The following is a 60,948-nucleotide window of genomic DNA, read 5'->3' as shown; positions in this document are numbered from 1 at the left end:
CACCTGTTATAATAACTCTGCTTTGGGAACACGACAACATGGCGGCAACAAAGTCCGTGGGGCTCGATCATCTACCCTCTGTGAGCAGTTAATGATCAAAGAGGTTGTAAACCAACCTGTTCAGCAGCCAGATGATCTAAATCACTCGATTTGGAGGTAAAACAATAAATGAGCGCTCTATAAATGTCATAACAATGTTCTTTTAGCATGGCTGTGTTCCCAAATCTCAGCAATTAACTTGGAGCGTACAATGTTTTGATTACCGATAGTAATGATGACAATTATACAAACACATTACAAAAGAGTTTGAACGCCGATAAGACGTAAATAAAAACAGGATGCAATCATTTGTAAACAAACTCTGTGAACTACAACAGTGTTTCTGAGCTACTGTGCCTTTCGAGGATGCCGCTTTCATTCCCATCATGATATTGTTATGTTGTAAAATGCTGTGCTTGTGGCCCAGAAAGAATTCGGCACAAAACCCACCTGGTTTTCTCACCACAAACACAGACTAAAATGTTATATCCAGTTTGTTGCCAAAAACATGGATGCAAATTGTCCCAACATCTTGTTTAAAGTAACCAGGTTTGTTGCCACTAACACGGCTGGAAAATGTCCGGACTTCTCGTTTAAAATATCTGATTTTGTTGCCACTAACATGGGTGGATAATGTCCTGAAGTCTTGTTAAAAATATCCTCTGCTTTCCCGCTTACAAATGTTGAAACGTTGTCTCAAACAGTGGTGTCAGGCTTGGCTGCCAACTCATGTAGCTGTCGCATTGCCGCCATCTCCTCCTAGGCCAGACGTTAAAGCCAGCTCATAAACATGTAATGTCAACGGAATATGACACATTGTCGCAGGAATGTTGAATGAAATGAAAAATTTTAACATTTGTGGTTCTGCAGAAACGTGCAAGGCCAACATCTTATTCTGGTGCATGAGCTGGAATAAGCATATCTGGAGAGAAAATGTAGTGTCACTAAATATTCCCGTCCTGTATATGTCAAAAAATAATTATCAAATTCAATTTTTTTCTGTTTTACACTGTGTTCCGACTTTTTCAGATTTGATGTCGTAACTAGATAAATGTGAATGAGGAGGGATGTATTCATATTGTCACATCAACCCACTGACAACATAATCAAATATATGCTTGTTTAAAAAGTTGAGCAGTCGCTGTGTCTCCAGTTGTGACACGTTTCTTAAGTTTTTGATTGCATTTTCCAGAGTGACTCATCCACTGTTGTTGCCTACTGAGGAGATGATGAGCAGCAGGTTATCTGGGCCTCAGCATGAGGGTTGCCTCTCTGCAGATATCATGATTGGCTGATGTGTGTCTGCGCACAAAGGGAGATGCCTTCACAGCCTATTAGACAGCTCGAGCTAGACTACAAAACACCAACTTTGTTCTAAAGTTGAGCAATTCCAGGCAAACTTCCACAAACAAATGCTCTGTTAAAAGAACAGGGTTTCTTTAGTCGAACGAAATAAACAAATGAAAAAGTATTCTTAATATTGATATAATCAGCCGAAGCAGGTGAGTATTAAAAAGACATTGCACTGGATAAAGATGCATAATCGAACAGTTCAACATTTGAAGTTATACCTTTTTTTCTTTTTTATTAGTACTGGGTGGCACTTTCTATGAAAGTGCTGTATAAGTGTTGCCATCAATCTTCATATTTATGATCATAAATCTCTTGACACATAAGGATATCAAATGCCTGGCGTATGCATGAACAGAAGATGTCGTATTAATGATATAAGGCAGCCTGCAGCTTTGTATCGATAAACACAAAGTGTGGCCATCTGCTGTCCTTCAGCGCAACAAGCAGAGCAGTGGAGAGGAGCTTGATGCTGAAAGGACAGCAGCTGATCAACATGATCACTGCCAGTGACCTCAGCAAGCTAGTCTCAAAACATGTGTGGAGCTCGTTTAGACACTCATGTCTACATGTGACTCTCCAGAATAAATGTCGGCGATGTATGTTTCTGCAAACCAGTGTGGCAGCTTTTCTTTTCTTCAGGTTTTATTATCAGTTCTATGTTGTGACAAGGCTGTGCTTATGGTCTGGTTAGGTTTAGGCACAAAAACCCAATGGTTAGGGTCGGGCAAAGATCATGTTTTGGCTTGAAATACCCAGATTTTTCACCAAAAATAAGACTGATGTCGGGTTAAAAATATGCAGTTTTCTACTGCAAATTGCTACAACATCTTGTCACTGACACAGCTGGAAAATCTCCCGATGTCTCATTAAAATATATCCAGTGATTTTTGCACTTGCAAATGTTTCTCACTTGGCAGCCGTCTCACTTAGCTGTTAACGCCGCCACCATCCACACCTCATCCTGTCATTAAAGTCAGCTCTAACACATGTAATCTGAATTGGGTATGGCACGTAATGTAGAAATGCTGATATGAGACGTATGAAACATAGAAATGCAAAGTGTCCATGATTTGGCAGAAAGGTAGAATACCAACATTTTATTTTGGAGACCGGTGAGATCTGTGACTACCCGGGCCACAAAGACTTATTAGAAACATTTCAATTCGGTGCAGCAGTCTCAGTCTCTGAAATGTTGTTGAACGTGTGCTAAAGTTCTGGGTTTTGCTTGCTTCTGTAGCTGCTTTCGGTGACGAGACCTCATTGTACAGTGTGGTGTAAAGTCAGCAAAATAAAGTAGGAATCTGTGGAGACATTCTGGAGAAGATTGTCTCAGACTGTATCCAATGAGACATATTTTCTGAAGCAAACTTTTGCAAAGTACAATGCCAGCCACCATATCCACGGTTGTTTATTTGTTATGTGGGCTCCACTTGGCTGGCAATGTGTGGATGATGTCAATGTAATGCTTGGAGCAGCAGTAACTAATTTCCATCCAGTTTCATATAATTGAAGTGGCAGCAAAATATTGAAAGGTGGATATCACAATACCTCATCACATGAATTGAAAGCATCAGCATGGCTTTATACCACAAGCACTATAGCATGCAGCATAACTCAATATTTCTTTTAAGAATCGTGTGAATGCATCAGAAGTTATATTGAGGCAGAATAATAGCTTGAATAGTGCTGATTACTGTGTGATTTCATAATCTTTTCTTCTCATTATTTTTTCATTTAAATCTTGAATCTTTTCTTCAAGATTGACATCATCAAAAGCAAAGGTGAAGATCTTTTCATCAGTAACAGTTTTTTTAAGTGAATATCTGCTGTTTACAATGGTCAATAACAGCTGAAAAATAAGTAAAAAGACCATAAAGTGATGTTCAGAGCTACTGCATAAAGAATTAGTTTATTGCAAAATGACTCTTTGTCAGTTATTTCCACGAGAATGAACTCCCCATGCAAGAAAAACAAACCTATATCTGTCTAAAGTGTCCACAGCTGTAAAAACTGGGAATATGATGCTCCCCGAGCTCTTAACTAGAACGTAACTTCTGAATGTGAATAGAAAATGAAACCTTTTTATTTACAGGGTTTAACATTCATTGAGGGTCCCCTGTGGCAATTTAAGTGCTGTGGATGGAGAAGAAGTTCCATTTAAAATGTTTGCCGGTCCCCGACGGTAATATAAACGTCATAATGAAAATTGATCAGAAGGAAAATTGGCAATGGCTTCTGTTTAAAAGTAAAGAATGAAAGGAGAGAAGAAAGAAAGAGAGCCATCAGAGAACAGAAACAAGGGCCAAACAGAAACACATCTATACAGAGAGGACAAATCATTTTTAAAAGTTGTGTTAGTGGCTTATCGACATGTAGATGCACCACAAAAACAAGAAAAGATTCTCTTATTTGAGAGGAAAACAGGCTATTAAACAGTTGATTATACTTACAATGGAAATAGCCTCATATGTCTTCGTTTAAATCTTATAAAGCTTAAAAAATTAAAATTGCATGGTTTATGGAGGGTTATAGCCTCTCATCCGCTGTTGTATTCCCATAATAGTCCTGCAGCTTAATATGGGAGCGTATAGTGTGTTTAATATTGAATTTATATATGTTTTTAATTCAGTAATCTCAGTGGTATCACTGTAACACTATAATATTCATGCATAGCACTGTGCCTTCAGCATTACTTCTGTACCTTAGAGCACTAGCGACACCTTGTGGCTGGATGGCTGTCAGTTTCCCAGCAGAATGGAAGCAATTTATCACCTGTGCAATCACCAAGATTCATTTTCTATTAAATTTCATTAAATTTGAGCAAAGTTTGAAAGTAAAATATTCACCCAGGATTAACGACAACAAACATATTAGCCATGACACAATTAGCTTCCACCAGTCTAATAGTCTAAACAATATGAGCCTATTAGTTGGAAGAGTTGTAACTATAAAGCAGACATATTGTTAATGCAGCCCAATTTTGCAGTTCCTTGACAATCATGTACCTGTGCTGTGCATGTCAAAGTCTAGTTAACTCACAAACCAAACTTAATTTAGAAATCGAGCAAATGAAATGTTGCCTCTCCAATTTGCTAAAATCAACAGCACAGATCTTAATTTATCACTTCTTCGATTAAGTTGCATGTTCTGTCGGCATCACAATGTTTGAATATGAAGAACTTTATTTCAAACACTCAGTGTTTGGACTACTTCACCCTGCTTACTGGCATACAGGTTATACAAAGCAAGTTTTAAAAAAAAAATAAAAAAAAAAGAACTATTGGGTGTATAGTTTGATGTGACTTATGATTTTTTTTTTCTCGAGAAGTAAATGTTTGGGTAAAAAAGCAGACGATTTAAAATGCATACTCTTGTAAAGGAAGTTTGGTGTTATGGGTTGAATTATGGAGCATTAGCAAGGTTTGTAGAACGCCACGGATACTGTTTCCCTCTCAAATAAAAGAATGTACTGATGTTTTTGCTGTGGGAGGATGTGGAGGGCTTTCACTCCTACTAATACCCTGCAGTGCACCTGGATGACAGGTGGGAGTGGGCCGGGAGCTGAACAATAACACCCACCAACCCCTCCACGACATCTGGTTGAGGGGTTCTGTTGATCTGTGGAGTGGGAGGGAGGCTGCTGAGGTCCAACTGGACTCAGACATGAACATTACATTCTCTATAGTGTTTTACAAAATGAACTTGTATTGAACCATTGGATCTATTTTGCACATGTATGCCTGCACAATTTAAAAACTTTACTTTTTATTATCTTTTCCTTTTTGATTACACCACTACTTATTTTTGTGCTATTGTCTTGTATCATGTGATTTTTTCCCCCCCTGGCATTTATAAAGTATTTATCAGCCATCTGTCTATTTATCGATATCTGTGTACCCATGGGCTCAGTCTGTGCCACCACAGTCACTGTTCTGTAACACCATGATCAGATCCGACAATTGACCAATCAGAATTAAAAACAAACCTGCCGTGACGAGAAACTGCGCGCTCATTGGTTGCCCTTTTTGTGACGCAATGGACAAGTGAGCACTGATTGGTTGCTGGCCCGCCTTTAGCTTAGTACGCTTCTGTCCACCGCTGTACCGGAACCGGAGCAACCTACAGTGCACCAGGTACATTTTCATTAAGATTTTATATAAATTACTTTATATTAAAAACATGACAGTGCAGCTCACATATGCGCTGACATTACAATGTATTGCAGCCTTTAGTGTTTGGTAATGGAACAAAAATATTTACCTTTTGTCACACGTAACGTTAACAGTCGGTTTGGAAGTTACATAAATGTGGCTTTTGTCGTTATAAAGTAGGCATACGGTTAGCATAACATGCTATATTCACTGGTGTGCATCTCCTCAGGGTTAATTTAGCTCACTTTGGAAATGAGTCATTGTTGTGATGGAAGTGTAAAGTCAGGATTTGGTCACCTTTCACGGTTCAGAGGTCCATTATTCAGCTCATTAACTATACAAAAACGTTATAATCATGATCATGTAGTGTAATGGCTTCCTTTTATGAAGGAAGGTGTAAAAACTACTGTTATGTGAAAATAGTTATTTCACTTAAAAGAGGGTGCAGTGTTTGGAGTACTATGTGAATACTTTTTGTATTTATACATCATACTATAACGTTACATACTAATAGCTGCTGAACATTAATAGAAATACTCAGTAAACACTGATTTTAGGGCATTTATTGATTGTTACAGTTTATAAATGTAAAAAAAAAGAGGTTGGGTTATGTAAGATGTTAAACATGCCTCAAAGAACTCATACGGGCTTCTAGGTAATGGAGTGCATGATTTCCGAATGTGTTCTTATGTGATGTTCTCATTAGTTTCTCTCTGTGTCTGTTTCACCCTTCACAGATTCAACCATGGATCTTGTGCTGAACGTTGCGGACTACTACGTCCTCACCCCGTATGTGTACCCGGCTTCGTGGCCTGAGGATGGGGCCCTGCGGCAGATTATCAGCCTGCTGGTGCTGACGAACCTCGGGGCTGCGGTCCTGTATCTGGGCCTGGGAGCCATCAGTTATTATCTCATCTTCGACCACAATCTAAAGAAACACCCACACTTCTTAGAGGTATAAAGCTTGTATCTCATTTTATGATCGGTGTGGTGGTACTGCCAAACCTGAAGTAATTGATTGAACTTTGAAACTACAAGCGATGGAGAAATGTATTGGAATGCCTGCAGAAATGCAATCTAGTTATGCAATGAATACAACCTCTTTATAAAACTCTTTAGATGTAAACTTTTGTTTTCTCCTTTTCAGAATCAGGTTCAAAGAGAGATCAAATATGCGATGACCTCTCTTCCTGTGATCAGCATTCCCACAGTGGCCTTGTTTTTCGCTGAAGTCAGAGGATACAGCAAACTATATGACAGCGTTGATGACTCCCCACTCGGTCAGTTGAAGGACATCCTCACTAGCTTTCAGTTGTTCTGTAATCTTGTTGCTTCCATGACGTTCTTGGTGGTGATGTGGTCCATGTGCTTTCAGGTTGGCCTGGGCTCTTCCTGAGTATGATCTCCTTCCTGTTTTTCACTGACATGTGTATCTACTGGATTCATCGCTTCTTACATCATAAGCTCATTTACAAGGTGAGCACAGCTGTGCCAAAGTACAATTACTGAAACGTAGATATGGGTCTAAACCACTTTTTAATATTCATTATGATGCCGCAATGTTGACTGCCTGCCAATATGATTGTATCTAGCACATGTGTTTCCCCTCTTCAAAGGAATTTGGCCATGTCTGACTGTAGACCAAGAAAAGCAAAATATTATCATTTGCTTCTCCAAGTAATTCACATAAGTTATCCTGCCTTTCAAAAACAATTAACCATACCAACCGCTATGTTGTGGAGGACTTGACAACAACTATGTCAGCTGGTTAGAAGTGCGTAAACTACATTCTAAGTCAGAAACTACGTTCAAATTATGCTATGTTGGAACTTACCCCAGTAATCCAGAAACAAAACATGAGGCTAATTAGTTAGCAATTAGTATTCAGTCACTTAGTCCTTAAAAAAGGAAATCAAAGTTAAACAACAGAGAAGTACTGTTTACCCTCATTTACAGCATCTTTCCTGTCTTCAATATTCATACACTTCTCTGTAGTGTCCGTAACATAATCACCACTTGATACTTTTGTATAATTACCATAAATAAATCGAAATTATGCAAAGGTGATATTTTTAGAGAAAGCACTGTCTCTCTTGTCTGACCTCTGTGTTGTCCTTGTCACCAACAGCTGTTTCACAAACCCCACCACCTGTGGAAGATCACCACTCCCTTTGCCAGCCACGCCTTCCACCCGGTCGACGGCTTCATGCAGGGACTCCCGTACCACATCTACCCCTTCCTCTTCCCCCTTCACAAGGTGCTCTACCTGGCACTCTACATCTTCGTCAACATCTGGACCATCTCTATCCACGACGGTGACTATCGAGTCCCCGACAGTCTGACGAGCGTCATCAACGGCTCGGCTCACCACACCGACCACCACCTGTTCTTCGACTACAATTACGGCCAGTACTTCACTCTGTGGGACCGCCTGGGAGGCTCCTACAGACACCCGTCGGCTCTGATGGGCAAGGGTCCCATGGATCAGATCAAGAAGCTTCAAGCGGAGGGAAAGCTCGGAGGTGACACAGTGAAGGCTAACGGGCAGGTTAATGGACACGCTCAGAGAGAAGTCATGTGTAAGGAGGAGTAACAGAAGAGGAAATTATGATTGATTACTTAAAGTTAGAACTATTTTTGTAAAGACAATTTGCTACATTCAGAAAACACATCAGAGCATAATTTAAGTTCCTGTACTTTATTTGCCAAATATTGCCAGTTGCCTGTTTGGAGTGGGATTGATTTCCATAAAGGCATGGACTGGTGTCGATTTAGACTAAATCTTAATTTTAACAAGTAGTTCATTGTTGCAAATTCAGACTGCATCTGAAAAATGTGGCAAACCAGCAACTGCTAATCTTCACACTACAGAACTTTTTGTCTTGATCATTCTGGTTTGCACACCACATGACAGACGAGCGAACATGGGGTCACATATTACAAGACGTTTCACCAGAAGGGATCACTGACAAGTCTGCTTGTGTTTGTAACAAAAACACATCCGGAAAGTGACACCAAAAACGAGCGGTCCGAGTTGTTTGTGCGCTGATTCGCAGCAGCAAAAAGAACAAGGAGGTAAAAGAATGTGGATGAGAGATTTGGAGGTAAATAGATATTTTTGTAATAAATGCGTACAGCTCCAGATATTTAGCCTGCTTGGTATCTTTTGGGCGTCGTCGAGGCTCTTAAATCGCGTCTTTGAACAGATAGCGGTTGCCGCTCCAGGAGTGTGATCTGGGGCTTTTGTCTGCGATCTCTCAGTGGAAAACTGGGGTCACAAACCTGTAGTGTGAACTTGGCATAAGTCTACATTTGCCGACTTGGTTACAGTAATGTATCTATACAGATCATATTGAGACATGCAGCACAAGCCTCTTAAAGCTTTCCTGACAAATTTCAGTTTTACATAAATAATGTCAAACTCCCTGAGTCTGACTGGCTGTGAACACAGGTATTAGCCCCCTGTGAGTAGCTAACTGTGAAGTTCAGGGCAATCTGCAGTCTAAGGCCCAGGTTGAAATTTACTGTAATTTTCCTTTAAGGTAATAAGCAGCTGTATCCCCTCCTGCAGAAAGGTTGTGCCTTCTGGTACAGTTAAGCATTTACGAGGCCGTTTCACCAGGAAAATTCACTGTAGCAAGAGCAGAAAAGACAAAGAGCAGTAAGAGTACAGAGTTTTACATGCAGTAGTTGTTACCTTTAAAACACATTTCTGAGATAACAATGGAGTAGGGTGGCTTACATATAATCATCATCCCCTAATGACACTAACCTGGGAAGACAAGGCAACAAATCTAGCAAGAAATTAGTGAAGTTTGTTGGTTCTTTGGTTTCAAGTTCTTTCAGCACTACTCATGCACATTGCACACTGATATAGATAATAAGGACAAGAATGAAATGTTTCTACTTGGAAAAACCTGTTTGTTTGAATAAAAAACAACAACAATGCACTGAGTGTGAAATTTACTCACAACCTTTTAAACAAAAAATAAAATCCCAACTAAAGGTCCGCTTACTAGCTTTTTCTGGACTTTCAAACCCAATGTCATGGTCCTCCATCATTCACCAACAATCCCAACTCAAGGAAAGAGTTTTCAACCATATCACACAGTCTTCATCAGTGAATGAAGACTGGGAAGTGAATACTACAGACCTTTAGTTTTAGTTACAGAGCTGGTGTGTCAAGAGATCCATCTCCATGGCAAGCTCTGTCAACTGATGAGAACCTCGTGATATAGTTGAAAGTCCAGAAAGACGCTGGTTAGTCAACCATGAGCTGGGTTTGTTTTATCAAACTAGGATAAAATTGTTTAAAAATATGGATTTTTATGTTTTGTTTCGTAATACATTAATTTATTTCTTAGTACAGGCTACACACCTTACAAACTGCACATGTATTACTGTTAGCATACAAAGTGTGAAATTCAGGCAGCAGATAAACGAACATTCAGATACAAAATTGATTTCTTTACATTTGCAAAGGCCCATGAGTACATTCAGTGTGTCGTACATGCAAGCAGGAAGAACACATCATTACACAGCATCCATTTCGGCTCCTTAAGTCTTTTACGCAAAAGTGCACACACGACAAAAACTGAACAACCAGAAGAGCAGCTCTTTGTTACAGCAGACGTGATTTGAAAAGAGATGATACAAACGATGAGGATTTCTGGAAGGAACAAAGCTTCTCTACAGATGATCCATGTGGTCAGACAGGCTGTGTGCAGTCTGTTTTCAAGTCATTAGCGGAGATCGTCTCAGCAGAAGAAGATGGGCATCCAGAGGAAGGATCTCATGGCTGTGCCTGCTGCCATGCCCGCCAGTAATCCCAGTGCGATATTCTCCATCACTCCATCAAACGGATCCCTCTGAACGACCACCTGGTGGGTTCCTTAGAGAAAAGACAGAGGGAGGACGCATTTAATATTTATGGTCAACTTGTTGGCTATCTTGTGCCAGTGTATTGTGTACTTATACTGTACTTAAAAAAAAACATTTTCCTGAAAGCAAAAAAACTAAGCAAACATTTATGTTGTCATGGTGGCAGCGATATACGCTTCATCACTAAATACCACAATGTAAAACTCCAGTAAAACTCCAGTACAAGTACATTTTTGCTACGTCAAAGATTCCCTGTTGACTTCCTTATAGTTTTGCATTTGTGTTGACATACCTGGTCCTGCTCCAGGTGTGATGTAGACTGTATGGTATCTGTTGATGGGGATTGCCTGGTAGGAGTCATCGTACGGGTCGTATGTGAACATCTACAGAGAGAAAACACTGCTTTTTTAAGCACTGAGGTCAAAACAGCAGCGAGAGTGAAAAGATGATGTTTCAGCTCTGACAGAGAACATGGATCACTCACCGGGTTCCTCCTGGTCTCTAGCAGAGTCAGCTTCCACGCTCTGAGAAAGACATGAACAGGAGTGAAGCCCTGATGGATGGTTGTAAAGGGAGGCAGAGCGGACGAGACAGGAGTGAAGTCAGAGTACTTACATGGATTCATCCTCACTGTTGGCGCACAGGTTGACTGATGAGCCGTCTCTGAGCTGAACCACGATGCGATTCTCCCTCGGATTATTCTCTGGTGGAGACAAATCTGCAGCCCACAAACAAGTTCAAGAAGTCGTCTGTCAGTCAAAACCTCACAGACGGATGGAAGTCTCTGTATAGTACATTATGTTGCTGTAGTTTTGACCACGTGCAAGGTCTTTTCAGTTAAGTACATCTGGAGCTCTGTTCTCAGAGTGCATTGTGTGCATCTCAAAAATATTGAAAATAAATAAAAATATTCTTCATTTACTGTCATAAATGACAAAGAACAGCAGTAAATCCTTCCATTTAAAAGGGTAGAGCCAGCAAATGTTTGCCATTATTTGATAACCAAAGTAGTTGGCGATTAATTTTCTGTCGATCGACTAGTCGATTTATTAACAACCATTTACAGCTTGAGTGTGATCACACATCCTACTCAAATCCTGCTTTGAATTATTGGTAATTAAAGGGAGTATGGGACTGGGACAGAGTTCGAGTGACGCCCACATGGTGACTGAATGTACTATCTGCCTCTAAGTCTTCACCAGCTGACGAGGCACATTGTCGGTTTAAGTGTTGGCTTACTCCAAATTGATGTACGTTTTCCAAATGGCAGCACTGCAACACTTTCCAGCTCCAGAAGTCCAGTTTCTGCTGAGGCTCATTTCTGTGATGAGCTGTTGCATACTTTCTGGTATTTAGCAAATTAGGGTTGGGTTGTAATTAAGTATAACCGAATATCAACTTTTGGTGGCGTTCCATCATGATATTGTAGTGAAACAGTGAGTCAAAGTTTTTGTTTTACATGTGTAAAAACTTGTGACACACATGGACCAGCCGTGCTTTACCTCCACATTCCAGCCCAGATCTGACATCCACACATGCTGTCTTGAGGCTGACGCGGTGCTCCAGCTCTCGTCTGCTGTCAGTCTTGTAGAAGCAAAGACTCCCGTCTATCCAGAGGTCACACCAGTTTAACTTCCAGCGCTTTAGGACAGAAGCTGGAGAAGAGACGCATGTAACAGTGTTACATTAGTGTCTGTCAGCGAAGTAAACCTCAAAATGGCCGTTCACTGTCCTCAAATTTAGGGTTGATAAAGCAATTGTGGAGTCAGATCTATGATCAATAACCTGGATATAAGAAGTCAGACATGAGTTCAAATGTTGTTTGTACGTAGTCTATTTTCCTGCAGATACATCCCCATTGACTGACACGGGTAAGCCAATTAAAGACATGGTCAGGGACAATTAATGGGATTATAAGTGACAAAGGTTGAAGTTTCATAACAGGTTCACTTTCTAGAAATTGTTCAGTGTACCTGTTAGAACAAAAACACCTCTGATTAAATACTGAACTGTGAACTAAAGGTGAAAAATCCTATAAAACAGTAGTACATATTTGAGCATGACCAATAAATCTGCCAGTAGCAGCTTCTCACATGTTCATACAGCATATCAGTACCAGTATATAATAGCATATAATTTCAATGACCCTTTAATCAAAATGTTTGTTATTCATTTAATTAAATGAATAAATATCGCTTGATGTATCATTATCAGAGTGCTTTTCAAATCAAATATCAACATGCGCCTCATAAATCCAGTGTTGGTTGGTCTAAAACACACATATGCATAATAAGATGTAGCTATTTCAGTGGTCGGACATATTTTTTTTTTATAACTCAAAGACCAAATATTTGATTCCTGCCAACATGTCCGTCTATTATCTCCACTTAGCTGTGTTTTAAAGTGTGAAAGGAGTATGTATTAAAAACAGAAAACATTATCATTCATCCAGGTTCACTTCAGTGTCAAACACATCTGTGTTTTATAAGATTCACTGTTTTGGTCACAGCAGCTGCTCAGGCTTCGTATCAGTTCAGATAAGATATCAACAAACGGGGCACCACGGTGGCCTATTTATTTGTGAAGGCGCCAACCATGAATCGTAACTCTCGCGATTTGTTTGATCAAGAAAGTCGTCTCTCTAACATTAACTTTATAAATAAGCTTAAAAGAAAGAAAAAAAATACTCTGGATACGTTCCCAGAGCCAGGGGGTCATCCTCAAATTGTTATTTTTTCTGAAACAATGATTTACTGTTCAAAAAAAGACCCAAGAAACTGGAACCTTCACATTTTTGGCATTGTATTTGGATAAAATGTATTTAAAACAGTAATTGATTATTAGAGTTCTTGCCAGGACTAGTTTACATAAATCATGTCTTGAATGTGATCTCCTTAAAATAACAGCCAAAGCTACAATGTTGCTAACGTTACCTAGCAATCGTTAATGTTGCTAACATTAGGTCAGTACCCATGGTCCTATCAAGAAACCAGCACCAGTACCAAGGGGCAGTACAGTTTGCTGGGCGCATCCTGTAAAACTCAGTCTTGGTAGTTGCCAGTTTGTGGAGAAAGTGTAAAAAATGGCTGTTGATGCTGACAAAATATAGATACCATGTGATACCAGCGGTGTTATACTACTGGCTCACAAACCTTGTTAGAAGCTGGAACCAACTGTCAGAATTGTCACTCAGAGATAAACAAAACAATCATTCTGGACCTGACAAACATTTCAAAATTACTGATTCACAATCATAATAATGTTTTTAAGGAGAAGAGATACTTTTATTCTGTTGATTTGTACGAGCTCTGTAGAGGTATTGTTTTTTTAAAATTATTTGTCTACATAAACATGACCAAATATGACCTGTAACCTCTTCATAGGCTGTCATTTAAAATGTATAAAGTAAAAATCCTGTGTGTACTCACTCTGTCTCCACAGCCAGCCCGACCTCAGCAGCGCCATGTGTTTAGCTGTTGTCACAGTTGCTATAACGATGATAATCCAGTCAAAGCAACAGGAGAAATGCAAAAGTTTTGGTGATTATAATATTAAAAGATCCAGCAGCTGGTTTAGGACTGTGTTTTTGTCCCTTCTGTCCCACAGACAGTGAGGTACCGGTAGATTAATCTGGCTCTGACTCACAGGATCATTCTGGATTAGGACCGTTAGGCCACGCCTTCTCATCCCCTCTCATCTTCTTCGCTCTTTGGGGACTCATTTCTCCTCCTAACACTGTGTGTCATCACCTTATTTATATTCTTGAATCATCATGTCACAGTGTCATAGACTGAACTCATATAAGCCCTGTTCCACTCTCGTATGTGCACATATATATCGTGCCTTTAAAAAATTAATCCCAGCACTGAAATAACAACAGGAGGATTAGCCTAATTGTAACTCAGGTCAGTTATGAGAGTCTTCCCAGGATGTCTAGTGACATCATTTCCTCTTGTAGCTTCGAGAAAACACGAGTCTCCTCTGTGTCAGCTGACTCATTTATATTTACAGTAAATTCTTAATGACAGTGTTTTTGTATACAGTATTTGTGGTCACCGCTTAAATAGGTGATCTCAGGTGACCACACATGAACTATGACATGTTTAAACTCCCTCCCTCTTCCAGCTTCTGTGACAGACTTTTCTCTAAAACTGGTTAAAACCAGCCAGTTTGTTGGCCAGTTTGAAGAAAGTGACCATTTCCCCCTGTAATAACAAGTTAAACTCATTTAGAGTGGGGGGATTATTATAGTGTTAGGATCCTGGTTAAAATGACACGACATCAGTAAAGAAATAAAGTTGGATAAATCATATTTTAAGTGAATAAAATGAAACAAAGAGGAAACAAAGGGGTGTAGAGGCAGAGGAGGGGTGTTTTGTAGGATTTAGTAAGATGCACATTTGTCCAATACTTGGTATATGACTAAACAAAAAACTAATGATACTTCCATCAGCCTCAGTTGTATTTAGTGTTTATTGTGAGACTGCGAGTGGCTAACATGCTGCAGTAAGATGTCGAACATGGTCAACATTATACCTAACATCAGCATGCTAACATTTATTGTGAGCACATTAGAATATTTATTATTAGCATTCAGCTCAAAGAAACACTGTTTGCTGCTTCTTGAAGGTATGAAAGTGTTGTGGAGGTAACCCCCACAGCTGTGAGTGATACTCTGTTAGGGTTTCTTCTGTGACCTCTGACCTTCAGACACTCGGCTGCTGACCTTCCTCCTCTCACTGAGTTCCTCTCTGTCACTGTCATTGACACTGGAATATTTTAAGATTGTTGTACTGGTACTTCTTCCACTACTGCATTTGGGTGGAAATTTCTCCACAAACATGGTAATCTTTTACTCTATTTTTACCCTATAAGGGGAAAAGTAGAGGATTAACTGAACCTTTCCATTGTACACATGACATTACTGCCATCTGGTGGCAGCATGTGGTATCATTCCATGAAAACTACTGTCAGATACAATGAAAGAAATGGTTTATCCAGCTTCTTCCTTTTTCATATCCTAACTGTCTGTCAATTTAATTATTTTCTTCTGAAAAATTACATAGTGCCAAATTTTTAATAGGTACTGTTTTGTTTTTGTTTCTTATATGTGACTCTTCAATCAACCTTCATACTTAATGCAAAATTCTGACTTTTTAAAAAAAAATCATTTGATCTTAATTATCTATTAGAGATATTACAATAAAACAAGCCAAGATGAATATTATTTTACTGAAATTACATTTAAAAAAATGTAATATTAGAATATTTAAGTAACTCATGTAGTTACTTAAATATTCTAATATTACATTTTTAAACATTTACTTTATCAAGTACTTTAAGGATAGCATTTTAATTCAGATATTATTATTATTATATATTTACTGTTTATAAGAGAGGTGAATATTGTACTTTTTATTTGTTATATATCTAGGTGAAAACTGCAGTTATTTTTAAAATTTAGTCCTGCATTATTTATTTTCTTACAAATCAAGATCTTACTCAGTGTCTTCTGTTACTGAGTAATTATTATTTTGGTATTATTGTTATATGTATTTATAAACACTACTCAAAATTAGGCTATTTTAAACCACAAGTTTAAAAAAAAATAAAATAAGATTAATAAAAATATGTAAACCAGCAAACCACTGAGGTTAAGAGTATTTCTGTTCCATTAATCACTAATTTATTTTTATCTGTTCCGTTTTTCAAAGAATGTACAGTAGAGAAGGCGGAAGTAAACAAGACATTTAAACTACGTCACTTCCGGAAAAGTGGGCGTGTTTTAAACTGTCAACTAACCGAAGTACAACAAAAACAAACACAACACCGAGGAGGTTCCGGGGACGGTGAGTGCTATCAGTCTCCGAAAAATACCGCATCAGTTACAAAATACAACATGAATACTGACATGTGCTGTTGGGTTTGGAGTTCGGGACGATGACACGATTCTATGAGCCGCTGAAATGTCATTACCTTTATCGATAAAGGTAAAAAAAAAAAAAGGTGGCTGCGCTGCTGCACAGCCGTGTACTTAAAACACAGTGTTTTTTGCAGGTGACATCACCGTCGTTAGCGCGTGTTGCTGTGAAATGAATAAATGTCCCCTCCGTTATCGTCAAAATGTCGACTGTAGGTTCGTTATTATGTCCAGTCGCTTGCTCGAGCGACGTAAAGCAGCCAGGCCTCCGTTATACTGTACGCAGCCCCCCGAAAGAGCCGTGCGCTCTCCGGCTTGAGGAATGTCTCGCCGAACCTCGTTGAAAAACCTTGAAGTTTAAAGTTGCTTTGGTTATTTGAAAGCGTACATAACAGCTGTAGTCACCCTTCTGCCATTTTAATGAATCGCTGTGAGTCGCCATTTAATTCGGCATAAATATATCAATTAATGCTACTCGGTACTTTCTGTAAAACTCTTAAGTCTTTAAACCAGTTAACGTGGGGCTAATCTTCACCGCGGAGGGCAGTGGGGAGTAGTCTTAAAACTTTTATTAGGGGAAATAACTTTCTGCTTTTTTCCGTGTGCCGAATTGAAGAAAATGTGAAGGAGAAGCTTTTCAAAGAATCATTTTGTTGAAAAATACACAGGGAATGTGTGATGACCTGAGAAAGGCAACATTACATGGACAGGTTTTAAATGGATGCTTTTCTCTCTTGCCCTCCTCTGGCATCTGTTCACCAGGCCCTTTTAGAAAGACTCCAGGTTTTTGTCTGTGCATTGTGCTGGACTGCACTCCAGCTATATTGTCAGTGGTTTTCTAGGCCCTGCCAGCTACCCATCTGTCACTCTACCTTCCTTTTGTCAGCCTTATAATGCAAGTTTCTTCCCTTTCATATAAAGGCTGTCTTCCTGTGTCTGTGTTCTTATACCACAAGGACAGACATTTCATATGTGCATGCATGTAAATGAGTTTTCTCTGGTTCCCAAACTTCTTCAGTTCTTTTTATAGATGCTTGTCTGATGTGTTGTTGAAAACTGGCTTTCCTTTGGTCTCTGCTACATCAGAGGTCGAATCGGGAGATCTTTGAAACAAGAGAATATCTATGACAGAAACATCAGACAGGGTCCGGACGAAACACTCGGTCATTTTGCAAACAGTTTAAGATGATCAGACCCAGTTTGTCTGAAACTGATAGGGCTGATCAGGGCTGGAGAGGGACAGTGAGTTCTGGGCACCTGGGTGCTGTGTGGGGACACACAAGGACAAGACTGTACAGCTGTATGTTCTGATATGGATGATGTCATCACAAAATCATAACAATACAAATATCAAAATCGCCTTAGTGAACTAATTGGCTAATGCAACATTTAGGTGATTGTACTTCAACACTGATCTACTGCTCCTACTACTACCTATTAGTATAATGATACTGTTGCTAAATTACTATAACCTTTTTTTCTACTGCTTTTATTGCTAAGTCCTCCACTGATGCTGCAATTTCCGCTGCAGTAAGTTTCCAGAGATGGTTGCCAGGTTGGCAACCAACCATAAACAGCTTGTTGCCAGAGTTGACAGGATGATTTCTGTATTTAAATTATTTATTGGCCAAGTCAGAGTAATCATAGTCCTGTGTTTTAATGAACCATTACTTAATGGAATAGTTAAACACAGAAACTGTAGTCTGGTTTTCTCCATCTCTGTGTGTCAAATACAAAGTTGGTGTTGCTACTGTCTATTTGATATCAGTTAATCCATCAATTACAGATTGGAGGAGGAAAACACAGAAAAAACGACAGCCTATAGCCCAAAGAGAAGTCTTGAAATTACTTCTTTTATCGAACAAACGGAACAAATCTCAAAGAAAAGAAGCAAATCCACTGGAAAAATTACATTTTGGCATTTTTGCTTAAAAGATCAATTATCAATATTGTTTCCAATTGTTTTTCTGTTAAAGCTGCTGTAACAGTTGTCATTTTAGCTAGCTTCCTTAAAACGGAAATACACACAAAATACCTGGACTTTAAATAATTGTGACCTATTAAATGACTTTTTATATCAAAGATGTTAGACTAAAAGACTATATAAATAAAATCCATTTACTAAAAGAGATAAATACATGGCAGAATAACTCGTGAGCAGTTCAACAGCACCACAGTCAACATCCTCCAAAATAACCCTCAAGTTGAATCAACACTTCCCTTCAACATTTCCAACACATCTGAACATTAGAACCTTCATTAAGGACTGTTTTATTTACATATACATACAACTTAAAGATGCTGTCAATGTTGTTTTAGGTAACTTCCTGTCGGTTTTGCAGTTAGCAATCCCCTCCTTCCTGTAGCGGTAATCGCCAGACATGGCAGCAAACAGAAGGTGTTGCCTGAGCCTCTTCATAAAGTTCTCCGTCCTGATTGGATAAAGTGGGCAGGAGAAAATGTCTTTTTTCTTTAACTGGATGACCAGTAGGAGGAGAGACGTGGGTTACTGACCAAACACTCTATAACAGTGATTACTGTGGGAATATAGAGCTGTTTAATACTTATTTTAATCGAAATATCGCTTACAGCAGCTTTAAACGTGTAATCGGTGAGTCAACTAATTGTTTCAGTGCTCCACAAAATGACTGTCAGTGAGAACAGGTGGTCCAGCTTCAGTAGAAGAAGAGCATTGGTGTGGACGGTGCACCTGCTCTTGTCAGTCAGTCTCGTCACCTTTGCCTCTCACACTTCTACTTGTGTCTTCAGTAGGTTATTCTGTGGTGTCGATGGGTTATTTTTAGACCTTTTTTATCGAACACGTGCACACAAAAAAACGCAGAAGACAAATCGGCAAACATGAGCGACAAGAACAAGGAAAACTTACTGTACGTACAATATATAGACACTGAATCAGTTTAATATCTGTTTATTACGTCCGCCAAGGGGGTTATGTCTTGGTGTTGGTTTGTCAGCAACATTATGCAAAAAGTACCGAACGGATTTCCACTAAACTTGGATGGAGGATGCGTCTCGGCCCAGAATAGACCTCAATCAGTTTTGGTGTAGATCCAGATATAGCAGGATATTTTTTCTCTCTTTCTTTAACATTGTGAGAAAGGACCTTTTTTAGATGTTTTATGTAGCTGTTTTAACATGATGCCCTTTATACACAGTATTGATCAGTTGCCCTTTTTCCTGTGCAACAATGTTATGACAACCTTGGTTGTCCCTGTTAAACACACATAGAAGAAGTAAATCTAAATCTTGTTGCTCCTGCTTTAACTACTACTGCTGTTACTACTTAATTCCTGTGTCTTTATTAGTTTGATTAAAAGTGACGGTGCAGATTAATAAACACTGTCATTAAACACAGCATTATCTTAAATGCTTTGGGGTTAGCAAAAAAGCTAATTTCACCAGCTATTAAACAAACAATACTTACATTTTTACAACTATCATTACTAATATTTCTAAGATCTTTCCTTACAATTACTACTGCTTCTTCATCTTCTAATCAGTATTAGTAGCAGTAATAATCAGTCTCATTTCAGGACACAAGGTCATGTTTTGTTTTTTGTTTTTTTCATGTTTGGGCCTTTAAACTACAAATGTGTAGGTCCAAACGTGTTCCACTATAGATATCAGTTCATAGAAAAACTTAATTGACACCAAGTGCAGTTTTATAAATGTCTATATTTTGGTTTGTTTATGGTGTCCTTGAAGAATATCTCCAAAAGTGCTGAAGTCATTTTTCGCAGGAACACGAGCAGCCACTATCAGGGCGTGTATGTGTGTTTTTGTGTGTGTGTGTGTGTGTGTGAGACCCTTTACCACAGAAGGCTGACAGGCAGAGAGACTGAACATGTCCTGAGGGAGAAAGCACAAAATATTCAAACAAAGGAAAGATAGATGCCTCTTTTTACATCCTAAAACTGCAAAAAGCCCCTGGTGTTTTTCTGGATGTGTCACTGATATAAGCTGGTTAAATAGATCCTTAAAAATCTTCACACTGCTACAATGGACACATTTGGTTTACTTGTTACTCTTATTTGCTCTCCGATTGTTAAAGTTCCTTGAATGTTCTTTTAAAATCTATAGCTTGTGGCTACGAATTTCTCACTTTGACGTGATGCCATAAATACCATTAAAGCCGTTTCATACTAACTAATGAGCTGGTGATGTAAGCTGAAAAGACCAAAACCAGCAATCGATGGATCCTAAACATGTTTAAATGTTTAAAACTAATTAAAAGTGCACCAGTGGACCATACTGTTGTACTGGCTAACATTTCCTTCATTACCGTGAACACACACACTGTAGTTGATTCATAATTTGATCTCATGTTGTTCCTGATGCCTTAAATAATCACTAAGGCGTTAAATCGGCAGCTAAAAATAGTCCCTAACAAACAAAGTGTTTCCAGTTTCTTGCTAAACTGAAGTGCACAGCTGTTGTAAAATTACCAAGCCTCAAAAATCAAGCCATGCATTTGTGACTAGTTTTTAAAGACATATTCGATAGGAACATATGGGTTTGATGTCCCACAGACAGGGAAGGAACTTGCAATGTCGGTTTTGGGTCTTTTTATGGGATTTGTCGACAATAACAACAATATACCGTACAAAATACGTCATGCAGCCTTATTTTTCTTTCCTTATCCAGTGAAACAGAGCGATACTAAACTGATCCAGAACCTGTTGCTGTGACTCCACAGTCAGTCAAATCAAAAACTGAATGTGTTGTTTGCACCCTCTTTTTCTTTGTCTCTTCCTCGGATATCTGCTCAGGGCTGGAACCATGGAGTCCTCGTCCGACGAAGAGGAGGCACGCACCTTCGTCCAAGTCCTCGGTGAGAAATACAACCCAGAGAACTTCCCCTACGGCCAAGGAGTAATGGTTCTGTCTAGCCCGCCAGGATCCCCCATCAAAGGTAATAGATAATGCAGGAAGTCGTGATCACCTTTTATATTGATTATTCTAAGTGAGCATCGACATCACTTGTGAGAAGTTCAGCCCAGCTTCATTAAATGCTCATGCCAAACTCACAGAAGATCAAAGTGTAAGTTTACTTACCTAACTCTGTCTGCAGATCGCCTGTTCTTGCCCAGCGCACTGGTTCTGAATAACTGTGGAATCACTAAAGCTGGTGACCGCTCAGACATTGCAGCTTTCTGTGCCCATGTGGTGGAGCTGGACCTGTCCCACAATCAATTTAATGACTGGGGCGAGGTGAGTCACCTTGAGTCAGACTTGGTTTACTGACAGTAATATATCCCAAACCCATTGAGCACAGTTTTCAGTGGAGATGTTGTGTGTTATTGAAAAAGAAGATAATTGAGCATTTTTTTCAACTTGCTTCATATTGACTTCACTACCAGCTACCTCTGCTGTTGACCAACCACAGTTCTTGCAGTCCTCGTGTGTTTTCTCTAAAGCTGTCAGAGGCCCCATTGTGTTGTTACATTAATTTTTACAGCTAAAGTGTAAAGGCCTATACTAAGCGCTGTATCGTAGGCAACTGGACTTGTTGAGGGGAGAGTTGCAGGCTTTAAACCCTGTGTGGGAGTCGTTAAGTTCACGTGTGAACTCTGAGTTTCAGAGTCTTTGGGCCACTTGTAAAAAGAGTTAATAAATCATACAATGTTATCAGTTACACTTGTGGTTTTTCTGCAGAATGTGGAGGAAGACATATGCAGATCTTTTACTGAAATGGGAACTTTGCTGATTTTCAACCAGCTTGGTATCGGTACATTGTTCATTTGCATATACTACCGACAATGTTAAAGTATAAGTATAGTTGATTTGAGAAAAAGTTGTCCCCCTCCCTCTCTCCTGGATCAAGTGAGGGGCGTCTCACCAAACTGTGATCAAACCATCTAAACCAGGCAGTGCTGATAAACTAAGATTCTGTTACTACACTGCCTATTTCTCAACTGAAATGTTTTCAGAAACATATTTTAGCATACTTTTTAACTGTAATAGAGAAAGATCTTGAACTGGAAGTGGTGCTATATGGTTCCTGTATTGCAAAAACCAAGCACCGCCCATATGTCATCCATCAGTAGGAGTGCGTACCGGTCCAGTGGAGTGCAGTGCATTCTGGTTGTTGTAGGTATATATTGCCCAATGCCCATTTTCTTCTGTTTTCTCTGGTTGTGTAGCACCAATATCAAAAATATTGTGTCTTTCTACATTATAATTCCTTAGTTTTTCAGATCATATTTTGTATTTATAAAATTATTCTAAAGAGTAGCTAGTAACTAAAGCTTTCAAATTAATATTGTGGCGTAAAAAGTACAGTAACTATCACCCAAATGTGTTAGCTTTTAAAGAGCATTAATAAAATCAACTGATGTTATATTTCTTTTGTTTGTTTTGTTCTTTAAATGTTTGCGGGTTGCCAGATCTGTACCATTGTGTCCAATGTCCCCCACCTGGACTTCCTCAATCTGAGCATGAACCCTCTGAGCAGCGTGAAGCTGGAGCCCAGCATGGCTGACGTTTTCTCCGGGCTCCGACGACTGGTCCTTATTAACACACACATAAGCTGGGACAGCGTGCACACACTCACACAAAACACACCAGAGTAAGTGATAAAGCATGTAAATGTGGCCTGTGGTTGTGCGGTTTACGAAATCAGAGTACAGTGAAGGAAAAGTGTTTCGCTGTACCTACTTTGTTATTCCTGAAACTGAACAACTTCACCTCCTCATCAGGCTGGAGGAGCTTTTCCTGTGCCTGAACGACTACAACACCGTGTCAGAGTCCCACAAGTCCTGTCCCTCACTGCGTCTGCTGCAGATCACAGAAAACCAGCTGCAGCACTGGGCAGAAGTGAGGAAGCTGGGGATGATATACCCGAGCCTGAGCACACTGGTTCTGGCCAATAACAGTGTGGAGTCTGTGGATGACACTCAGGAAACGCTGCAGCTTCTCTTCCCCAACCTGCGCAGCATCAACCTCAACAACTCAGGTCTGAAACAGATAATGAAGACTGTTTTCAACCAGTCATGTCCTACATTCAGTGCATGGTGTAAACTAATAACCACTGTGTTATGCTGTCGTACTCAGGGCTCAGTAAATGGGAGGACATTGAGAGGCTGAATTTCCTTCCGAAGCTGGAGGACGTCAAAGCAAAGGGGATTCCTTTACTGCAGCCCTACACCACCCACGAGAGACGGAGCCTCCTTTTAGCACAGTGAGTCAGAACCTATACACAGCAGATCCTTTTTGTAATTTAAAAGCATGTCAGCTTATTAATCTTGATCCTCACCCCCTCCATGCAGGTTGCCGTCTGTAGTGGTGTTGAATGGGGGGGCAGTGTCTCATGGAGAGAGGGAGGATGCTGAGAGGTTTTTCATTAGGTACTACCAGGACTGCCCAGAACAGGAGCTTCCTCAGAGGTACTCAGACACACAGTGTGCATGTATTGTACACTCACACACGTTTATCACTTCAGTCTCGTACAGCTTGTTTTCATGCGTTGTACACACTTGGACGTTAGTTGTTTATTGTCGACCTGCACCGACCGCCAAGGGTTGCTTATAAAGAGCAACTTCTGAATTTAAACCAGTTTCAAAAACTTAAAAAACACTCTTTTCCGTCACATGTATTGGGGTGTTGAAAGTAAAATTGTGTCCACAGTGTTTACAGGTCCACCACCAGTGAGTTGTACTGTACATACTTCAACTGTGTGGCACTAAAGACAATGAATTCAAATAAGAATAAATATTAGAAATAGACATTCAAGAGCACAACAAACAACCCTAAAATTTAATCAACACCTCCCTAAAACATTTACAACAAATCTGAACATTAAAACCTTCATTAGAGACTGTTGTATTTACATTGATTTTAACTAAGTAAAGCTAATAAAGAGGCCACTGGGAGTGTGGTTTTTTATTTTTTATTTGAGTGAATTGACTTTTAGACTACCATTTTTCAAGTGAAGCAGTAGGTCAGGGTGGCCCATGTATTCATTTGTAAATATACCCCACAACATATCTCACAAACTAAACTTGTATAGCACATTTCATGCACCTTACAAGCATTAATGACAAAGAAAAGCAGCAAATCCTCACAATGAAGAAGCTGAAACCAGCAAATGAGATATTTTTTCTCGGAAAAAGAAATTGCGATCAATTTTCTTTCTTTCGTTCGGTTTCTTTTTTTCTCTTGTTCTAATCAATTAATCAACAAATTGTTGCAGCTCTATCCCATACATACAATGAATGTATGCAAAGTTTGTATCAAGTACATACTGTATATGTATATAAACAGACATGTAACAAACAAATTAAAAGGTGGCAAACAAAATATTAAAATACAATAAAGGAGGGAAAAATAAATTAAATGAAGATAAGCTTGCTGTAAGATTCAATAAAAGACTAAAGCCCACTTAAAAGCAAGACTAGAAAGGTGAGTCTTGAGTTGTAAAGTGTGATTATTTACAATTTGATATTTATTTTGGATTTATTCAGCAGAACTAGAAATAAACTCTTTATTCTTAAATTTGCATCTACCTTGTTAATGCCATTGTCTGTGGCATTAGTGGGCTTCGGTTGTTTTTACTGATAGAGAGTAAAGATCATGAACCAGTATCGTTGTTGTAAGCTGATCATATCACAGGATTTGAGGGAGAGATTTAGATTTGCATCTCAAATTCATATATATTGCTGTCCGTCTTCGATAACTCATATCAAGTCTGAACACGTAGCAGCAAGTGCCGACACTTGCTGCCACGTGATTGACTCGTACCTCTGGGAACACCTGTGAAGTTGTAACGATTGTAACAGCCCACTCTTTGTCCTCCATACATCTACAGTATGTGATATAATAACTTGGAAAGCCCTACTCGGTGGCTGGACAGCAGTCAAATAATTGCCCACGCTCTTCACCGACTGCATTCCACTTAACCTGAGCAGAATGTTGGAGAGAGATTTCTGAAGGAAGGTGTAGTCCCTGACTGGGGGAAACTAACCTTTGGGAGACAATGCCACCAGTCTCTCCCTGCTCAATGAGTCCTTTGTGCCGGGAATTCTCTGATTGGAAAAGTGATACACAAGGTAGCAGGTTGATTTTTTTTTTTTCTTATATATACACCTACTCTGTCAACCCCAACCCTTAAGTTGAGAGATTGATTTGTTTTCTGATGTCACTGGAGCCGGAATAGCCCTCCTGGCTATGAATTGTCTTACTGATTATGGCAAAGAAAAAAGTGTTGTTTTGCATGAAACGATCCAAGACGTATTTAGTATGCTGTCCATATTTTAAACCATGTCATGTCCATCATACCTCGCCACAACCAATCAAAGACCTTCACACATTTTACACATGGATAGACTAGTGAACTGGCCCGACTGGAGGGACACAAAACAGCTAAAGAGACGCAAAGGTACCTCGAAGAGACACAAAATGATAGCTGTGACACAAAGAGACACAAAAAGACAAAAAAAACCCACAGAAGTCACCACAACTAGACACAAAATGACTACAAAGACACAAAAGTACCCAACAGAGACACAAAAATACCTCTTAAAGACACAAAACCATCACAGACACCAGAGTACCACAAATGTACACAAAGCAACAACAGAGACTCAAAAGTACCACAGAGAGAGAAAAAAAGTATCACAAAGAGATGATGACAACAGATACACAAAAGTACTACAGTGAGGTATAATACCACCACAGGTAGTTTCCAAACATTGTCGTTGTGGTCTTGGTTTGGAGCCAGGTTCTCAGTGTAGGTCTGAGGTTAGGGATCACCATGACTGCATGTGGTGTTATGGGGGTGTCGGACACGCTCAGTAAGCAGTGAACACACCACTATCCCCTTTCCTGTCGGACGGGGCTGTGGCCTCGCTACCCCGACAGATCAGAGCGCTGCAGAGAGGGTCACAGCCTCTCAGGTGAACACATTTGACACGGCCTGGCTTTGAGTAACTATAAACGCAGCTCACACCATAAATTAGACTGATAGAGGCTGATATACCGCCATAAATTCTGAAACAAAAGATGTACAGAGAATTGTGGGTAATCTGGGAAAGGGTTTAGGGGTTGTGGAGCTAGGACACAGAAATATAAAGACAGAAATGTGTCGGCCGGACAGGAAGGATTAGTTGCAAGGAAAGTGGGTTGAAAAAGAAATCTGAGAGTCAGAGTATCCAGTAGAATAAGTAGAGAGGGACTGAATGGGGACTGGACCTGGAACAGTGGATATTGAGGGCCAGTGTTGGAGGTAAAAGGGGAAATCAACAATTTAACTTTTTGAACAGATCCTCTTTCAACTAGTAGAAATGAGGGAAATACCAAAAAAGAAGTCAGCTCAGATCTGGGCTAGATACTTTCTGCATTAGCTCCAAAAGCTGTTATTACTGCAGCTAATTAACTGTCCATTATCGAAAGAATGCTGGAAAAGACAATTGGAATGCTGACTTGTTATCACCTGCAGCATTATTTGCCCCATTATACCATGCTTACCACCTTAAATGAAGCCTTTTAGCTAAATGGCTTCTCTTAGAATGGCACTTTGTGCACAGTGGCCATAGAGGAGAATTCCCAGGGTGGACCACAAGTTTTGGCCAGAAAACCCAGGCCAGGGGATTGGCTTTGTGGGGTCGTTTTGGGGAGGGAAGGGAAATTGCTTTGATTGGCCCAGCTGTTACAGTAGCTTTGAAAGCACAGGCCTTTTCTCCTGGATTTTATTTAATCGTTCCTGGGTCCTTATCTCGAACACGCATTCCCCTGAGGTGTCTGAGAGCTTTCTCACGGCAAGCAGGAGGCAGAGAACCCGGTGTTTCTCTGCCTCTGAAACACCCACACCTTACCTGTTTTTATGATCATTTTTAGTTTGAAACCTGAGTGGAAACTAAACCACAAATATAAGGAAAAATCTGAAATGTAGCACAAAACCGTTGTGGCTGAAGTGGAGAAGTTGGCACATCCAAAAAGATAGGGTGTAATAATGGCTGATGGAAATTTTTTTTGGAGACATTGAGGTTTCCTTTCCTTTGAAAAAACATGTTGTTCTTTCCCTCAACGCCACAGGCCTACACGTCATTGGGTTGAGTGAGTCCAGACAGAGGCCTTTTTGGATCTCAACACCCTCAGTATTACAAAAGCAGCTGATTAAACAAGAAAAGTGACTAAATAATTCATTAAAAGACACACAGCACCATCCTCCTTAGGTAGAATCTGTACTTTTTTGAAACATTCACATAGTTAGTTCATTCACTCCAAGTCAATTTTATTTTGCCAAAATGTATTAAATTCATTAAAGGATCTGGTCAACATTATTTGAATTCCGTATGTGCTTTACTTCTCAGAATTAGTCTGCTAGTTAAGTACATGGTTGGAGTCACAAAATGATAAGCGTAACCTACCTAAAACATAACGACTGAAAGCAAGGAGGAATTGCTAACCAGGCTGTCCTCAGAGTTCAGAAATACACCTGTAAAGCTCACTTATTAACATGTCGTATCTCAGTTGTTAAACCCATACACAAAGACATTGTGTCAGTTATTTATGGGGTGTTGCATGCTGGAAGTATTTATTGTTGAACCTTGCCTGACCTTGCTACCCCACTGAAGTGGAGTCAGCCAATAACTGCTACATTCAGAGCCTGATAAGATATTAAGGCTGACAAACACTAATGTTATTTATTTATGAAAAACAGCAGGGTACGTCTATTTACTGACACTCCCGAGGCGTGAACTGTTGCAATTCATGTAGTTTAATTTAAAATGTTTTTAAGGGAAATGTTAAAACATGCTATTTACATTATTTACATTAAATATGTAAGAAGAATATCTTTCCTGCTGATGGCAGTAATTCAGTATTACTATAGACGGTGTACTTTTCTTTGTAAAACTTTAGCATATTGGTCCGTAAAATGTTCAGTTTGACTGACACCCACATTAGTCATTTTTAAAAGCTACCAACACACTTAAGAGAGCATCTTGTGATACATTTGTTAGCTGAACTACAACACAGATTACCCACAGAAACTCTGTGCTTTCTCTCAGGTACCACATCCTTGTATCCAAGTACGGTCACCTGGCCCCACTTGCAGAGGTGGACCTGAGCCCACGCAGCACCATGGTGGACGTTCGCTGGGGCGAGAAGGTGGAGCCTGTCAGCCTCCGCCTGGAGCAGACGGTGGGCGACCTGAAGAAACAGCTTAAAGCTCTGCTGCAGCTGCCCACCAACGGGATCCGGCTCTTCTACATTGACCGGGAGATGTGTTCGGTCTTGGGACCAGAGGAGCTGAAGTGCGGCTCGAGGGCGCTCCATTCCTACGGCATCCGAGATGGGGATGAGATTCTGGTGGTGCTCAAAGTGAAGAGCCGCTGCAGCTCATCCGATCTCTGAGCTGGGATGCTCTCTGACTACGGATGAATGTGACAGGAACTTTAGATAATGAACACTGACTGGATACTAAGCTTTGACTTGAGCCTTTCGTAGACTATATTAAAAGGTGAAATTTTTCAGCCATGAATGTAAAGATGTTTGCTGTCCACCATATTGAACAAATTTATTCAGTAGTGTGTTTGCACATAGGAGTTCCACATTCACAAAGATTGTATCATGAGTGGCACATTGCTGTGCTTTAGACTGCAGTTTACATCTCATTTATGAAAAATGTTATGCAAATCCAGACTGGGTGAAAAAGAGCTGCCACATTTACCCATTGAATGCACAAATTGCACATTGATTTAAAAACTAAAAACCATGTTATAATTGGAGTGTCTGATTAGATCTGAGATTTTAGCATACAAAACTTCCCCTTACTCGCCTGACATGCCATTTTAGTATTTATTTTTAGTAGAAACGATGTCGAAATTATGTGACACAGAAGCATTAATGATTTATGATTTTTAGTTTATAAAAATACCAGCTGCTGTGCATAAGTTTTGTAGTTATACTGTTCATTGTGATGTCAAATGCCTCGGCTGGTGAGAATCTGCAGCTCTTCGATGTTTTTCTTGTTCACTTTCTGCTAATCTGTGAACAACTTTTCATGCCTGGGAGTTTACAGTTTGGGTGAAAATCATTCCAAACCAGGTTGCTCCTTAAAAGCCAACACAGTGGCAAACGATGAACCTTAATCATCCAGCCAAGCTGAAAGAAAACCTACAAGAACTTTACATTTGTGCGTTAGCAGGCTTTGTGAACTGTCTACATGTACAAGGAACTATTATGAGGGCACAAAAAGGATGAATGGTTTACATTTTATTAACATTTTCATGATCATGACAGGCTCAAAGAGGATTCATTGTATCTAACCTTTATTTAAGCAGAGTAGATTTACAGATTTGTGTTTGTATAAGTAACACCAATCTCTCCCTGCTTCTTGCCGCTCAGATCACTCTCTTTCCGCATGACTCTTGATAGCAGTGATATATCCTGGGATAACCCCCGAGCTCGAATCACAAATGCACTGTGTTGAGGATAATGCAGAGCACATGGCTGCTGCTTAGTCAGGATGCCCGGGCAGAAAGAGGAGACAAGTCTGAGGTGATCTCGGGTCTGGGACAGAGAAAAGGAGTGTTGATGCTTAGGTTACTGCTGGTCTTCTGGCTGTCCAGTCCATGAATGGAGCAGCGTTCTCTCTCTGGAGAGGCAGCTGAGAAACGTTGAGGCCCAGTCTGTATGGTAACCACACACCAGCCGCTGTGTCATGGACACTTCCGCTGCATTTAGGTGAGAATGGGTTCACGCAACCGGCTCTGGCTCGCCACCCGTTACCCCAATCTCTCCTTTACATCCGTCTTACAAACCTGACACTTTTAGTGTCTGCTGTTTCAGAGGATGTGGGGTCATGAACTTTCCCATTGGCTCACATTGGCACTGATTGTTTTCAGAATCAAAGAATAGATAGAATAACACATTCCCACTCACTGGAAATTGACAACATTTTCCACTGCAGGCATCTGGGGCTTCTCATAACCTTAACTTTGAAGAAACTTGTGAGGCTTACAGCTCAATTCCACCAGGCCCGGCTGCGATGAGGCTGCCAAAGCTTATCACGGCCATTCGAGGCAACACTTGTGTTACCAGCAGACTAGTGCAATGCGTTCTGGTAGCATCCCAGAGGCAACTCTCAGCTCTGCTCTATTTAAAATATGTGCTGCATGTGTAGTTTTGAAGGAAGCTGCATCAAACTGCATAGAACAGGATAAGTTTGAACAGGAACTGTGTAGAGCATCCAGTCAATTTTCTAAATAAAACAACCTGTGCAGACTCATGATTGGAAAAAATGTCAAAAATGAGAGACCATATAACTTCGTAGCATAATCTGTACAGTTATAGAAGAAACTGCCACGGAAAAATTTCCTAATCAACTTTCATACAAGTTTGGTTTCATGCAACCCAGAGAAGCCTTGAGCAGCCTTTGGACAGGCAATGGAAGAGGACTGAGAATCAAATACAGATCTATGCATCAATTTAGGAAGGAAGAATCTTCACATTTGATCCTTAATTTTTTATCTTCCCATTTGGTGATGTGGGATACCACCTTTTTATCTCTGAACACTGACTCATGCTATGACTGAATGGTCTCCTTTAACCAAATGAGGGCCTGAATGTCTTCATTTGTCCAACAAGTGTGTCTCTTGCCCTGGTCAGTACAGACACAGTGCTAAAATTGTAGGTACTGCTGTTGTGTTGTTGTAGTCGTCCTTGTAGTGATGTAATGATATATCTAACTGTCCATGAGTGAGCAGCAACTCCTAAAAGTACTTGAAACTTGCCTTTAGGATCTCCTCTTGAGCAGGAGTTTGTACCCAAAGCGGTCAGACATCAGTGAAGGGAAAAAGCAGAATTGGAGACCATTGGTCTTGCTGCAGTGGAAAAGGGATGTTAGAGTTTTCAATTAACTGACCAGTTTGTCTTGAGACTATGAGAGGAAATCAGAATTCAGTTAAACAAAGACATGCGGAAACTCCACTTACATACAACCCCACTAACAAGTGGATTAGAACCCAGGATCTCCTTGCAGAGTGCTGCATTCATGGAAAGCCACGGACAAAAACTTTCCTATTGTAACCGCTCATGTAGAGTTTTAACAGTTTTAGTATATTGCTGTCATAAAGTCTTCTTTTTTATTATTATTATTATTGTTTTGTTTTCAAGAAATTATAAATTCGATTGGCCGACAAAGTTTTCAGGAGATTTTGTTTGCTTCATACAAAAGAGAACTACATTTTCCTAGCGTAGTCCAAAGACTAACAGTCAGACTAACAATCGGAGACTCAAAAAAACGAACGTATGTGTTGTTGATGTTTCCCTCTTTTCCCCTCAATGCATGTTGGAAATTGTTCCTGCCCGCCTGACGCTGAATAGCTCAGACGTTTCCCCATATGTCTGCTGCACAGATGCAGTGTAAATTGGGCCCAATATCAAGTGCATTTGTTGATGACAATGACTAAGCAGGGTCTTTTAAATGTTGGACTGATGTGAACGCAAAAGAGTTTGTTTGAGATCATGTTGGGTGAAGTGAGCGTCCAGGATCAAGTGTTATACCAAGTGAAGTTTAGCCTTGTGTTACCGAAAATGTGTTGAGGTGCCATCTGGAGCGCTCCTCTGACACAAACTTACTTTGTGTAGTAGATAACTGGAGATCTCTTTTAAGGTTTTTATTTTTCTTGACTCACATACGTTATACTATATTATGTTTGAGTGCTTACATGGGAGGTTGTGGGATGGGCGTGAAGCATTATCGTGGTTAAGTTGGTGATTTGCATGTTCTGATATTTCTTGATATGTTTGATTCAAAATGTGTATGAGATGTGTCATTTCAGGGAAATAATGTTGTTGATGGGCATTTGTAAATTTGACACTTTTAAAATATTATCTGTGCCCCTTTCACCTCACTTTATCCTTCAGTAATACCAAAAAACAAAGATTATTTACAGATTTAAACTTAAAAGATAGATGCTAATCTGTGAGACAGTTTGCCTTGTGCTGTTTAGTAAATAGTGTTTAATTTATATCACGTTTGCTTTCTGTAGTTTCTTTAATGTATCTGGATATTTTCTTGAGATCATAATGCCATTTCTCCACCTGTACTGTATAATGTTGCTTTCACTTCTCTTAAAGAAATAAATTCTAATTATTTGGGCTTTTTCCTCTGTTACATTTTTATACCTAATGTGAAACCTGTGAGCTAGTTCAGGCAGACTTCAGTCAGATATGCCTGATTGTTGATCAGAATAAAAATAATTTCCAACTATTTTTTTGATAATTAAACGGTCTCTGGGTTTTTGGGCTGTTGGTTGGACAAAAGAAGCAATGTGAAGACGTCTCTCTGGGCTCAAGGAAATTGTGATGTGCAGTTTTTAGTTGCAGGCCAAATACTATGAACTATAGCCATGCCCTCTGCTGCAGCTGGCACTTGCTGCTGTTGCTTTTCATAAAACTGATGCTTGCTGATGTGTTTACATGTATATGGTGTCTTAATGTTTTGACATTATTCATGTAATGCTTGTGTGCTGCAGGCTTCACTATGCTTCAACCGAAGTCCTTAACTGATTGTTAAACAGTAGGGGTCCACGGGGTTTTTCAGGGCCAGTACCGATTATAAGATATCAAGGAGACTGAAAACCAATAATTATATTAAACGATCTTTACAGAACAGTGAATTGACTGGCATTTATATAGTGCTTTTCTAGTCTGCACACTACTTCCTATCCAAAGCGTCCTACAATATTTCTACATTCAGCCAGTCACACACTCATGGAACAGCCATCAGGACCAGTTTGGGGTTCAATATCTTGCCCAAGGATACTTCGACGTGCTGCCGGGGTTTCCAGGTATCAAACCACCAACCTTTTGACTAGTAGGACCCACCTCCTGAGCCACAGTCGCACCCCAAAAAAACTCAAACACAATGGACAAGTCTTGTTGCTTTGGGCCAAAGTGTTTGCCAGACTAGTGAACCAACATCTTTATTGAAGACTTCCACTTGGAGAAAAAAAACACATCACTGCATCTTTTCTCTAAGGCTAAAAGAATTGGATTGCTTACATTTCAACTACTGTAGACCATTTGGAAAGTCCTGACTGAAGGATGAGGTATGGAGTGTGGCATCGCTCATGTTACCGGCAGAACGTACACGTGCTCGGTATGCACAGCTCTGTTTCACTGGCTGAATACTTGGCGGTGGAGAAGATGGGATTCTGCAGATCTTCTCTCTTTCTGGCAGGCGTGTTTTAGTCGAGCTGCAAAGAGTCCATTCCATACGTGTCAGGCGGTGTTGTGTTTCTGGGGCATTCCCTCTATTTTCCCCCTCCTCCTCTTCCAACAGCGCGACTCTAATCCTGTGTGGGATATCTATGCCACCCACCACCAACACACCGTCACCAGCAGGACCCCCTTCTCAAAGTTTGGGAGCTGAGGAGGCATTCAGTCACAAAGGTACTCTTCACATTTTCTTGGACTGTATCAAGAAACAGCTCCTGAACATAGATGTTGATACATTGTTCAGATATAGAGTATAAGCTTTCCTACCTTGGTGACTTCCCCTGGTCGGTAAGAATAAAACAGACCTAAGACTAGAAGCTAGCTCCATGATAGCTGTTGACTTTTCATTGTATACTGTGTTAGCAGTTAGTATACGCGAATGTAATGTACTGTTACGTGGTGATAGGGAAAGATAAATGTTGCACACTGATGGACATCAGTCGAACCATGACTGGCAAGTTATTGCCAATTTTAATTTAGAAACTTAACAGATTGTTTGCTTTTGTTTTCCAAAATGTTTCTTTGATTTTAATTTTTGTTGTTGTCCCCCCTCCCTTTCCTGTGTGTGCACTGCAAAAACAAAGCAAATTCAATCTATATACCATTCATTTCATTTCATTCCAAACTCGTGAGAAACTGATGCTGTGGGTTTCCCATCTTCTCACATACTGGCATGCAGGGATTGAAGGTACGGTCAGCCACCATTGCAAAGCATCAGTTTTTGATGAGTTCGGAAAGAGACTCAAAAATCTACTTTTCTTACAAATAGGACCTTTAAACTCTCTAATTCACAGTTAATCTGTCTATATCCTACTGGTTCATGGTAATGTCTGCAGGTACACTAAATCAAAGTCAGCTTCAAACAAAGTGCTCGTTGGTATCCAACAGTGGAATCAGGTGGCTACATCTATCAGTTTTTGAAACTCTCTGGAAAAAACGTCAACATTTATACCCATTTTACAGAGCAACTGGCCAGTTTGAGTTTGAACTTCTCTTTTTTTGAGTAGTGACTGTTCAAAAGTGAGCATTGTTATCCACATTTGTACAAGTCATTGGGTCAGGACCACCAAGAAACACAGAAGACAGACAAGGACAAGGCTATGATCCCAGTTTTATGTGTGGCCAATCTGAACATCTTTGCCTTTGGACGTGGTGTACGGCTCGATTCATTTAAAGCACTGATGCCTTGAATCATTCCCTCACATCCATCCTCTCAGCAATACTGCTGAACAGTGAAAGCTTCTTCATGTCCATGACGGAGTCTTTGGTATTGGACTGGTTGTTGGATGGATGCACAAGCTCGTAACAAGACGAGTTGAAAGACTGACCAAGCAGAGATAGGTTCATTGGCATTAGATTTTAACATCCAGAAACTCTACTCAATGAAGATGTGGAGGGATGTCAGTGATGCTGCAACAACCAAGAACTCAACAACGAAATAGGGTTGTCACAAGATCTTTGATCCCCTGAGGCATGGGGGGGGAGGCATAACCCCAATAATAACCACCACCTTTAAAATTGTTTGCAAGAGACACAGATTGAAATTGCATCAAAGGTTTCTCCACAGCAGGAGGGTACTGTGTGGGAACAGGGTCAAAGTATCCAGCATCACAAGTTCTGCAAAATCCATCAAGCCTGACCTTCACAAAGAAGGTCCTGGACTGGATACCCGCCGAGCTCTGTTCGGCAGTCACCTAATCCGAGGAGTGGGCCACTCTAATTCAACCCTGATGCCCAGCGGTTGGCTCTGCCCTGCCCTCCTCTCCTTCCTTTTCCATTCACAATGGTGAACCTCCTTCCAGTAACCCAAACCTTCTTACCCCAATGACTCCTTCACCTCAGCACACAATAGGCCCCGTTCAGCCCTCCTGCCCTCAGTCCCACTTCATAATGCAATGGGGCAGATCGAGGGCAGATCAGAATACCAACTGCACTGCGAGGTTCTGTTTACACAACAAGGTGCTAGGTGTGGTCGATACAATTCATCTGCATACACCTTCCAACCTCAGTCTGACCCTGCATTAGTGAGCATCTCCGAGCTCAATGAAGGCCACGTTCTTGAACTTCTTGAACTTGAGACTGCAGTGACTTTTGAGGACGGCTTTCTTTAGCCTCAATGGTCAAGAAATGTAATACCGACTACATGTCAAAGGGAAATTTGTAAGATATGTTCAGAATGTTAGTTTAAACCATTAAAAAATCAACTAACATTACCATCAGAGTGTAAAGAAAAAACAAGACACCCATGTATTGCATTGCTGAGGTGTCTACTGAAGTTAGCATGCTAACCAGCTAGCTTCATCTCATCCTGTCTCATAATACCACCAAGTCCAATTTTCACCCTCTATATTTGCTCTTTTTGGTCTCCACTAACTGCTGAGGGGAAATGTATGCTTGCTAAATGCCTATCATTGTCATGTCTATCATTTGGTGTTAGGAAACTAGCGTACAGTGGGTTTGTCCGGACTTCTGTAGCTGCCTGTTGGTGGAAGGGTGTTGATGAGAGTGGTGGGACTGACAAAACAGAGTTTACAGGCCGTAAAACCAAACTGAGCTGAAAGGCACTAAAATGCATTAAATATAATTGTTCAACCAGATTGGCTGAATAAATATTGGCAATGTACGTTTCTGCAAACCATGGATATGTTGAAACTTTATGTTCCGTTTCCAGTTTTATGTTGTGACGTCGTGCTTATGGTGTGGTTAGGTTTAAGCACAAACAACACTTGGTTAGGATTAGGGAAAGGTCATGTTTTGCATTTTCCTGGTTCTGTACACACACAGCTGAAAAATGTCACTGTGTCTCGTAAAAAAATATCAGATTTTGTTGCCTTTAACAAGGCTGGAAAATGTCCCTACATCTTTTTAAATATATCCAGTGGTTTTGTGCTTACAAATGTTAAAACAGCATCTCAAACAGTCATCTCACCAGCCATGACACCACCCCGTCCCCTTCTCCTCTGGACATGAAAGTCAGCTCATATACATGTCATAAGAACAGGATATGAGATGTGTTGGTATGATACATAAACGTACAAATTAAGCGTATCCATGGTTTGCAGAAATGTACAATGCCAACATTTCATTTTTGTGACTTCTTCACATACAAATATTGACTGACTAAAGCAGCTTTAGGTTTGACCACCAAAGTTAAGAGAAGAAAGAAGGTGTGTTATCATTCCCTATCATGTTTTCTGTTCCTAATGAATTGTAAGTGTAAGAAATCAGGTTTATCAGCCCATCTTGGTCTTTCCCACTTCTCCATCTTCAACATTTCCCAAAACACAAACCCGAGATCGGGACGCTCCCCTGGCCCAGTAGGTCACCTGTAACTGTTGATTCTTGTGTCCGTCTTTGTGCGACGTTCTCTTTCACAGGTTGGTTAAGGGTATGCGTCCATTTACACAACAAGACGTGGGAGGTATAAAAGAAGGCTCCACAGAGAGCCTCGGTGCTGCTTAATGGGAGCCCGGGGCCTGCCCTCAGTCTTGGAGCCTTTCACACATCTTGCTCCCTGCCTCTCCAATTACTTCCACTGTCCTCCAGCAACAAAGACCCAACTGACTGCCCTCTCCTTCCCAGACCCTATCAGTGTGGATCCACCTGAGATTTCCCCTTGCTATCTCTCCAGCATCTATGGAAATCAAGTGTCTTGTATAACCCTTGTAAATGAGGCTGTTCCTAATTAAAAAAGGGGGTACACAGAGTCTCCAAAGTGACTCATGTTAATTCTGTAACTCTACCTACCACACAGCTTGAAAAGCGAGGTTTCAGACTGTGTGTGTGTTTCTGTTTTTTGTCCATAAATGCCCCAGAGTGAGACTGTACTACTTTGGTGAGCTTGTGTGCCCAGGTGCCCTGAGCTTTAACTGCACTGAGTGAACCCTGGCAGAGGCTTTACCGCAATTGAGGCCTCATCCAAAAAGGCAGAGTCTAAAGTCTAAAGACTTGGGGAGAAAATACACCGTCAATTTTTAGAGAAACTATCTACAAATGATTTAAAATGCTGCTTCAGATGCTGAATGAAAAATCTGAATTCAAATGTCCTTGTTCCAAAAAGATCAAGGCCATAGTGTTTCCTCCAAATTCTCCACCCAAAGACATATTTTATCATCATTTGGCACTTTGCAGGTGTTAATGACGGGTCCTGCCCAAAAGGCTCGACACTCATCCTGCATGAGAGCCTCTCTTTGTACCAAACATTCCTCTTCTCCTGCATTTAAAGCAGCAATTCTCTTTCCCTCCATCATTTCCACATCTCTGACCTCCCTCTCCCCCTTCTTCCATATTGCTCTGTTTCCACTCCCTCTCTCCCTCAGATTCCTATGCTGTCCCTCCCCTCAACTTCCCTCTCCTCCACCTCCACCTCCACCTACCCCCTTCCCCAAACACTGATCTCAGATTAAGTTGAACACTATCCCAGGTAAAGTTTGCACCTGCTTCTTGAGCTCCTTCCACAGCTTCAACAGGTGCTTTTTGAATCTCTAGGAGGACATTACCATTCACCTTTTGGATTGTTGTTGCTTCTGCTGGTAATCCTGTGGAGCTGGAATTGGACTCTAACTCTATCAGGACATCCAGCTCCTCTACATTCCTTGTCATCACATCAGCAGCTATCACCTGCACTGCCTCATTGTACTCCCTCCATCACCACCAACACCACCACTCTCTGGATGGTCCTCTGCTGGATGAGACCCTGCTGTGTGGAGGTTGCCAGGTTAGACTGTTGAGGTGCTAGATGTCCATCTTCTGACGGCAGGTGAGTGCATCATTTCCTCATTAGGCTTGTAACTTTTTGATGCAGCAAACATGGTCAGATATTAGGGGGATAATGGGTTGTGTTAAGGTCTAATACAATCGTTGATATCTAATACAGGTGTTCCTTTTGTGCTTCATTTTTAGGGCTCACAAACCCCTCAAAACAAGCTTCTGACCCCTCATCACAGGTTATGGTCAAATAATGACTCTTCCTTCTCGCATAATTTTATCTTAAGGGTTTTAACAAATCTAAAAAAAAAAAAAAACTTTTTTCTTTTTAATTCAACATAATATTAATCCACTTTAATCATGTTGGGACCAAGCCCCAAATTAGGACCCACTGGTAAACTTTTGCCCGATAGATTTTCACTAACGTTATATCATAACTCTAAAAGAAATAATTTAAATATACGTCATTACTTATCGTATAGCAATTTACTTCACCGCAGCATGTCTTTGAATGCACAACTTAATATTGGTCTGACTTATCTCATTTTCGAGCCTCAAATGTAAAAGGCAGAAAAATTAAATGTACAATAAATTAACTTTTGATAAAGGATGTGTCTTACTTGATACGATAAGAGTTGTCTCTCCATGTGTAACCCCACAGATACTCATGTCAAAGTGTCTTGTTCATCTTTTAAGTCCCGGGGGCTTTATCTTAATCGCCCCGCTAAAAGGCATCAAGTTAACGCCAGTCAGATAAGATGGTGAGCCGCAAGAGTCAAAAGAGCGATTGTGGTAATCTTTCTGTTGACAATGTTTGATGAGAGGCCGATGACATGAGAGCAGACCTCTGTCAGCAGTGCTCACTAACCTTGGCACACCTGAACACAATTTACCATCAAGCTGAATAGAATTCACACATTAGAGAGATTTGAGAGAAGTATTCAATTGGATTCACATACCTAAACAGATGCACATCAACAGTATTGTCTTCAGGACAGTAAAAGAGATTTCAAAATGCTGTATTTCATTGGTTTACTGGTTCATTCAACTACACGCTATAGTGTGTGACAAAATAATCTAAACTCAAAGGTCCACAAGATATTTTACAGCCTTCAGTGGCATCGACTATAGTTTGAGGTCAACAGGTGTACTAGGTGTTACCTGTTGTTACCTGATTGTAACATCACGCACCTTACTGCCTCTGCTCATTGTAATTAAAAATTATATATTGAATTATTTTTTTTATTGAAGTTGGGCACTATATTCACATTTAGGAAGCCAAAACTACACAGAGTAGTGTGACATACAGTACATGAACTTTAACTTCACCCTTACTGAAGTTTGTCCTGCAACAAATATTATATTTTAATGTAGAAACTTAAAAAAACAAGAGACATTGCTGATATACCATTGAATGACTGGTAGCTAGCGGGCCAGCTAGCCGGTACCTAGCTCGGCATTTGACTCAAACTGTTAAATCATACTGTACATTTTCCCTATGGTTCTGATACAGCTGTTTATGAGCGGTAGTTTCTCTAGTAAATACATCAACCTCTTCATCTTCCTTCCAGGTCTGCTTCTGCTCTTCTTGAGGTCACTTATCCTCCGATGCCGCTCTTCGCTGCCAGTGTGTCTGGGCTAGGCAGAGTAGGCAAGCCGTGTGTCAGCAGGCCCTGTGGTCCAAGGAGCAAGCTTTTTTTAGGTTTTTTAGATGGAAGAAGGTGAGAAAAAAAGGCGAGTTCAACTGATAGGTCCCTATTCCCGTTGAAGAAGCAAAAATCTGACAGACATCTTTGTTTCCCTGGTGGTCCACTTGACAACAAGAGGGAGGGAGGGAAGTCAGTGGGCCACAATGGACTTACTGTTTAATCACACCACAAATGAGACAATAATTAGCTAGCTAGCGTGCTATTTTTTAAATGTAAGTCAGCAGGGCAGCCAGACGGCTGCTCGCCTTGAGGTTACCCGAACTGTCCGCTCTGCCTAGCCCAGACACACACCGGCAGTGAAGAGCAGCTCCAGAGAATGAGTGAGTCAAAGAGGAGCAGCAGCAGACCAGGAAGGAGGCCGAAGAGGTCGGTGTGTTTACCAGAGAAACTACAGCTCATTATCCAGTGTGTCAGAACAAACGTAACCACACTACTCTGACAGTTTGAGTCAAACATAGAGCAACCAATGAAGGCAGCCAATCAGAGGCAGGCACACATTTTCAAATTTTCAATTTCTTGCCCAAAAATTGACAAACTAAATCTTGTGACAAATCAAAAGTTGCAGTATGAAAGTTAGAACATTATCTGTGGTTGATAAGTCCAAAATAGCACAATAACAGATGAGAATGCAGATTGAGAATGTAAGAATGGTTCACAAGGTCAATGGTATCAAGAAGGGACAAGTTTTAACTTGCGGATAGTTGGCAGGGATGTTTAAATTCATTGAAGGTAAAATCAATACTTCTAAAGTTTCTTTCTTTTTCATTAAACAATTAACTTTAAATGCTGCATGGTGATTGTAAATTCTGCCAACTTGGCTCTATACTTTACTTTGCCAATGGGAAACAAGCCAAGCCAGGCACTGAACAGCCCCAAAGGGCCACTGCAAGGACCTTGGCAATTCAAACCTACTCACTTAAAGCCATTAGTGCCCCAGTGTTTATGCTCCTCTCCCTTTAGCCAACAAGGCATGGATTGCTCCCAAACAGAAGTGGTAATGAGGTCCTAAGCAGCCTTGCGGCTTCAGACACAGAGACGCTGGGCCAGTTTGATCAGCTGCAGGGAAACGAGGCACAGAGAGGCCCGTAGTCCACTGTTGCCGGCTCACATGGGACTGTAAGGCAAATGTGATCCTGACACATTGTTCTGGCATGCATAATAGGGCCTTTTCAGGGCTCCTCAGGGGAGACCTGGGAGCCTGATCTTAAAGAAGAATCGTGACGTTGGTTTGACGGTTCTCCCTCCTCTCTACTTTTGACTAACGGCTGTGTTTATGGGAAGTTGTCCTATGACTCATGTCTACGTTTCCATTAGCTTTAAGAAAAATGCAACACTTGCTCAGACGGGGTTTACCAATGTGTAAAGAAGTGGTAACATAATGAGCAAATTAATCACACAGTCGATAAGATCTCTCAACTTATTTTCTTTGTTTTTTAGAATGGTCAGGCGAGGCTGTCCAGTCGTTCTGCTCCAACTCTTCAGCATCTTTATACGGACGGGAGGTATGGCACCCATTATGGATTATGTCATCCTCCCCATCAAATAATTTATCTTTTAGGGTTGAGAAAAGTCAATTTAATGAGCTTTTCTGCATTATTCTCCTTCTAGCTACTACTCAGGATATCTTGTATCCGTATGGACCCGGCCACAGGGATCAAGAGACCCCAAAGATGGATGATGGGAGTTCAGCTGAACTTACTTTGCTCATTCCCTTCATTTTCTTCAATATACCCTACCGTTCCATCTATGTAAGCCTTGATCAAAACTCTCACTATTATTGCACAGAAACCTCAGCTCAGAAAATGATCTACTCACTCTCATACTGATGGCAAGTTTTTCCCCACTTGAATCAAGGGTCTAAGAACAGAGGATGTTGTTCACTGTACAGATTGTAAAGCCCACTGAGGCCATGTGATTGTGATTTTTGGCTATATAAATAAAATTGATTGATTTTGATTTGAATTGATTTATAGTCCACAAGCTTCACAGCAAAACGTTGCAGCATTCTCCTAAACAACTAAAGTAGATGGGGACGCCAATAAGGCGAGTTGTAAGGCACTAGTTTATGTTTTTTTCTATTATTTATTTGGAGAAAGCTGTAACACTGTTTTGCTGTCAAGCTCCAGAAATGTTTTGTTGACTACAAAACTTCATCCAACTTTCCGTCGGCATTAGGGTGAGCAGATAATGACTGAATTTTCATTTCTGGGTGAACTGTTCCTTTATAATAATTTATTGCAATGTATAATAGTTGATGATTTCTGAAGTATAACCCTGTTTGTTTTCTTCACAGGTCAACAACAATGGTGTGGTGTCCTTCCACGTGCAGGTTAGCCAGTTCACACCAGAAGCTTTCCCTCTGAGTGACAGCAGATCATTCATTGCTCCACTTTGGGCCGATGTGCACAACGGCATCCGCGGAGATGTTTACTACCGAGAGTCCACTGAACCGGGAATACTGGAAAGGGCAACACAAGATGTCCGAAAGTACTTCAAAAACATGCCCACATTCACCGCCACCTGGGTCTTTATTGCAACATGGCACCAAGTCACCTTCTATGGAGGAAGTCAGACAACCCCGGTAAAGTCTAAACCCTGCATAAAATATCTTGACACCTAACCATGTTTTAACCTGCAAATCACTTAAACCATGATTAGTGAGGGATACAAAAAAGATTAAACTGACATCGCTTTGATTTGATGGTAATATTTTCCCAAAATGCTCTACAGATCTACAGAATATATATATTATATATAATATATAATTAAGACATTTGCCTTGTCCCATTTTGAAATTCCGTGTATTCATTTTTTGCGAGAAACATTTATTGAATGTTGAAATGATTCTTGGTTTTTACATGTTTTTCTGTTTTTTTTTCTCATTGTAAAACTATTTCAATCCTCTTGTTTGATTAAAAGGTGAACACATTCCAAACTGTACTAATCTCAGATGGCATGGCGTACTTCAGTATGTTCAACTATGGAGAAATCACATGGAGCACAGGAACAGCCAGTGGTGGAGATCCTTTAACAGGACTGGGTGGAACGACAGCTCAGGTAATCTCACAGTGATTCCAAGATCATTTAAGAAAAATCATTATAGAAGTTATATGATAAACATTTCACCTCACGTACCTCACACATTTCCCCTTTTCAGTCAGGTTTTAATGGTGGAGACATTGGTCACTTCTTCAACCTGCCAGGATCACGGTCTAACGATGTCGTGAACATTGAACAGACAACCAATGTGAATATCCCTGGGCGCTGGTTCTTTCGTGTAGACACTGAACTGATAGATCCTGCCAATGGCTGCAGCTACAATGGCAAGTTTCTCTATTGCAAAGCAGATAAATCATCTTTAGTTCAGCAGTCAGTGGCATTTTGGAATCAAATTAGTCATCATGCTAAATACCTCCTCTGTCTTTCCTACATCCTCTCCAGGGCGTTACTACAGACGAGGGGAAATCTTCTGGCTGTCTGACCAGTGTTCACAGCGATGCCGCTGCCTTGACATTCACAACGAGGTGCAGTGCCAAGAGGCTCCATGCGGGCAGCTAGAGACCTGCGAGCAGCAGGAAGGGGCCTTTTACTGCCAGCCGACCCGCACCAGCACTTGCGTGGTATTTGGCGACCCTCATTACCATACCTTCGATGGCTTCCTCTACCACTTCCAGGGAACCTGCTCCTACCTGCTGGCTCGACCCTGCTGGGAGGTGGCCGGGTTACCCTTCTTCAGTGTGGAGGCCAAAAATGAGAACCGTGGAGTCGCCTCTGTTTCTTGGCTCAGAGATGTCACAGTTGAGGTGTATGGTCACAGAGTCATGTTGCCCAAAGGCAGTCTTGGGACAGTCCAGGTGAGAATCTGTGGACCCCTTTTATATCAGGAATTGGTTTGTTCACGAAACCTCAATTGGCTCCTTAATTTAGTTATGTGAAGTTTAGAATCAGGGGACAACCTGGTAGCTCAGTTAGTAGAGCGTGAGAATGTACAGAGGCTGTGTCGCTGCCGCAGCAGCCCAGGTTTTGAATCTGACCTTTGCTGCATGTCGTACACCGTCTCTTTCCTGTCTGACCTGTGGCCCTAAAAAATATTCAAATAATAATAATAATAATAATTTTTAAAAAGTTTGGAAACAGAAGTAAGAGGACATTAAATACTGTGATCTTGTCTGACAAATAGTTTGTGGATGCCTTCAAGATCGATCACTATCTAAAATCAGATCCCTAAGAGAGAGTTTTGCCATGATGAGTGACAGGAAAAAAGTGACAGTATTCTAAATTGGCATATATTGACCAGGATGATGTTTTCTACTAGCATCCATGGTTCATTTTCTGATTTGTCCTCTGCTCCTCTCTTTAGGTGGACGGCTTGATGAAGACTTTACCGGTTCAGCTCCAGCTCGGTGCCATCAGGGTATATCAGTCTGGGGTTGCCATTGCTTTAGAAACAGACTTCGGACTCTTAGTAACCTATGATGGCCAACACTATGCATCCATTTCCCTACCCAGCTCCTACTTCAATAACACTTGTGGCCTTTGTGGTAACTATAACGATGACCCCGCCGATGATCCTGTGCTTCCTGACGGCTCTCTAGCAGAAAGCGTTGTGGAGTTAGGAGGCAGCTGGCGAGCAGAGGACACCGACTGGCGGTGTACAGATGGCTGTGCCCAGAACTGCAGCGTGTGCGACCCTCTTACAGAAGCCTTCTACTTTCGCTCAGACTACTGTGGGCTCATAAACAAAACTGATGGACCTTTCAGGGACTGCAGAGCTGTAGTGGACCCTACAGCCTTTGTGTACAGCTGTGTGTACGACATGTGCAGCAACAGGGATAATATCACCACACTCTGCCAGGCCATCCAGGCCTATGCTCTGGCCTGTCAGGCGCTTGGTGTCACGATACGACCCTGGAGATCTCGCACCTTCTGTGGTGAGATTCAGTTTGATTACACAGATTCTTAATCTTACATTCATTTACTTGTGTCTGACATCTATTCTTCTCTCTCAGCTTTGTCATGTCCAGATTTCAGCCATTACCAAGTGTGCACAAGTGCCTGTCCAGCATCCTGCTCGGACCTCACCTCCCCCCTGTATTGTGCTCACCCCTGCACTGAGGGCTGCCAGTGTGACGATGGCTATGTTCTCAGTGGCAGCCGTTGTGTACAACGTGAAGACTGTGGCTGTGAGCATAACGGCCTCTATTACCCCCTTAATAACACTTTCTGGGCAGGCTCCAGCGGTGAAGAAGGTGAATGTACCCTCCTCTGCAACTGCGGGCCTGCTGGGGAAGTCTCCTGTTTCAACGAGTCCTGTAAGGAGGGCGAGGTGTGTGTAGCCGAGGTGGGCTTGCTGGGTTGCTACCCGCGGAGGGAGGGAGTGTGCTCAATCACCCAGAACACAGTGACATCCTCCTTTGATGGGACCTTCATGCTGTTCCCAGATGACAGCTCCTACTACCTGCTAAAGCTGTGTGGTCCAGTGCCAGCTAACGGCTCAGTGGTGGAGGTGAAGATGGGCAGACGACTGGTGAACAAAGGCACTACTTGGAAAAGACCTGTGGTGGTAACAGTGGCTAACCTGGAAGCTCAGATGGGAGGGACTGATTTTGATATAGTCAAGGTGAGTAAAACACCAATTACAAAACAGTTGTGGAAAAAGTTGGTCCAAAAAAGTTAACAAACCATACACCTCATCAACTTCATTGATTTTTGTAAATATTTGCTTATTTTGAATTTAATTCCACATTTCAAACAAGTTGGGACAGGAGCAACAAAAGAGCGCTGAGTTTTGGAAGATGGGGCGTCACATTGGCTGCTCTGTTCAGGTCTAGTCTACTTTATGCAAAGCGTGCAGCTTTGTCTGCCGTCTCTGGAAACTCCTGAAAACTATAAAAACTAACTGTTGTTGATCTAAAATAGAGACCAATTCAGCAACTGCATGGCTTATTTTACGCCAAAAATGTTTACAAAAACACATCACGTTGAACCATTTTTGGAATATAGGAAGTTTGTAAACGGGCCACCGTGATGGTCCAGTTTTAATGCCCGGAGCAGTCAACCAACCAATGATTCATCCAATCAGGTGCAGTCAGAAACAAGGATGTTTTCTTGTTGGTCCAGCGTCCAATGCTGGGGGGCAGCGCAAACACTCATGTCCAAAATTGCCCCAGTGGACACGTACTATCAGTCGTTCACAAGCAGAAATGGGGCAAGGTTCACCACTGTGTGAAACACACAACTGTATAAACGATATTACTACATGGGCTCAGGAACTCTTCGAAAAACCTTTGTCGGTAAACGCAGTTCATTTAAAAATGACTGCATTCTGTCCCAACTTTTCCAGATTTCAAGGTCGTATTTTCCCTTCAGAGTAACAACCATTCTGTTATCTATTGTTAGTTGCTTGACACTTTTCTGTGTTCCAGGTGAATGGTGAACCAGTGGGGCTCCCATACGTCCATCCCATGGAGACAATGATGATCTACAAAGCACCAGGCAATGCTACGGTGGTGGAGTCCCGCGGTCTGCTTCGTGTCAGCTACACACGCCAGGGATTCCTCAACATCTCCCTCTCCACCCTCTTCTACAATGTTACTTGTGGTCTTTGTGGCGTCTTCAACAGCAATTCATCCGACGACCTTCGCCTTCCAAATGGACGCTTGGCTGAGTCTACAGAACAGTTCACAGAGGGCTGGCGGTCCATTGCAGATGACCTCACCTGTAATGGTGACTGTGACGACCTGTATCGAATGTGCACAGACTTGCGTCTCTATCAGAGTCCTTGGATGTGTGGAAACATCAACGACCCGGGGAATAGTTCATTTCTGGCTTGTCACGCTGTGGTCAACCCCTCACCGTTCTTCAGGAACTGCTTGTATAACATGTGCGTAAAGGAAGGGAATCGTTCAGCCTTGTGTTCTTCACTACAGGCGTACGCTACCGCCTGTCAGGATGCTCAAGTAGGCCTCGCTTCCTGGAGGAGTGCCACCAACTGCCGTGAGTAGATTCATTTTCACTTTAAAGGAACAGTGACCAACAACTAATATGTCATAAAACCCATAGTAAGATGAAAAGATAATCTATGTGTGTCCAGAATGGATATGAACAGTTATGCCACCAGCACACGGTAGTGTATTTTGGCATTGGGATATTTTGGCCTATAGACATGTTGTCCACAGGGTGAATGAGCTTTACATAATTGAGGCTCCAGCAGATTTTAGTCTGTATAACCATATCTTGTTGTTGAGCAACCCTATGTCCGGCTGGGATTATTCCCTTTTTAAGGTACATTTTAAAATCTGACCCCTGCTTCTCTGCGTAGCTACAATTTCAGTCTATAATGGTAGCGTCCCTCATCTTAGTATTAATATCACGCTTAGTATTTTACGCAATGACCCCATCAATTGTATCTGATGTCCACAGATGGGTTGTAAAGTAATGCTAACGTTATGCATGCTAACGTTATGCTATACATGCAGCTGATTGTATTGTTCGCTCCCTGTCAAGGCTGTTCGTCAAATTAGGGATTTTTTTATTTTGAACTAGTGAACTGATAAACGGAGAGGAACTAAATGGGCCTTATTTCTATAAAAACAGTGAAACGACAGTGTGGTCGATGAAGTAATATAATCCGTATTTGCCCGCACACCGTATAACACTGGTGAGACAGACAACCGCGGCAGTCCTATATTTGATAATATAATATCTCTTGTTGTGTCTTACCCTGTTCTTCTGTCTCAGCTCTTCCCTGTCCAGAGAACAGCCATTTTGACGAGTGCACCAGCGCCTGCCCTCTGACCTGCTCCAACCTGGATGAACCTGAGGAGCCGTGCCCTCTGCCCTGCCAGGAGGGGTGTCAGTGCGAGGAAGGCTTTGCGCTTCGCGACGGCCTGTGTGTGGCACGCAGCGATTGCGGCTGCATGAGCCACGGCCGCCAGCTGGCCACTAATCAGACTTTCTGGACGGACTGGGAGTGCCAGGAGCGCTGCTACTGCAACGGCTCCGACAACAGTGTATACTGTCAGCTGGCGCCCTGTCACCTCGAGGAGTACTGCCAGGAGAGTGATGGCCTGTATTTCTGCCTGCCACGCACTGAGGCCCTGTGTGTGGCAGGTGGTTATGGACACTTCCTGCCATTTGGTGGCGTACCATTTGAGCTGCAGAGCTCGTGTACTCTCAGGATGGCCACCACCCACTGTGGGAGAGAGAGCAGGGACCCTGCAGCCATCAATGGAGCTTTTCCTGAATTTAAACTGGCAGCTCGTAATGAGGAGAGGGACACAGGCCAGGCTATCTGGGTGAGGGGGTTTGTACTGGAGGTCTACGAGTATGAGATTGAAGTGTCTCGAAGCTACAAAAACACTGTCACGGTGAGTGAAATAATTATATCTTAACACCACCTTCCTGCATGACCCGTGAAGGTCATGGTTGTTGTATTTGTGAGGACATGTTATTTCTAATCAAGCCGATAGAATAACCAGGCAGAGGGTGAATTCCTTTTGATTGGCTTAAGGTGGATCTAATTTCAATGGGCATCTTTTATCGGGCTGGATTTGGCTCAGACGAAACCCCGACCCTGAGCGACATTTGGACCGGGTTCACAAACCGACTAAAAGATCTGAGGAGGAACAGAAATGACACACACAGCCACACATGCACACACACTGAGACACACACATTTTCTCTCACTCTCTCTGTTTCTGTCCTTCTGATTCAATTATATGAGAAACACATAAAAGCTCTTTCAGTGAGTCTAATGTTATAATCGACCGGGTTTCCCCACATACTTGGGATTAAAAACTATGAATAAGTGCTAAAAGTGGATCTGTAGGAATGTGCCTGTGTCATCCTATAATAAGAGTTAAACATGTATCAATCTCTCTTCCCGCAGGTGAATAAGGAGCGTTTGTACCTCCCTCTGAAGCTGGGCCCGGGGAAGGTCAACATCTTTACCTGGGGCATGCAGCTCATCCTGGAGACAGATTTTGGCCTGAAGGTGGCCTTTGACTGGAACACCCTCCTCCTCTTGACTTTGCCCCGTGACCTCTACAACGCCTCCTGCGGCCTCTGCCAGGGCATGCCCCTATCCCCACCCACCCTCACCAGCACCGAGTGGGGCATGGCCTGGGCAGAGAGGGACACCTTCTGCCAGGTGGGCTGTGGAGACTCGTGCCCTCGCTGTGGCCTGGGAGAGAAAACCGCGCCGAATGACGCCCCTCTCATGGTGGCCGATGCCAACACTGACACAGACGAGGGCGCGAATGAAGTCAACACAGTCTTACGTTTCCACATCGGGGATGGACTGTATGTGTTTGTGGAGCCGGAGGCCGTGAGGCTGTGCGGGCTGATTATAGATCGGGGAGGTGTGTTTGCCCGTTGTCACAGTAAGGTGGCGCCAGTGTTCTTTTATCAGAGCTGCCTGCAGGACACCTGTTTGGACCAGGGAGCTCAGGATACAATCTGTAACTGGCTGCAGATTTATGCCAGCACCTGTCAGACCCAAGGGGTGCCTGTTACCGGCTGGAGGAGTGACACACCGTGTGGTGAGTGCAAGTCTGGACTCACCTTTATTTCACCATGTACTTCAGTTATGTGTGTGTGTGATACAAAGGCCTCCTCTTGTGTTACAAATGAAGGCAGGCAAGTGTTATCTTTTCTTGATTTTAAAGGCTGCACTAAGTCATTTTATACACATTACTGATGATTAATTATCAAAAATCTTGATATGTTAATGTTTTGTTGAACGTGCCCCAGTCATCCCAGACAAGTGCCCCAGAGATTTTAAAATATTGAGATATATATTGTGTATCGCAATAAAGCCTAATAGTATCATCATATTATTGTTTTAAGGCCATATCGTCCAGCCTTAGTTAGAAAAACATATTTCTTACCTCTAGTGTAGGGCTGTAGTGGAGGGTAAATGCACATAAACAAAGTTTACCCACCTTTTTCAAATGAAACATAGGGTTACAAATTTTTAGTTTACCTTTACTTAACACTGAAAAGTTTCACCAACGGACACTTTTTATTTGACCGCTACAGCCTTGCTCTAGTGGTCATTTGTGGTGTCACAGTGTTAAAAAAAAAATCATCAACAACATTTCTTTCTAGAAACAGTGTTTGTGTTACTGTGAATAATCCAAAGAAACAACAGACAAAAGTTTTAATAGGGACTATTTCTTAGATAGAAAGTTAATAGTGAGTTCTGGATTAGACAATGTTGCTGTTGAAATGTGTAATTGTTTACTGTTGGAGTTACATTTCATTGCAATTTTTTAAACGCAATGAGAACCGCAAACCCAATTCCACTCAACTCCATATTAAAGCAGAGGGGTGCATATATCACAATCCCATGAGATAAATATGAAAGAGGAGGTGTTATTTTGTCATTTGGGTTAACTGGGTGAAACAGTAATATAAGCAAATCAACATAAACTCTACGCAAAGTCACTGCATCTGACTGCTGTTGATTTTGATCTTCTCATCTCATTCTCATAAAAGAAACAGAATAATGTCTCACAAACTGTTGAACTGCTCCTTTAAGCTCTTGAGGTAGACACACATGACATCCTACTATGTATGTGAACGATGCAGTCGGTACAACTGTCTGCTAATCTCTTTGCCAACCTGCCTGCTCCCAGTCCAGAGCTGTCCGCCTAACAGCTATTACTCGAGCTGCGTGCCGGTGTGCCCGCCCCAGTGCGCCCCAGCCCGCGGCCAGAGGGACTGCAGCCAGGACTGTGTGGAGGGCTGCCAGTGCGACCAGGGCTACGTGCTCAACGGCAAGAGCTGCATCCTGCCGCAGAACTGCGGCTGCTACACTGATGGCAAGTACTATGAGGTCAGTCTCACATCCAGCACCACATGGAGTCAACTCAGTGACCTCTGCTGCCAGAGCTGGCTTCTTATTAGAGGTCCACATTTGCCAGTCAGAATCATGCACATACTGAATGACATTTTTAAATGAAGACGATATTTTCAAACACTTTTTCATTCTGGTATTATTGATTTTTGCTCAAATGTTTTGATATTAGTCAAGTTCATCTTGCTTTATCATATTTATATATACACACACACACACACACACATATATATACTACACAGAAACTAAATGTTGTTTCTCATACCCTATTGGTCTTGCTACTAAGTTATATCTTGCTGTTGGGTTGTTATTATTATGATGACATAACCTCACTGCAATGCAACGTCAAAAATGAAAGTTCTCTGTAGCTGCTTTAAAACCCTTTTTGTCAATCAACGAATCAATTAAACGACTAATTGTTTCCTGTCTTAGTTTAACAGAAACATTTCTTCTTTCAGCCCAAACAGCTGTTTTGGAACAGCGACTGCACCAAACGGTGCCAGTGCATCGGACGAAACCTGATCCAGTGCGACCCGCGGCGCTGTAAGGCTGAGGAGGAGTGCACTCTGCGGTACGGCGTGAGGGGCTGCTTTGCACGGCGCTCCCAGCACTGTGTGGCATCTGGCGGTGGAGTTTTCAGGACCTTCGACGGGGCCTCGCTGAGGCTGCCGGCCTCCTGCTCCTTCGTCTTGTCCACAAACTGTCACAAGCTGCCCGACCTCTCCTTCCAGCTCATCGCTAACTTTGATAAATGGAGCACACCCAACCTCACCACCATCTCTCATGTCTACCTTTACATCAACGAGGAGAATATACTCATCTCTGGCAGCACTGTCAAGGTGAGAGCGTTGGACCGCGGTTGCTTTGTCAGCCGAATGTTGGGAATTGTTATGACTTCTAATGCACTTTAACAAGACCTTGCATGTGCACTTCCTGTTCCCTCCTCTCAAAGCCCATGGGTTTTTTGATTGGGTTTCTGGTTAGGTGCCCGAAATAAGGTCTGTGGTTAACACAAGCTAAAGAGAGTGTCACGTTTTGCTCTACAACATAAAATACATCAGTTTTCTGCACTGTGTTTGAATTTTGAAGCGTTAACGTCTCTTAAAGCACATGGTTGCGGTTAAATGAGAGTACAGAGGTCATTTAACATCATCATCCCGAACATGGAGACACATCTACTCGTCAAACTAGCCTACTCTAACTCTTACTTTACCACATGTAGATTGATTAATTTATAGTAAAGGGTGTATACTTTGGTGTAGTCGGAGGCTTTGTGGTTGTGACGTCATGCGACTGCAATGTAGGTAGTTCATTTATAGCCTAATGTTAGCTTGTTACTTCTGGCTCTTTCATTTAAGCTTCAAAAGTATTATAAACTTATGTTTTTCAAAAATCTTATTTACTGCAATAATCCAAAATCCAATCCCAAAAGCTTTTTGTAGAGGGAACCAGGGCAATGCCAACTTCTGCGTTAGCCTACAAACATACGTCATCCCTGCAGCCTTCTCAGCAGCGAATGGCAGACATAAAGACAGCAACAAGCTAGTGAACATAGTGGAACATTTAGCCGTTAGCTGTTTTCTCTGGAGAGTGTATACCTGGACACACACCCAGAAACAAGACTCCATATTAATGCCAGTGTTGCTGCCTGTCTGCTGGAAGTGTAAACAGGCCATAGGATGCTAACATGTTAGCCACATCCACTTTTCAAGGCCATACTCAGTCAGACATGTTTGATTTTCTAGTTTTTTGCAGCCACAGGTGTCAATTATGAGACAATGTTGAATGCTAAAATATAGTTCAGGAGTGCAACTAGTAAAGAAGAGCCACAAGGAAAGCAAACAGACTCATGTATGACATTGAAATCGCAATAAATGGCTAAAGCCTGCTAATATTGGCCACCGTAAGCTAATGGTCATATCAGAGCAAGGAGACTGTAACTGCAAAACCCCTGCATACACCTGTGTGTACTATATTTTTTCCAGATGCTACTTAGTCTCACTTTAATAGCCCTAGTATCTTTAATAGAAGATTCTTAGGTTTATATTATCAACTTACTTTCTTCTGGCTTCGTACCATCTGCGGTCAAAGATGCCTTTATAAAACCTCTCCTCAAGAAACAAAACAAACCAATTCAAATCTCTCTTTTTCTTGCCAGCATACTTGAAAGAGTCCCAGCGGTCCAGTTTACCAATTACCACTAATTGCCTGGTAGAGCTGCTCCGATTCAGGCTTTAGGCCATATCATTCCACTGAAACTGCACTCACAGAGGTAGTTAATGTCTCGCCGATTGCCTTTAACTTTGTCCCTCAATGAGTCTTAATCATGCTTGAACTGAATGAGCCATTTTTCTAAAACTACGTATTACTGGTAATGCGATGAAGCGGCTCCGGTCACACTCAGAGCCCAAACTAATTACAACACCATCTCACAATCTTTGCTTTGGACTTGAATCACTTAAACGAGACTCAATGAATGTTGTGTTTCTGTGGTGTTACTTGTTATCTACCAATTTCCTAAATCCTGCAACTTTTGGGCATTTATATTCACAATAACATGGATTTCTCTCTCCTGTATCTTCACAGGTCAATGGGACACCGGTATCAGTCCCTTTTCTAACTGGGCTGATGACTCGTCTGTCCACGTCCGAAGGCTTCATCGTCATCGACACGCCCCAGGACATCCAGGTCCGATACAACCACTTTAACACCCTGAGCATCACAATGGGCCAGCGGCTGCAGAACAAGGTGTGTGGCCTCTGCGGGAACTTCAACGGAGACCCCAGTGACGACTACATCACCTCCAGGGGCAAGCCGGCTGTCAGCGCCCTGGAGCTGGCCCAGAGCTGGAAGACCAACGGTATGCAGAACAGGTGGGTGAGGCTTACGGATATGGTGGAATATATGTACTACATCTACTGTACATGTGTATAATAATTAAAAAGCTCCACAAATGAGCATTTTTTATGTTACTAATGACTACACATATTTTGAAAGGGATCTGTCATACTTAAAAAAAGCCCACAGAGATTCATCACCAAGCCCTGCAGTCCTTTTAGCCTCTTTTTAGCTCATTGTTTTGGCTCAACAGCCCACAAACTTCAGTCTCATGAGCCCCTCTTTTAGTAGCAGCAGGCTGGAAGAAACACTTGAAAAGAAAGTGAAACCTCGAGCAGCTAAAGAGCCAGAGATTTCCTTCAGGAACAAAACAAACCTGGATTTTACATCAGGTGGACTGAAACAACAACACAACTCCAAATGAATGCTAATTTTGACATTGGTTTGAACTGACAAAAAACAACTTTTTCAGAATGGCCTTAAAAGTTTGCCAACATAGTTTAATTTTTCACCTTGATGCACACACCTTTCTGTTTTTCTCTCCCAGTATGTGTCTGCTCTGTTGACTGACTTTGACAGCAGTCTGTTTTATAAAGTCGCCCAAAGAACCCACCTTGGATTTTTTTCACCCCGATTCCATTTTCAAAACAGCAGGTGAGCCGTGTCGCTGGTGAAATATTGAACCTATTGAAACTTTAAAAAACCAACGTGGTACCGAATGACATAGTGGGCCTGACATTTATGGGATCGCAACACAATCTGAGGATTTACAGGAGGGGATGTGAGACCAGAGGGTGTCTCTCTCTCATCTCTTTCAGTCTCGGTTAGCCAACAGACAAATTTTGCTTCTCTCGGTGGTCGTCACACCTAAACTACGCCCGCAGCTGCCAGTAGTTCCTCAGAGGACGCTGGCAGGTTCAACCACTGTGGTTCGGCCACAAGTGCAAAGTTTGAAGCCACGCTCCCTGTAGGTGCAGTATGTACAGTATTTGCAGATCAAAATAAAAGGTGGCACAAGCAAATGAAAGTAGTAACAAAAACATAAATAAAACAATACCATTGGCAGTAAGATTTTGGTCCTTCTCCTCTAGTTGTGATGAAACCCAGTACGTGGCTCTGGCTCAGTCCTGTGACAACACAGCAGTGGTGGCGCTGCAGGGTGAGGATGCCTGTCAGAAGCTCACCCAGCTGAAGGGTTTCTTCCAGCCGTGCCACGGCCTGCTGGACCCCCGGCCCTTCTACCAGTCCTGCTACCTGGATGGCTGCTACAATCACCGCAAGGCTCAGGTCTGTGGCTCACTGGCTGCCTACGCAGAGGCCTGCCGCTCCCTGGGCACCCTCACCACCAAGTGGATCACCCAAGAGAACTGCTGTAAGGGCACCGCGAGGCACCAGAATCCCTCAGACAATTTTCATTTTAATTTGTTGATTTAACCCCAAATTCCCAGCTTAGTTTAAGTTACTCTGAGTTGCTGTAAGAGGACACAGTTAAGAGAGTGAATTAATACATGTTTAGTTAAGCTAACGTTGTGTGTGACAGCTAACATTGTGTGTGGACCTGTCTTTAGCAGAATGGATCTACGACCCCTGTGCAGGAGAGATCTGCACAAACTTCACCTGTGAGCTGGAGAACGGAGGCGACCTGTGTGGCTGTCCAGAGTTACCCACCAGCACCGGAGGTGAGCGTAAATGATACTATGATACTATTATATTCTGCTAGAAATATACAAAAACATATATTTTTTTGCACAGACTGTTAATCTTGTTGAGGAAAAAAAACCCTGTAGGAGGCAGTATTTACAGCATCACGCTGCAATGTACAGTACCTAACGTGTGTCTGTGTGTCTGGCAGCAGATGATGACATCATCCAGGCGGAGGTGACCTGTAAGCACGCTCAGATGGAGGTTTCCATCTCCAAGTGTAAACTCTTCCAGCTGGGTTTTGAACGGGAGGACGTCAGGATCAACGACCAGCACTGCGCCGGCATCGAGGGAGAGGACTTCATCTCCTTCCACATCAACAACACCAAGGGACACTGCGGCTCCATCGTACAGGTCGGTTCACCTTCATCCGTATTCTTCCTTGCTTCACGAGTGTCGACCGTTCTGATTACTTTGCTCTCTGGCTGGATCCCCCTTTTTAAAATTGTTTCTTTGCATCCCTCATGTGGTCCCTCGACCTTCCCAAGCATTTCCTTTCCAGACTGTTCCTTTAATTATTAAGAGTGAAATATCAGATTGTAACTACGCAGCCGAACAGATGTATCAGCTGTTTTCAAGCATTCATTTGCGTCTTGTGTTTCTGTACGACAGTCAAACGGCACACACATCATGTATAAGAACACCGTGTGGATCGAGAGTGTGAACAACACCGGCAACGTCATCACCAGAGACAAAACCATCAATGTGGAGTTTTCCTGCGCCTACGAACTGGACCTGAAGATCTCGCTGGAGACCGTCCTCAAGCCCATGCTCAGGTCAGATAGAGCTTGACTTCAGTTGTTGACCTCAATTGAAACAAAAATTGACACAACAACCAGCTACATTTCTTCTCTTCTTCTTCCTCCTTCGTCCTCCAGCGTGATAAACCTCACCTTACCGACCCAGGAAGGAAACTTCATCACGAAGATGGCTCTGTATAAGAACTCCTCGTACCGCAATCCGTACAGGGAGGGGGAGGTGGTGCTCAGCACTCGAGACATCCTCTTCGTGGGTGTGTTTGTTGAGGGGGCAGATGAAAACCAGCTCATCCTCATCGTAAACATGTGCTGGGCCACGCCGTCCCGCTACAGCAGCGATCGCCTCCGTTATATCATCATAGAGAGAGGGTAGGCTGGAGGAACATCACACACACCTGTTCATTCGACAGTACAGTCTCCTATAAACACAGTCTGTTCCTTTAGGTGTCCAAACATTAAGGACAACACCATCGGTATGGCAGAGAACGGCGTGTCACTCACCTGTCGCTTCCACGTCACCGTCTTCAAGTTCATCGGGGATTACGACGAGGTGCACCTCCACTGTGACGTCTCCCTGTGCGACTCTGAAACAAACGCCTGCAAAGTGGTGAGGAGAATATTCATCTTATATGAAAGTGGTGATGAAACACTGTCCGCTGTGTTAATGCATGTGTACTCTTTCATCCAGAACTGTCCACACAAGAGAAGAATGTACTCAGAGGACAGCGACCATAAAGAGCACATACTGTCCGTCGGACCGATAAGAAGGAGAGGTGAGTAAGGTCTCTGTCCTCTGCTATTCAGTCCAATTCTAAAGCTTTTCCAGGATTTCCATGACACACCTGTGACGTCCTCTCAGAATCACACTGGTGTGAGGACAACAATGGAGGCTGTGAGCAGATCTGCTCCAGTAAGACGACCGGACCGGTCTGCAGCTGTGTGACCGGGATGCTGCAACGAGATGGGAAAAGCTGCAGGGGTAAGGAACACAAACAGACACAGTAGTTCCACATATTTAACATCTTATCCAAAAAACATCCAGCCTTTTCAGTATAATAAGATCGAGGACAATAACATACAAGTAATGATAATAATGATAGCTTGGATTTATATAGCACCTTTCACGAGGCCCAAGGACGCTCTTACACTGTGGGATCAATGCTACACAACCAGACAAAAACAAATAGCAACAAGTAACAAGGATTAGTGTCTGCTGGGGAAGCAGATTTTGTCGATTAGAGCGTCCTTTATAATTAATGTTTTCTTCTTTTCCCAGCTGTGAGCTCGAGCTGTAACCTGACTCCCACAGTTTCTCTGCTGAGCGTCGGCGCTGTGATCTCCACGTTCCTGGCTCTTATTCATGCTCTCCTCTTATAACATCCTGCGAGCACAGGAAGGCACCACGTGGAAAAGATAAAACACAGAAAAGACTTGAAGATGCACAAAAATATCAGCGTTTATTAGCCAGTAGATCAGCTGTGAACCAGACAGAATATCTAGACAGAATACACATTCACACATGTTTGAGTCCAAATATTACTGATGCAACTGAAGGTACACAAGAAAACAAGAGGAGTGAGTCAGCTTTTTAGACGTGCATTTGATCTGCTCTCTGCTCTTAAGTTTCACCACTCTTTGTTTCATTCTTCACCTCCTCCATTATTCACATATATCAGTCATTTTGCGTCATCTTTTGCTTAAAGGCACATTTTTATTTCATTATAACATCTTTTAGATTATTCTTATGGTTTTTGTGAATGCATTAGTCTGCCAAAGTGTCTTTTTTGATGTGATCACCAGATGGAGACAAAGTCAGAAATGTTCTAATCCTGCAGGTTTTGGGTTGAAGGTGTGTTTAATGTCCCATTACATGAAGGAACAATGGGATGTGCACCAGCACACTGTTGTTGGAGGAAAACACTGTCATGCCTATCCAACTTCCTGACCTCCACACACTTACTTTACACTGTTATCACATTATAATCTGCATTTGAACTGAACATTGCCACTGAAGGTAAATTAGTAATAGATAGTTGCATAATGAACATAATTATGAGGAATCAGAGTGGCATTATCTGAACACATGTAGTCACATGTCCTCGCACACCCGGTAATAGTCAGCATTCTTGAATCTTCCCATCTCAATGTGCAAAAATGTCGACCAAGTCATGGCAAGAATTCATGACTCTATAATCACCTAATTTGACACACTGACCATCATAACAGATGAAAATATTGTGTAGTCTGAGCCTGGCATTAGACAGCCTCCAAACTGATGCTGCCGTCCGGCCTCCACTCATTTTTTCTTAGGAAAGCGGCCAAACATACTGATTGCATTCGGACTTAGCCTCGGTCTAGATTCAAAAGTGTGCGAGTATAAATTCTCCCGACTGTCTGTTGGACAGCAGATCTACTGGCTAGCTTTAACCAGAGCAGTGCTGATTTATTCCATTTGGCCTCCAGACCAACTACTGTAATCACAGTGTTTATCACTCTAACCCAACAAAAATCTACATCAGCTTGTGGCAGCGAGAAGGCAACGGATTACGTGGGAAGAAAACTGGAAGATATATTTCATAATGCACGCAGTTAAAGGCATGGCCTGCATTTATCTTGGATGTCAAAGTGGAGCTTATGAGTGACGTGAGTATTTATGTGTGAGGAGAGCGCCTTGTGAAATGAATACTCTGATATTTTTAACTCAAATTTTGGTGTCGTAGATTAGCGCCCAGGTTGTAAGATATGCAATCAGTTGTGCCATTAAAATATTTCAATTCTGTCGTTTCTATCTTAATCAGTTATAGTGTTGTAACACTGCCATAAATATTAACTGATTATTCATTCTGAACAGTTTGTCTTTTAGGATGGACATGTGTGGACATACTGTACTACTGTTAATAGCGTAAGGTTCTCCAAATGGGGTCCCTGGTCAATGTTTGATATCTGGCACCTTATGAATGTCACAATATGTCACCACACACCCTTTCTCAGCCTTCAGTCTTCTTTACTGAAGCCAGCTGAAATTCTTAGTTTGGGATTCGTTTTCACAGTAAGTAGCAGTTTTTCATAGGTACACTTGTTTTGCTACCTTCTATGTACAAATGTACAGTCCTTGTCAGTTTGGTGGTATATGTCGTGACTTTTTATTTTAATAATTAGTTTCTTTTTTTTTGTTGTTGTTTAAAAACATGACCAAAAGATGTTTTATTCTTTGAGAGCAGAACGACCGCAACCTTTAATAAATGAAGAAGTTCTCAAAGTTAGTGTGAGTTGAGTTATTCACAAGATTCACGATTACTTTTATTGTCATTCACAGCTCTATACCAGACAGGTACACGGCAGAGAGGAATTTTGTTGCATCTGATTGCATCAGTTTATTTAAACGTTGCAAAGTGTAAGAACTGGCCACATGTTGAATTCATACTAAAAAAAAAAATTAATGAGCATATCACCAATTAACCGCTAACTGGAGCTGGAGTTAGCTAGGTAGCTCAGTTAGCTGTGCAGATAGTAGTTAGGACTGGGAGCTCAGAGCACCAGGGGAGTGTTGGTGTTCACATCGCTGACTGAAGCTACGGACCGGGACGGGGCTAGCTGGTTAGCATGCCGCTAGCTGTATTTGGAATTATCTAGTTAGCTCAGTTAGCCGTGCAACTAGCAGTCGGGACTGGGAGCTTGGAGCACCAGGGGAGTGTTGGTGTTTACATCGCTGGCACGGGAGCTGTGGACCGGGACGGGGCTAGCTGGTTAGCATGCTAACTTCAGTGGATATCTCTGCTACACAATATATGTCGTACAGTCAAAACTATTATTTTCTGACAATTTATTTAATTTCTGAGTGTTTTCAACTAAACTTCCTACATACAGTATTTCACCTTTAACTTTGAACACATATTTTACTTCTATAAATAATAAAGGACTGCATGCTCAGTTATATTGCAATAAAAAATGAACATGTCCTGCCTTGTCCTCTTGCCGTGTTTCAGTAGCTGACAGGAAGTAAACTTTGATCGATGCAGCCGTCTCCCAGCAACCTAGCTCCAAGCAAATGATCTGTCTGATTCGCTCCACGCCCTGCGATTGTGTTCGGTTATTTAAAAGTTGACAAATCAATTTGAGTACATTCTTTCCACAATGAAACATGCATTGACAGCATGCCGTGCCATTGTGACATTCAATTAAGTACACGCTGTTGTCACCCATCAACCATCAGTGACATCTGACAGCTGAATGTGAAATGAAAAGGGAGGTGAAAGAAACTAGGTCGGGCTGCACTGATCAAGTTTTCTGTCCAAACTGTGCATGTGCATCAGACTACAGAGCAGCTTCTATCCCCAGGCTGTGAGACTCCTCAATTCATTGTTTCAAACTCCAATTTACTCCACAAAACAGTTTGTTTTGTACTGTTTTTCTCCTAAGTAGGACAAATGAGCTTACACAACATTTCATTTTGTGACCAATTTTTTAAAATGACAAATAAATTGACCTTGCAACCTTGAAGCCTTGTAATAGATGCACAGCTACAGTATACAGTGAGCTAAACACACTTCCAAATAAGGTTCAAAATACGAACATAATATTGTATGCCTGCAGCAAATTCAACAATAGTGATTACAAATCACAAAACAATGAGATCCGGATTAATCGGAAAAACACTTCAGTTCAACTAAACCACGTTAACAATCACAAAGCAGCTGAAATAAGGAGTACAAACAAACAAGGCCATTTGTGGAGTTGATAAAAGATGCTAGTCACATTAAGGACAAAATGAAAATTAGGAAAA

The 60,948-nt window shown here is 41.7% G+C and overlaps 4 protein-coding genes across 5 annotated transcripts; 3 read left to right on the top strand and 1 right to left on the bottom strand.

The window, feature by feature from the left end:
- The first annotated feature begins 5,477 nt into the window (after positions 1 to 5,477).
- On the top strand, positions 5,478 to 9,493 carry LOC141007385 (lathosterol oxidase-like). The gene is made up of 5 exons (XM_073479740.1): positions 5,478 to 5,525; positions 6,281 to 6,498; positions 6,691 to 6,823; positions 6,919 to 7,019; positions 7,672 to 9,493. Exons 2-5 carry the CDS (start codon positions 6,289 to 6,291, stop codon positions 8,134 to 8,136), a joined length of 909 nt encoding a protein of 302 aa, XP_073335841.1. The 5' UTR covers positions 5,478 to 5,525; positions 6,281 to 6,288; the 3' UTR covers positions 8,137 to 9,493.
- Positions 9,494 to 10,300: 807 nt separating this feature from the next.
- Positions 10,301 to 13,889, bottom strand: plekhb1 (pleckstrin homology domain containing B1). Its single transcript, XM_073478777.1, has 6 exons — positions 13,853 to 13,889; positions 11,927 to 12,079; positions 11,040 to 11,142; positions 10,909 to 10,948; positions 10,717 to 10,807; positions 10,301 to 10,434 (listed from the first exon to the last, which is right to left on the bottom strand). Exons 1-6 carry the CDS (start codon positions 13,887 to 13,889, stop codon positions 10,301 to 10,303), a joined length of 558 nt encoding a protein of 185 aa, XP_073334878.1.
- Positions 13,890 to 16,254: 2,365 nt separating this feature from the next.
- Positions 16,255 to 32,470, top strand: tbcelb (tubulin folding cofactor E-like b). Of its 2 annotated transcripts, none has more exons than XM_073478792.1 (8): positions 16,255 to 16,273; positions 21,135 to 21,277; positions 21,437 to 21,576; positions 22,752 to 22,933; positions 23,064 to 23,320; positions 23,419 to 23,545; positions 23,634 to 23,750; positions 28,374 to 32,470. In XM_073478792.1, exons 2-8 carry the CDS (start codon positions 21,145 to 21,147, stop codon positions 28,717 to 28,719), a joined length of 1,302 nt encoding a protein of 433 aa, XP_073334893.1. In that variant the 5' UTR covers positions 16,255 to 16,273; positions 21,135 to 21,144; the 3' UTR covers positions 28,720 to 32,470. The 2 variants fall into 2 exon arrangements, with proteins under 2 accessions (XP_073334893.1, XP_073334892.1); XM_073478791.1 differs by lacking the exon at positions 16,255 to 16,273 and adding an exon at positions 16,321 to 16,414.
- Positions 32,471 to 41,445: 8,975 nt separating this feature from the next.
- On the top strand, positions 41,446 to 58,959 carry tecta (tectorin alpha). Its single transcript, XM_073478790.1, has 23 exons — positions 41,446 to 41,509; positions 41,616 to 41,755; positions 42,301 to 42,588; positions 42,927 to 43,064; positions 43,165 to 43,330; positions 43,449 to 43,861; positions 44,368 to 44,938; positions 45,017 to 45,627; positions 46,433 to 47,003; positions 47,748 to 48,376; positions 48,898 to 49,549; positions 50,648 to 50,847; positions 51,327 to 51,707; positions 53,455 to 53,741; positions 54,798 to 55,078; positions 55,275 to 55,385; positions 55,559 to 55,761; positions 56,020 to 56,183; positions 56,286 to 56,534; positions 56,610 to 56,772; positions 56,854 to 56,938; positions 57,025 to 57,144; positions 57,442 to 58,959. The coding sequence occupies exons 1-23, from the start codon at positions 41,446 to 41,448 to the stop codon at positions 57,540 to 57,542; spliced, it is 6,588 nt and encodes a 2,195-aa protein (XP_073334891.1). The 3' UTR covers positions 57,543 to 58,959.
- Positions 58,960 to 60,948: the final 1,989 nt, after the last annotated feature.

The sequence above is a fragment of the Pagrus major genome, chromosome 13 (genome assembly GCF_040436345.1).
Source record: "Pagrus major chromosome 13, Pma_NU_1.0".
Taxonomy (NCBI): Eukaryota; Metazoa; Chordata; class Actinopteri; order Spariformes; family Sparidae; genus Pagrus; species Pagrus major.
This window is presented reverse-complemented; position numbering and strand designations above follow the sequence as displayed.

Bases quoted from the DNA above. Each gene is read 5' to 3' on its own strand.
- LOC141007385 (XM_073479740.1), top strand. From the start codon at position 6,289: ATGGATCTTGTGCTGAACGTTGCGGACTACTACGTCCTCACCCCGTAT. The intron at 6,499-6,690 runs GTATAAAGCTTG...TCTCCTTTTCAG, and splicing joins AACACCCACACTTCTTAGAG to AATCAGGTTCAAAGAGAGAT. The intron at 6,824-6,918 runs GTCAGTTGAAGG...ATGTGCTTTCAG, and splicing joins CGTTGATGACTCCCCACTCG to GTTGGCCTGGGCTCTTCCTG.
- plekhb1 (XM_073478777.1), bottom strand. From the start codon at position 13,889: ATGGCGCTGCTGAGGTCGGGCTGGCTGTGGAGACAGA. The intron at 12,080-13,852 runs GTGAGTACACAC...TCTCTTCTCCAG, and splicing joins GGGCTGGCTGTGGAGACAGA to CTTCTGTCCTAAAGCGCTGG. The intron at 11,143-11,926 runs GTAAAGCACGGC...TGTGGGCTGCAG, and splicing joins ATCTGGGCTGGAATGTGGAG to ATTTGTCTCCACCAGAGAAT.
- tbcelb (XM_073478792.1), top strand. From the start codon at position 21,145: ATGGAGTCCTCGTCCGACGAAGAGGAGGCACGCACCTTCGTCCAAGTC. The intron at 22,934-23,063 runs GTAAGTGATAAA...CCTCCTCATCAG, and splicing joins CTCACACAAAACACACCAGA to GCTGGAGGAGCTTTTCCTGT. The intron at 23,321-23,418 runs GTCTGAAACAGA...TGTCGTACTCAG, and splicing joins CATCAACCTCAACAACTCAG to GGCTCAGTAAATGGGAGGAC.
- tecta (XM_073478790.1), top strand. From the start codon at position 41,446: ATGGTCAGGCGAGGCTGTCCAGTCGTTCTGCTCCAACTCTTCAGCATC. The intron at 42,589-42,926 runs GTAAAGTCTAAA...TTTGATTAAAAG, and splicing joins GAGGAAGTCAGACAACCCCG to GTGAACACATTCCAAACTGT. The intron at 47,004-47,747 runs GTGAGTAGATTC...CTTCTGTCTCAG, and splicing joins GAGGAGTGCCACCAACTGCC to CTCTTCCCTGTCCAGAGAAC.